Source organism: Humulus lupulus, chromosome 8 (assembly GCF_963169125.1).
Source record: "Humulus lupulus chromosome 8, drHumLupu1.1, whole genome shotgun sequence".
NCBI classification, from domain to species: domain Eukaryota; kingdom Viridiplantae; phylum Streptophyta; class Magnoliopsida; order Rosales; family Cannabaceae; genus Humulus; species Humulus lupulus.
The window spans coordinates 119,305,456-119,377,544 of record NC_084800.1 but is presented as its reverse complement, the minus strand read 5'-3'; the positions used below and the strand labels follow the sequence as shown (position 1 = coordinate 119,377,544).

The 72,089-nt window shown below is 38.0% G+C and overlaps 2 protein-coding genes across 5 annotated transcripts; one reads left to right on the top strand and one right to left on the bottom strand.

Annotated features, from left to right (window-relative positions):
- Positions 1 to 38,712: 38,712 nt before the first annotated feature.
- Positions 38,713 to 44,050, top strand: LOC133798381 (protein HESO1). 4 transcript variants are annotated; one of them, XM_062236643.1, is made up of 10 exons: positions 39,041 to 39,192; positions 39,555 to 39,715; positions 40,595 to 40,759; positions 41,004 to 41,182; positions 41,266 to 41,361; positions 41,801 to 41,870; positions 42,727 to 42,857; positions 42,988 to 43,098; positions 43,225 to 43,580; positions 43,614 to 44,050. In XM_062236643.1, exons 2-10 carry the CDS (start codon positions 39,571 to 39,573, stop codon positions 43,798 to 43,800), a joined length of 1,440 nt encoding a protein of 479 aa, XP_062092627.1. In that variant the 5' UTR covers positions 39,041 to 39,192; positions 39,555 to 39,570; the 3' UTR covers positions 43,801 to 44,050. The 4 variants fall into 4 exon arrangements, with proteins under 4 accessions (XP_062092626.1, XP_062092625.1, XP_062092627.1 ...); XM_062236642.1 differs by lacking the exon at positions 39,041 to 39,192 and adding an exon at positions 38,713 to 39,026 and having other exon boundaries at positions 39,562 to 39,715; positions 43,225 to 44,050; XM_062236641.1 differs by lacking the exon at positions 39,041 to 39,192 and adding an exon at positions 38,713 to 39,026 and having other exon boundaries at positions 43,225 to 44,050.
- Positions 44,051 to 44,480: 430 nt separating this feature from the next.
- On the bottom strand, positions 44,481 to 49,250 carry LOC133798380 (probable methyltransferase PMT11). Its single transcript, XM_062236639.1, has 9 exons — positions 48,439 to 49,250; positions 47,951 to 48,100; positions 47,109 to 47,379; positions 46,548 to 46,658; positions 46,085 to 46,244; positions 45,610 to 45,867; positions 45,381 to 45,503; positions 45,026 to 45,103; positions 44,481 to 44,943 (listed from the first exon to the last, which is right to left on the bottom strand). The coding sequence occupies exons 1-9, from the start codon at positions 49,084 to 49,086 to the stop codon at positions 44,736 to 44,738; spliced, it is 2,007 nt and encodes a 668-aa protein (XP_062092623.1). The 5' UTR covers positions 49,087 to 49,250; the 3' UTR covers positions 44,481 to 44,735.
- Positions 49,251 to 72,089: the final 22,839 nt, after the last annotated feature.

Sequence of the window (72,089 nt, the reverse complement as noted above, 5' to 3'; positions counted from 1 at the left end):
TTTTGTTAAATGAAAACATTTATATTTCCGCATTATCGAGTCTTGAAAATCCAGGTCGTTACATTAGGTACATGGTAAAAGTAAGGTTCGACCTTGACAATAACGAAGTCAAACATGGATACTTTGAATAAACTTTGCATGAATGCATTGAAATTCAAACTTAAATCCAATATATGTATTTGTACGAATAAACAAATATGAAAGCAAGTCCTTAATATTGGCAGGCTCAAAATATTTCGATCTAGAAATATAAGGCATAATATTAAGGCTAAAAGCTAAAGGAAAAATCAAGTGCATAGAGATTTTCGAGCTAGAAAATTGTTTTTATAAAAATTGATAGTTATAAATTGATAGCTCAAAACTGAGCTATAAAATTGTCTTTGCCCCAAGGGCACCAAAATAACAAAAGTAATTGCAAAAATTTGCAATGGGTCGCAACTCGTAAATCTTGGCCTCAAGATTTGGATGTTTCTCCAACTTCTGCCCCCTGCTGATTCCTTGGCCTCGAGCATGGCCTCGTCCTCCTCGAGCCGAGCCTTCCACTTGGAAACAAATTTGGCCTCCAGGTTGGCTAAGAAGCTGGTGTCAAGGTCGGGATTGTTCACCCAAATCCGATACATCGCCATGTCTACAGCGCGATCCTTTTTGGACTTGAACTCCTCCAGGAGACAGAATTTCTCACCTTCGATTACCTCAAAAGTCACCTTCTTTTCCTCCTCCAACTTGGCATTCAGTTCCTGAATTTCCTTGATCTTGGAGTCCTTCTCCTTGATCTAGGAATTCTTAGCCTCGACCTCCTTCAAGGTCACCACCAGCGTCGATTCGAGGTTAGACACCTTCTGGGCATTTTCCAAGGTAGCCTCCAGCTTCGACTCGAGCTCAGAAACCTTTAGAATGGTCGCATCCCTTGCTGCCACTTCCAGCTTCGCTGCTTTGAGTTCGTCCATAAGCTTCAGCTGAGCATCTCTGGCTTCTTGGGAAAGTTCCCTGCTCACGGTCACCTCATTGTTCAGCAAGAAGTTGTGTTGAACAAAGGGGGAAAATGCCTGTACACAAAAATAAACACGAGTTATTAAAGGTACAATATTGGTTAGTACATTACAAGAGGATCAAAGTAAGAATTACTAATCGAGGAGATAAGCTCGCCACCCTTGTCAAAGATGGTGTTGGCATCGTGGCAGGAGGTTAGAAACTCCCATTGTGGAGCACCGAGGCTGCTGAGGCTATGACCCACGTGGTTCAAGACGTCCAAGCCCAGATTGACTCCATGCGACCCTACTTAATTGTCGAGCATAAACTTCGGAACGTGAGGTGAAATTGTCCAGAAACGTTCCCACGCAGGAGCTTGTTTCTTCTAGGGTGCAGGGGCTTGCTGGGCCGGTCGGACAACAGGAAGTGGCAGGGTGGTGGTAGGCACCACTGGCTCGATATTAGCATTCACTCCAACCTCAAGAGTGGGTTCGGTAGCCTGACTCGAATTTTGAGTAACCGAAGCTGGAGAAGCCACCTCGGGCCTTTTTGGCATCTTGGAGGGGCGACCCCCCCTTTGGGACGCTCGTTGGTGCTTGCTCACCTTCGTGGCCATGGGCTGGTTGAGCACGTTGTCTAGGTCCGAGTCCATATCACCTGAAAAACATAAAGATCATACTTTAGTGATCGAGCATAAGTTACTGAAAGAAACAAGACTCAAAGGATAATAGAAACCTAATTGGTACTCTCGACAAAGCTTGAGCTCGGGGACCAGGAAATTCCCCTATCTTCTAAAGAAATTGGGGGAGTCCCATCTGTATAGATGGGAGATAGCCTCGAAAGGTCTCTATATATTGGTTCCGTATTGAACGAAAATCTCATCCCAAACCTCGTTTAAACTATACATGGTTTGATACTGCCCTAACCAGCTATCGAACCTACGAACCCTAAGATCTACCCATGACCATACTAAGAAATTATTCCTGGGGACCTTGCTGAGGACCATAACCTTGAGTTTGTGCTTAAGCAAGGAAAAAGACCACATGGAGGAATCGAGCACAACTTTACCTCCATCACCGGAGCTCGGAGAGGCTTTATCATGAGCTTCATTGCTCGAGACAGGCCGATCGTGTCGGCGGGAAGCAGGGACATGAAACCGCGAGTTGGAAGATCTCCTCTTGGGGGGAGTTTATTAGTAGGGAGGGGCACGTGTTCCCTGTTGGGAAAACTTATACAGGATCTTTATTTATTTTCATGTATATTTAATATTAAACAAATTAATATGAGATAGCCTAGAACATGTTTCTAAAATTGAATTCAAAGAGAAACAAAGATAAGAATACTTACAGTATACGCAGCGGAATGAAAGAGTCGTTCCTTTGGTTTCTCTAACTCTTGAATCCATTATGTCGCAGAGTATTATCAAGAAACTGAACCGATCTTCTATTTTCTTCACAGTCTTCCAATGTATCCTTAGAATCACCTAGACTAGAGTGGGCAATTCTCAACACATGAGATAGATATAGAGAGAAGAAGAGAAAATAACAAAGAGGCTTAGAAAAAAGACTTGTGTTTAGAGAGAATCTAAAACTATTAGAAAATCTAACTTGTGAGTTATCAAACTTATGTTTTGACTTCTCTCTAAGCACTCTTTTTATAGACTCAATTAGGCCATTTAATTTAATTAAAAATCAATAAAATAATAGCCATTTTAAAGCCCTAGGTCGAAATTATCATGGGCTTAAGGCCCGTGAAATTTCCCATTTGATTATAAGCCCATTGGACTTAAAAACAAGGTCTGTATTATTTTCTATTGATTTAATTAATTAAATAATCATTTAAATCCTCTATCAAATTAATTATTTATAATTTGAACCTTGATTTAAACTTATTTATTAATTTAGATACCAATTTATCTTAATTAATAAATCTGCCATAATTTCTCTTTTCTTCTCAAAATTACACAACTCTATGAAACTATCCAAAATTGACTTGGTCAACTTTGATAATTCTAATTGATGATTAAATCAATTAATTGAGACTATCTAGATGATTTTATCCAAGGTACAATGGGGACCATGGGCCTATGAAATCAAGCTCCAATAAGTTATCATAAATCTAACAAATAAATTTACTAACTTATTAATTCCTCGTGACTCCACTATAGACTTGGAATTGCACTCTTGAATTCATAGAACGCTCTATAAAAAATATAGATATGCTATTAATTATCCATTGCTACAACCATAATTGTCACTCAATCCTCTATAGACGGTCTACAATGAGATGGGACTAAAATACCGTTTTACCCCTCATTGTATTTTATCCTTAAAATACTTAGTTCCTTGTAAATGATATTTCGGTAAACTAATTTAATTACTGAAATGAGATCTCTATCATTTAACACCTTGAACCAAACTAAAATAAAACCATCGTTTCACTTCTTCATCAGAAGCTATAGATGTTCATATCTATGATTAACACTCCCACTCAATTATACTACCGAGTTCCCAAGATGTAAGCATGGGCTAGTCCGTATGGTAAGCTGATAACGAACAAGTCAAAGAACTCAAATAATACAAGCAGTTAGAATACTAACCACTCATAATTGAGATTGAATTGACCTATGGTCAACTATATGATATGACTAGAATAGATAATAACGGTATGTTTACTTATCTTATCAACTGTCAATATCGGTCATGTCCAATGTAACAAATACATCCGATCTTATCTATTTGCTAATGTTCTGGAAAGAACATAACACTGTAATGTGTAAGTAGATCATATCGTAGATTAGCAAGTCAGTGTAAATCCTGTACACTGACTAATCTAAGGACTAACTTATTTTGAACATATAATTATATTTATATTCCACTGTGATTACGTCACTATAAATAAGATTAGTTGTAATGCCCTGAAATCCCTAATGCAGTTTAATGGCTGGATTAGTAGGCCAGGAGGGCCATAATTGTTTTATTATGCCATTAAATGATTATATACATGTTTATGTGAATTATATTATAATATGATGTTAAATGCATGCATGTGGGTCCACATTTCATTACAGGGGTGTTTTGGTAATTTGGCCCATTGAGGGCATATTTATATATTTTGGTGCATGTTGCGATTAATTTTTGAGGCCACATTATAATGTTGATTTGTTCGAGCCATTCGGCATGAGACGATCTTTGAGTGAAAATTAGCGGTTTAGTCATAACAGGTTTAAGTTCGGGGCTCGGGGTGAGTCTAGGGGTGATTTTAATGATTAGAGTGTTGCCAGGAATTAAAGGGTAATGGGATATGAATTATTGGTATTTGAGAGTATCGAGAATAATGGGAATTGGAGAGCGTTAATTATAATTAACGAAATAGGTGGAAAAGGTCGATTTTACCCTTGGGAGTCTTTAGAACCTTTATTTGACCTAGGGGTATTTTAGTCTTTTCACCCCTAGGATTGATTTAAGCCATGAAGGCTGTGGAAGATTGAAGAAAAATAAAGCGTCGAAAGCACCTTCTCCCATACCTATTTTCTCTCCTTTTCTTCTTGGATTTTTGAGCTTAAGTTGAGGAATCAAGCTTGGGAAATAAGTCTTGAGAGCATGGGAGTGTGTTCCACCATTGAAGAGCATCATAATTTGAACTTGAGGTAAGATTCTAGCCATTAAATCTCTGGTTTTCTCTATTTTTGTTATATATTTCAGTTGAGATTTCTATATTGGTTTATTGGTTTTGCTTGGAGTTTTTGGCTAGGGTTCTTGGGGTTGTGATGCCTAGGACATGTGGGGATGGTTTTGGGGTTCATTTGGCACCTAAAATGAGGTTTGGAAGCATTGGAATCAAGTTGGAAATGAAGGAGTCGAAGGAAGAAGATTCAGGCTAATCAGGCTGGGTGTAGCGCTATAGCGACCGCAAGGGGGCGCTACAGCGCTACCCAGGGTTGGCTTTGGGCATTTTGGTTCTGGAAATGGTGCTGGGGCGCTAGTGGGGGAGCTACCCTGTTCCATCATAATCCCGTTTTAGGCATTTTTAAGGGTTTTTGGCTCGGGGTTTCAATCCCTAAGGCCTGGGATCGAATCTACTCACCGTGTGGGTACGTTTCGAGGTCCCGAGAGTGGGGTTTGGGTTAAGATCCTATTATTGTTGATTTTCATTAATAGAGGTTATGATTGGTTATGATTAGGTAACCGCTAAGGAATCAAAAGGGTCGATCGTTCTCAAGGGTCGTTCTTGTACTAATTCTCGCACGAACCAGAGGTAAGAAAACTACTCCCTGTGTATATGACATGCGTGGTTGTATTGATGCATGTTGGTTATTCAATGTTGACGTTGATTGCATATTAAATGCTTGGTAAGTCCTCTTTATTTGTGTATGGCACTCACTATTCAGAATTGGCACTGGTCGCGTATTACTGACCTAAGAGTCAGGAATGGCATAAGGGTCAAGAACGCAGAGCCGATAAAAGATTTGATCTAATCAATATCAGCGTTGAATGACTTTAGGAGCATTAATGCTGGACTGACCCTAAGGTCGATGAAAATTACAAGCGCTTGACTAGTCTAAGACTAGTTACTCAGAGTCAGGGCCAATGGTCTAGGTGACTGCTTGTCACGTGGCTAGGGAGCGAAATCCCACGGTTGTGACTCTATGGTCATGCGGTAGGTTATATTGGTGACTAGTTTATCAAGCACCTATCTTGATAAGCTAGTGAAAGGATCACTTATTTGTAAAGCCCAGGTGACCCTATCGTCACATGGCTAATGGGAACGGAACCCACCTTAGTGACTTTTACAACTGTCACTCCTTTATTTTGGACCGAAAGTCCTGAATGATTATTATGATCATTGTTGATATTATATTCATGTTGTTTTGTGTTTTCTTGCTGGGCTTTGGCTCATGGGTGCTATGTGGTGCAAGTAAAGGGAAAGAAAAGATCACCCAGCCTTGAGTGGATAGCTTAGGTGGTGTTGTGTACATATGCGGCCGCTTGACCACCACGGCTAAGGAGTTCTCAGAGGAACTAGGGGGTTTACCCTATTTTTCCGTTTAGGTCGGCGTGTTGTAAATTTAAACTGTAATGACCGTTTTGAGTTGTAAATAACTTATAAATGTTTTTATGGGCCCATGAACAGTTTATGTTTTAAATAAAATATATCATTTCCTTTTGATCAGTTTTCCACCTTACCCTATTAATAACACCTAGAAGCACGTTTTTAACCAAAGGACTCGGGTAGCGAGTTAAATTCACGGTTCAACGTTCATAGTAACTATCCCGGGGTAACCAGGGCGTTACAACTTGGTATCAGAGCGTGCCAAGGTTAAATTTCTTGTAGACTGGCTGGGCATGTACACTCACCACTAAAGACAAGCTCGACTCATGGTTTGGTAACTATTTATGTAGTTATATGTATAACTTCTTAAATATATTATAAATGCTTTACCTATATACATTAGACACCATATTAAACCTGTGCCCTGAATATTGTATCTTCAGCAACCGGGTTCTAAATAGTACTGAAATTGCTGGAACATACTTATTAGTATTGTTGATTGTGAACTATTATGTGATACATGCTAAGTGCTAAATGCTATAATCATGTATTTATTTGTATATTTTCATGACTGTGGAATATGATAATTATCTGCTTATTCTTGGACCGTAAGGCGGCAAGAGGTTTAGTTATTACTACCTGACTGGTCGTATTGACTATTGTTTCAGCAAGGTTTAAGTTGATAAGAATGAATCCAGGACAGACAGATTCTTCAGCTGGCCAGAGTGATCAAGGCCAGAATAATAATAATCATGGTCAAGAGAATGACCAGGGATAGATTCCACAGCCAGCTCCTGCAAACTGGCAGCAGTTATTCAATGATCTGCAGGCTACAGTGTTGAGACAGGGAGAAGAACTCCGCCTACTAAGACAACATCAGGCTCCTGCAGTGGTCAGTGTATCTGAGACACCTCCTGTATCGAGGCCAGTAGCTGCTTGAGGTTGGTAGTAAATGGGAGCCTCTTTATGAAAGGTTCAGAAAGCAGCAACCTCCAGTTTTTTAAGGCAGTGTAGACCCTGCTAAAGCTGAGCAGTGGATGAGTATGATTACCACCATCCTGGACTTTATAAGGGTGACTGGTAATGAGAGGGTGGCCTATGCCACTTATATGTTTCGGGAGGATGCCCGAGTTTGGTGGGAAGTTGTAACCCAGACCAGAAATGTTAATGCCCTGAGTTGGGAAGAGTTTCAGACTATGTTCAACTAGAAATATTATAATGACGCCATTAGGGCGGCAAAGGCAGAGGAGTTCATTAGGTTACTTCCGGGAGGTTTGTCAGTGACAGAGTATGCCCTGAAGTTTGATCGCTTGGCAAAGTTTGCCATGGAGCTGGTGCCCACTGATGGGACCAGGAGGGAGAGATTTCTCCAGGGGCTACAGCCCATATTAGCCCATGATGTTTGTATTACCATTGTGGCTGGGGTTACTACCTATGAACAGGTGGTTGAGAAGGCACTCACAGCTGAGAGTGCAGAGAATAAGATCTGGCAGGATAGTGCAGCCAGAAAGGAGTTCAGGAGGATATGTCCTCCATTTGTGGGTTCTGGTAGGGGTGTAGGCCCCAGTGATCAGAAGAGGAAAGTTCTTGACACCTTCCTAGTTCCAGGTCCTGAGGTGTTTCAATGGGTCGTCCAGGTGGTAATGAAGCCTGGAAGTCTTATCCTGAATGCCCTAGGTGTAAGAGGTTTCATTTGGGAGAGTGTAGGGCAAGGGCCTGCTTCTCATGTGGAGCATTGGGTCATCTTAAGAAGGAATGCCCTGAGTCTAGAAGAGAAGAACCCAGGAAAGCGAATAGCTCGGCCCTAGCTCGAGTGTTCGCGTTGACACAAGCAGAAGCTGAGGCTTCTTCCTCAGTTGTTACAGGTCAGATTCTCAGTGCTGGAACCCCTTATAATGTATTGATTGATTCTGGTGCTACACATTCTTTTGTTGCTAGTAGTATTATTGATAGACTATGTAGACCCTGTGATTTTTATGTTGTGGGGTTTGGAACTTTGTTACCCACTGGGGAATTAGTGGTATCCAGGAGACGGGTCAGATCTTTGCCAGTGACAGTGGAGGGTAGAGAGTTGTCAGTGGATTTGATAGAGTTGGTTATGAATGACTTTGACATGATATTGGGTATGGATTGGTTGGTGAAGTATGGGGCAACCATTGATTGCAGAAGGAAGATGGTCACCTTTGAGGGTCCTTTTGTGTTTGTTGGTACTGTGCATGGACCTCGCATACCTATGATTTCTGTTTTAAGGGCTAGAGATCTTTTGCAAGGAGGTTGTATTGGATTCGTAGCCAGTGTGGTTGAGACCACTCAGGTCGTGCCAGTGAGACCAGAAGAGACCAGATTAGTTTGTGAATTCCTGGATCTGTTTCCAGAAGATTTGCCAGGGTTGCCACTGCACAGAGAGATTGAGTTCGTGATAGAACTTGCACCAAGGACGGAGCCAGTGTTTGGAGCACCTTACAGAATGGCCCCAGCTGAGTTGAAAGAACTGAAAGTACAATTGCAAGAACTGTTGGATTTGGGTTTTATTAGACCTAGTTTCTTACCTTGGGGTGCGCCAGTTCTTTTTGTAAAGAAGAAGGATGGTTCTCTGAGGATGTGTAATGATTACAGAGAACTGAATAAGTTAACAATCAAGAACAAGTATCCTTTGCCAAGGATAGATGATCTGTTTGATCAGTTTCAAGGTAAGAAGGTATTCTCAAAGATCGACCTTCATTTTGGTTATCATCAGTTTAGGGTCAAGGAGAGAGACATACCGAAGACTGTTTTTCATACCATGTATGGGCATTATGAGTTTTTAGTCATGTCTTTTGGATTGACTAATGCCCATGCTGCTTTTATGGATCTGGTGAACAGAGTGTTCAAGGATTATTTGGACCAGTTTGTGATCGTCTTCATCGATGATATCCTGGTATACTCTCAGTCAGAGTCAGAGCATGAGCAGCATCTGAGGTTAGTTCTACAGAGACTGAGGGAACACAGACTGTTTGCAAAGTTCAAGAAATGTGAATTCTGGTTATCTCAGGAATCTTTTCTTGGGCATATTGTCAATAATGAGGGGATTAAGGTAGATCCAGCAAATATTGAAGCGGTCAAAGATTGGCCAAGGCCAAAGAATGCTTCTGAGGTTAGAAGTTTCCTTGGATTGGCAGGTTATTATAGGCGTTTCGTGGAAGGGTTCTCAAATATTGCTACTTCGTTGACTGAGCTAACACGCAAAAGTCAAAAATTTGTTTGGTCAGATAAATGTGAGAACAACGTCCAGGAACTGAAGCAGAGATTGATTACAGCTCCGATTTTGAGTCTTCTGACAAATCAGGAGAAGTTTGTGATTTATTGCAATGCTTCTCATTAGGGTTTGGGCTGTGTTCTGATGCAGTCAGAGAAGGTAATTGCTTATGCCTCTCGTCAGCTGAAGGAGTATGAAAAGAGATATCCCACTCATGATTTGGAGTTAGCGACTGTGGACTTTTCTTTAAAGATATGGAGGCATTATCTTTATGGAGAGAAGTGTGAGATCTATACAGACCACAAGAGCCTAAAATATTTCTTCACCCAGAAAGACTTGAACATGAGACAAAGGCGTTGGCTGGAGTTAGTAAAATATTATGACTATGAGATTTTGTATCATCCAGGAAAAGCCAACGTGGTAGCTGATGCTTTAAGCCAGAAGGGTCCGGGGCAGATTTATTGTAATGCCCTAAAATCCCTAATGCAATTTAATGGCTAGATTAGTAGGCCAAGAGGGCCATAATTGTTTTATTATGCCATTAAATGATTATATGCATGTTTATGTGAATTATATTATAATATGATGTTAAATGCATGCATGTGGGTCCACATTTCATCACAAGGGTATTTTGGTTTGGCCCGTTGAGGGCATATTTGTATATTTTGGTGCATGCTTGTGATAAATTGTTGAGGCCACATTATAATGTGGATTTGTTTAAGCTATTCGGCAAGAGACAATCTTTGAATATAAACTATCGGTTTGGTCATAACAGGCTTAAGCTCGGGGTGAGTCTTGGGGTGTTTCAATGATTAGAGCGTTACCAGGAATTAAAGGGTAACGGGTTATGAATTATTGGTATTTGAGGATATTGGGAATAACGAGAATTGGAGAACGTTAAGAATGATTAACGGGTTTAGAGGATAAAGGACATTTTTGCCCTTACTAGCCTTTAGAGGGTTTTATTTAACCTAGGGGTAATATGGTCATTTGGCAAGGGTATATGGGATTCTAATAGTAGGCTATAGAAAGAACTGAAGTAAAGACAGAGCCTAGAAAACCTTCTCCCGTGCATCCTTTCTCCTTCATTCTCCTTTGGAGTTTTTTTATCTCAATTTGAAGAATTAAGCTAGGGAATCAAAGTTTGGAGCTTAGGAATATAGTTCATCCATTGAAGAGGTTTCAATTCAAGCTAAAGGTAAGGTTCTAGTTCCATTTTATAGTGTTTTGCCCTGTTTTTGTGATGGTTTTAAAGTTTGGAGTTTTGATAATTGAATGGGGAATTTGAGGAAGTTTTGATTGGTGTAAAGCTTAGATTTTGATGCTTGTATGGTGGGTCAGTTGTGGTAGCAATTGGGGGCTTTTCTTGATGATGTTGGGGGATTTTAATGAGGTTTTAGATTGAATTCGAAGGGAGGAAAACATGATTTTTGACTGAGTTTCAGGTGGGGTCGTGGCTCTATTCTGGAGCGCCGCGACCCAAGCTTGAGAAAATGGGAGGAAGTGGCTGAAAGGCCGAAGGGCCGCAACATGGCCAGGGAGGGCCGCGGCCTGTGCTGGGAGCTGAAGGGAGGTCGCCTCTATTTGAGGGCGGGTCGCGGCCCTTAGTGGTATTTTGGCCAGAAATAGGTTTTTGGCTTGGGGATTCAAGCCTTAGGCCTCGGGATCGTTCCTACTACCCGGTTTAGTAGGATACGATGTCTCGGAGGCTAGGTTTTGGTTCGGGAACCTTTGTTATTCATTTTATTGATGGAATCCCATAATTGGTTATGACCAGGTAACCGCTAAGGAACTAAAAGACAGATCGTTCTCAAGGGTCATTCTTATATTAATTCTCGCTCGAACCAGAGGTAAGAAAACTGCACCCTATATGGGACATGCAGGGTTATTGTGGAGGCATGTTGGTTGTTAAATGTGGACATTGATTGCATATTAAATGCTTAGCAAATATTGCTTACTTGTGTATGGCACTGACTATTCAAAATCGGCACTGATCGCGTATTACTGACCTAAGAGACAGGAATGGCATAAGCGTCAAGAACGCAGAGCCGATAAAAGATTAGATCTAATTGATATCAGCTTTGAATGACTCTAGGAGCATTAATGCTGAACCGACCCTAAGGTCGATGAAAATTACAAGCGCTTGACTAGTCTAGGACTAGTTACTCAGAGCCAGGGCCAAAGGCCTAGGTGACTGCTTGTCACGTGGCTAGGGAGCGGAATCCCACGGTTGTGACTCTATAGTCATGCGGTAGGTTATATTGGTGACTAGTTCATCGAGCACCTATCATGATAAGCTAGTGAAAGGATCACTTATTTGTAAAGCCCAGGTGACCCTATCGTCACATGGCTAATGGGAACGGAACCCACCTTAGTGACTTTTACAACTGTCACTCCTTTATTTTGGACTGAAAGTCCTGAATGATTATTATGATCATTGTTGATATTATATTCATGCAATATTGTGTGTTCTTGCTAGGCTTTGGCTCATGGGTGCAATGTGGTGCAGGTAATGTTAGGGTTTTATGCCCTAATTAAAACCCAAATTCTTTGTAATCTCATTTTATTATCAATAAAAGAATAGAAATCATTTTTTGACTTGGTCAATCACTTTTCCCACATGTTTTATTTTCATGATTATTTGTTTAATATAAACTTCTATTAAATCCCGAGCATATAGCTAATCTTATTTATAGTGACGTAATCACAATGGAATATAAATATGATTATTTGTTCAAAATAAGTTAGTCCTAAGATTAGTCAGTGCACTGGATTTACACTAACTTGCCAATCTACGATATGATCTACTTACACATTACAGTGTTATGTTCTTTCCAGAACATTAGCAAAGTAGATAAGATCGGATGTATATGTTACATCGGACAGGACCGATATTGACAATTGATAAGATAAGTAAACATACCGTTATTATCTATTCTAGTCATATCATATAGTTGACCATAGGTCAATTCAATCTCAATTATGAATGGTTAGTATTCTAACTGATTGTATTATTTGAGTTCTTTGACTTGTTCGTTACCAGCTTACCCTACGGACTAGCCATACTTACATCTTGGGAACTCGGTAGTATAATTGAGTGGGAGTGTTAATCATAGATATGAACATCTATAGCTTCTGATGAAGAAGTGAAACGACGGTTTCCTTTTAGTTTGGTTCAAGGTGTTAAATGATAGAGATCTCATTTCAGTAATTAAATTAGTTTACTGAAATATCATTTACAAGGAACTAAGTGTTTTAAGGATAAAATACAATGAGGGGTAAAACGGTATTTTAGTCCCATCTCATTGTAGACCGTCTATAGAGGATTGAGTGACAATTATGGTTGTAACAATGGATAATTAATAGCATATCTATATTTGTTATAGAGTGTTCTATGAATTCAAGAGTGCAATTCCAAGTCTATAGTGGAGTCACGAGGAATAAATAAGTTAGTAAATTTATTTGTTAGATTTATGATAACTTATTGGTGCTTGATTTCATAGGCCCATGGTCCCCATTGTACCTTGGATAAAATCATCTAGATAGTCTCAATTAATTGATTTAATCATCAATTAGAATTATCAAAGTTGACCAGGTCAATTTTGGATAGTTTCATAGAGTTGTGTAATTTTGAGAAGAAAAGAGAAATTATGGCAGATTTATTAATTAAGATAAATTGGTATCTAAATTAATAAATAAATTTAAATCAATGTTCAAATTATAAATAATTAATTTGATAAAGGATTTAATTAATTAAATCAATAGAAAATAATGCAGGCCTTGATTTTAAGTCCAATGGGCTTATAATCAAATGGGAAATTTCACGGGCCTATAACCCATGATAATTTCGACCTAGGGCTTCAAAATGACTATTATTTTATTTATTTTTTAATTAAATTAAATGGCCTAATTGAGTCTATAAAATGAGTGCTTATAGAGAAGTCAAAAAAATAAGTTTGATAAGTCACAAGTCAGATTTTCTGATAGTTTTAGATTCTCTCTAAACACAAGTCCTTTTCTAAGCCTCTTTGTTATTTTCTCTTCTTCTCTCTATATCTATCTCATGTGTTGAGAATTTCCCACACTAGTCTAGGTGGTTCTAAGGATACATTGGAAGATCGTGAAGAAAATAGAAGATCGGTTCAGTTTCTTGATAATACTCTGCGACAGAGAGGATACAAGAGTTAGAGAAACTGAAGGAAGGACTCTTTAATTCCGCTGCGTATACTGTAAGCATTCTATTCTTTGTTTCTCTTTGAATTCAATTTTAGAAACATGTTTTAGGCTATCTCGTATTAATTTGTTTAATATTAGATATACATGAAAATAAATAAAGATCCTGTATAAGCTTTTCCAACAACTGGCCTCAGAGCCTTTGGTAATCTTTATTTTCATGCATGAACATGTTTAAAATTGGATTATTTGATATGTTTGAATAATTGGATGGATTTCATGTTTTTATGAAGCATATTGATTTTATGTGAATTTTAGCAATTTTTAGGTTATTTTGTTGTGTTTTCTATGCTATTAATTTTTATATATGCTTTATTTTGTGTAAAACATGGTAAGAATTTATTAGAAAATGGTTTTGGTTTGAAAAATTGCTCAAAAAAAAAATTTTGGAAAAATTTGGCCAGGCTCCCCTGCGCGCCTCCGCGCGCACCACCTGCGCGCCCCGCGCCCGCGTGCACACCAACCACCAGCGTGAACAGTACCACGGGGTACTATTCATCTTTTTTTTTTCAATTTTTTTTTTAAAAATTAAAATTTTTAGAAATAAATTATTTATAATCAAAACCAAAAAAAAATTATATATATATATCTTTTTTGTTTTATCATTTAATTTTTTTTTTAAATAAGATATTTTTGTTAGTTGAGATTTAAATAATTAGATATTTTCTACAAACATTCAAATTCAAATTTAAAAATAGACTAACAACTTAATTTTAAATCTTTTAATTTATTAAATTATTAGAATTATGATATCAGATATTTAAGATATTTTCATTTAAATTCTTGATATTTTTATTAAATCTTTATTTGAAAATATAAATATCTTTTTATTCTATAGTTTTTAATATTTAAATTATTTGAAATTTGAATATTGTTAGTTAGATATTTTTATGGATATTTGAATTTGTTTAACTATTTGAGATATTTTAGGGTTGTTATAACTATTTGTATTTTATTATTTTTAAATGGTTAAAATATTAGATAATAGTTGTGTTATCCCCAAAAATTGGAGATCGATGACGTGGCCATAGACTTGTCATGTCCAAGCAAGTGCACAAGTGCACCCGAGGAGAGTACTTAGGCTAGGGTGTGCCCGGTCGGATTTTGGACCGAGGAGACCCCAAGGGTGTGGTCCGAGGAGAGCCCAAGAATTTGGTCCGAGGAGAGTCCAAAAGGTCTGGTCCTTATGCATATGTCCAGCAAGTGCATGGTTGTCCAAAGAGAGAAATGGCATGCTAGAGGAGAGTGCCATGTTAGAGGAGAGACATGGCATGCTAGAGGAGAGTGCCATGTTAGACGAGAGGAGTGCATGTCCTACCACCATGCACATATCCGACCAACAAATGCATGTCCTACAAGCAAATGCATGTCCTACGAGCAAGTGCATGTCCTACCAGCACTTGCATATGTCCAGCATGCATGTGTCCAACCAGCGCTTGCATGAATGGTCAGTAGGAGATATGGGTCGACCAGATAGAGGAGGACTAAGTCAAGATTCCCAGAAATGGCTTCAACAAGAACCGGTCATGGCACACGCGGGAATCTCTCATTCTTCCCACAAATTGGGGGTTTTGTTACATTTTGAATGTTTTTTGTAATTTAAATATAATAAATATAATGAAATATCCCGTTTCTAGGGGATATCAGATATATGATCCTAAGCCTATAAATATATGGCTTATGGGATCAGAAAGGGGCTTCTTCTGCTTCTTTAGAGACTTTTGGGAAATTTTGGGTCTGAGTTTTCTAGAGAGAGAACGTGCTGGTATCATAAAGAATTCTTTTATTTTTGCAATCTGTACTGAAGAAACTCAGTTGGCTCAGTCCATCTGATCTTGAGTACAGATCTATAAGCATAACTCTAAGTGTATTAGGCTATTACCAACATATTGGGGCTGAACCACTATAAAAATTGCTGTGTTATTTACTTTCTGTTCAAAAACCGCCTGTGTTGTTTTATTTCTCTTGAAGGTTTGTCGTTTTTTACGTTCTCACGTCGTTGGCCAAAAACGCAGTCAACAAGTTGTAACAACACAAGATATTTTGGAAAATAGTTAAGATATTGATTTTAAAATTTAAAATTGGTTAGATTTTGAAAAATATCATTTTTTTTCAGCCAATTAATAAAATATTTTTTTTAATAAATGAGATTTAAATTAAATTAATATTTTTTTTCAAATTAACCTAAAACCAAGTTAATTGTTGATAAATGAAATTTAAATTAACTATTGTTAATTGTTGATAAATTTCATTTAAATTGACTTATTTTTTGTAAAAATTTAATTAATTTTAATTTTTTTGATAAGTTCTAGATAATTAATTGTGGTATTTTTGCAAATGAAATAAATTGTGGTATTTTTGTATAAATTCATAGAATTGCTCATATAGTAACATGATTAAGCCCATCCAATTATAACATGTCTGTTTGCACTATATGTGGTATTTTTGCAATTGGGCTTAGATGCATATAGTGGCCCATATGTTTGTTAGATATATGGTATTTTGCCAAATAAAATATTCATAAAATGATAGGTTTTATTTGGGACCATTAGAAAATGTAAAGTTTAAATTCCTCTCTTGTGGGTGATTCCACTTATGAAGGCCCATTTGCTTTGCATGACTATAGTGGGCCTAATCAATTAATAACAATTAATAAAACGAAGGTTTAAATTCTTGTCTTTTGGACTTTGTATGGAAGATAGGGGCATTTGTAGTGGGAACGACATATTGGACACAGCCCTCCTCCATACAAGCCCAATTGTTAAGGCCCATTTACCTGAGTTGGACTTAATTGTATAGGTTCATTATATTAGTTAAACCTAAATATTGATTAGCAACAAATTAATTCTAAATTAATTGAATTTGTTTCAATGTGACACTTTAGAATTAATAAGAAATTATAGGACTTTGGTTTTAAAAAATTTAATCTGTTTAATTTTTTTTGGAAAACCATAGTCATTAATTTTCTAAAAATAAATAATAAAAATACTAATTTTAATTTTAATTTTATAATGAGCTTATTTTAAGAATTTTATTCGATCTCCACCGTTGGTTTAACATAGTCAATAGCTTAATGGGGCCTCGAGGCGCTTTGATTCGTCCCCCTACGGAAGGTGTTCATTAGTTATTTTGACAAGGTTAGATTTCGAAAGATAGATAATTATAGGTCAAATTCTACTAGACTCACCCCTACGGTGACTACTAGGACTAAATCTATGATTATTGAAACCGTGGGTCTAGCTCATAAAATAAGAGATTTTGTTTTCTTATTTTGATCAAATAGTAGGTTGTTAATAGTGGTGTCCATTATTAAATGAGTTTACAACTCTATTTAACTAGTGGTATTTTTGACTCTCGCCAACCGAGACAAGGATATCATAGATTAGTTAAAAACCTAAAGAAATAGAGATATGATTGTTTTTGGTATTTTTTCTCATATCTTACATATTTTTGGTATATGTTGTGCTATTTCTTGAAATTTGTGTGAATAGAAGTTTTATTGAGCAAATGTGATTGATTTCTATTTTATTGGTACTTTGTAGTTCTTGAGTTATGGCTGTGTCTACTCCCATCCTTTCTCAACTTTCGATGGAGAAACTCACTGGAGAAAACTTCCTTAAATGGAAGCAAAACATCAACATTGTGTTGATAGGTGACAACTCCAAGTTCGTCATGACTGAGGAATCCCCCGAAGTTCCAACTGAAGGAGCTACCAAGTCTGTGATGGACAAGTATGAGCGTTGGCAGGCGGCTAACAACAAGGCGCGGTACTACATGTTGACTAGTATGGTCGACACTCTCAAGACAAAGATGGAGAATGTCGAGACAGCCTACGAAATCATGGATCAGCTCCAAGACATGTTTGGTGCCAAGTCAGCGCAGACTCATTTTGAGGCCACCAAGAAATATGCCAATGCTCGAATGGCACCTTCTCAACATGTTCGTGATCACCTGATCAAGATGACAAACTACTTTCAGGAAGCTGAACTGCACGGAGCCATAATAGATGAGGAAACTCAAGTTGGCTTAATCCTTAACAGTCTTTCTCTAGCTTTCCTTCCATTCACCACCAACTATGTGTTGAATAAACTCAACTATGGTCTGACGCAGCTCATGAATGAGCTTCAGACTTTTGAGTCTATTATGGGTGGACCTAGTAAGGGAGGAGAAAAGAAGACAACAACTACTACTACTGCTGATCCAGCTAAGGCTGAAGCTAACCAAGCTTCATCTTCAAAAGCTGGAAACAAGAGGAAAGGTGGGCAAAACAATAACCCCAAGCCTGCAAAATCTGCAAAGGCGAGTGCACAACCAAGTGCCCAGACGCCTAAGGGGAAAAACAAGAAAAACAAGAAAGGTAAAGGTAAATGTTTTCACTGCAAAGAAAATGGGCATTGGAAACAAGATTGCCCCAAGTTTCTAGCAGATAAAAACAAAGGTAGTGATTATAGTTCATTTATCTTAGAAACATGTGTTTTAGAGAATGATAACTCTGTTTGGATTATTGATTCTGGATCTTCTAACCATGTTTGTAACTCTTTACAGCTTCTTGAATCGTGGGAGGAAGTGAACGAAGGCGGCTTAAAGCTTAGAGTTGGGAACGGAGCATTCGTTGCGGTCCAAGCTAGAGGAAGAGCTCGTCTGAAGTTCGGAAATAAATTTTTAATTTTAAAAGATGTATTTTTTATTCCGGATTTTAGTAGAAATTTAATTTCAGTTTCCATGTTGCAATTAGAACGATTTGTTATGACTTTCACAAGTTTTAATATATCTATTTCTTTCAATGGATCACAATTGTGTATTGCATGTTTGGAAAACGGGCTTTATATTCTGCGACCTAACGAACCCCTCGCTCTTAACAATTATTTATTCAAAGTAGCTAAACCCAGGACCAATAAACGTCAAAAGTCCGATAACAATAATATGACGTATTTATGGCACTTGAGACTAGGTCACATTGGCTATGATAGGATTCAAAGACTTACAAAGGATGGACCTTTGAAGGAACTCACCTTAGGTGAATTACCTGTCTGTGAATCTTGTCTAGAAGGCAAACTGACCAAGCGTCCATTCTCTGCAAAGGGTGATAGGGCCAAAGAACCACTTGATCTTGTGCATTCAGATGTTTGTGGATCTTTGAATATACAAGCCAGGGGTGGTTTTGAGTATTTCGTCACTTTCATTGACGATTACTCTAGATACTCATGTCTTTACCTAATGCATAGGAAATCAGAAACATTTTAAAAGTTTCAGGAATTCCTAGCAATGGCTCAGAACCAATTAGGTAAAAGGTTAAAGATCTTGCGATCTGATAGGAGTGGAGAATATTTGGATATGCAGTTCCAAGATCATTTAACTGAACTTTGGATTTTATCACAACTTACTGCCCCAGGTACTCCGCAACAAAATGGTGTAGCGGAACGCCGAAACAGAACTTTATTGGAAATGGTTAGATGCATGCTTAGTTACTCAACTCTACCAACTTCGTTCTGGGGACATGCAATTGAAACCGCAAATGACATTCTCAATGTCGTGCCATCAAAATCAATCCCCAAAACACCTTTAGAACACTGGAATGGTCGTGAACCTAGTTTACGCCATTATAGAATCTGGGGGTGTCCCGCTCACGTCTTGAGGAAAAAGGAGGGAAAGCTAGAACCGCGAACTGAAGTTTGCATGTTTGTTGGCTATCCTAAAGGTACTCAGGGTGGACTTTTCTATAGTCATTCAGAAAAGAAAGTGTTTACTTCCACAAATGCTACTTTTCTGGAAAATGACTATGTCCAGAATTTTAAACCTCGCAGCAAAGTAGTTTTAGAGGAGATGGTTAAAGAATTGAATCCAACCAATGTTCCATCGTCATCAATGCAAGTTGATGATGAAATTCCCACTCTTCATGTACAACCGACGCAAGTCAATTTAAATGAAGAAAGTACCACTGTTCCTGAGCAAACAGTCACGAAGCCTCGTCATAGTGGGAGGGTTTCGAAGAACCCAGTTCACTATGGTTTGGATGGTGAAACTAATATGGTTGTTGGTGACACTAGTGATGATGATCCGTTGTCTTTCAAACAGGCAACGGCAAGCCCTGAAAAGGAACTATGGCTCGAAGCCATGAAACAGGAAATGGAGTCCATGTACTCAAATTCCGTTTGGGATCTTGTTGAAGCACCTAGTGACTTTAGGGCCATTGGGTGCAAGTGGATCTACAAGAAGAAACGAGGTGTTGATGGAAATATCGAGACTTATAAAGCTCGATTAGTGGCAAAGGGTTATACCCAAAGAGAAGGCGTGGACTATGAGGAAACTTTTAGTCCGGTAGCCATGCTCAAATCCATTCGCATCCTCCTATCCATAGCAGCCGCTCTCGACTATGAGATTTGGCAAATGGACGTTAAGACAGCTTTTCTTAATGGAAAGCTTGATGAGGTCATTTATATGGATCAGCCAGAAGGATTTAAAGTATCTGGACAGGAAGGAAAAGTTTGTAAGTTAAATAGGTCCATCTATGGACTTAAGCAAGCTTCTCGTTCCTGGAATCTTAGGTTTGATGAAATAATCAAAACCTATGGCTTTGAACAAAATATTGATGAGCCCTGTGTTTACCAACTGAAGGCAAATCAAATAGTGGTATTCCTGGTTCTTTATGTAGATGATATCTTACTCATTGGAAACAATGTTAAGAAATTATCAGATGTGAAGAATTGGCTGAGCACTCAATTCCAGATGAAGGATTTGGGTGAAGCAAGTTATGTTCTAGGTATCCAAATCATCAGGGATAGAAAGAACAAACTTTTAGCTCTATCTCAAGCAGCTTACATTGACAAAGTGCTTGAACGTTTCTCAATGACAAATTCCAAGAAACGGCGTCTACCGTCCCGCCATGGAATTCATCTTTCAAAGAAGCAGTCTCCCCAGACTCCTGAAGAGGAAGATGCAATGAGAAAAGTTCCTTACGCATCTGCAGTTGGAAGTCTGATGTATGCCATGTTGTGTACTAGACCAGATATCTGCTATGCAGTGGGAGTAGTGCTATGCAGTGGGAGTAGTGAGCAGGTATCAGCCAAACCCAGGACTGGAACATTGGATAGTAGTTAAGCATATCCTGAAGTATTTGAGACGAACTAGGGATTATATGTTAGTCTACAAGGGTGGTGTTCTGAACCCTGTAGGGTACACCGATTCAGATTTTCAGACTGATGTCGATGACAGAAAGTCTACTTCTGGAATGGTGTTTACTCTTGGGGGTGGAGCTGTGATTTGGAGAAGCGTAAAGCAGTCTGCAATCTCAGATTCCACCATGGAGGCTGAGTACATAGCCGCGTCAGAAGCAACTAAGGAAATAGTCTGGCTAAAGAAGTTCTATTCGGATCTTGGTGTTATTCCAGAAATGAATAAACCGCTTGTGTTGTTTTGTGACGATACAGGAGCGATAGCCAACTCGAAAGAACCTCGAAGTCACAAGAGGAGTAAGCATATAGAAAGGAAGTATCACATTATTCGAGAATATGTGGCCAGGGGAGATGTGAAGGTTATGAAGATTGCAACTGAAGACAATCTTGCGGATCCGTTTACAAAGACACTACCAGAAGCTACATTTGATAAGCATATCAAGGAAATGGGATTAGTAGAATTAAGGCACTAGTTTCAATTAGTGCAAGTGGGAGTTTGTTAGGGTTTTATGCCCTAATTAAAACCCAAATTCTTTGTAATCTCATTTTATTATCAATAAAAGAATAGAAATCATTTTTTGACTTGGTCAATCACTTTGCCCACATGTTTTATTTTCATGATTATTTGTTTAATATAAACTTCTATTAAATCCCGAGCATATAGCTAATCTTATTTATAGTGACGTAATCACAGTGGAATATAAATATGATTATATGTTCAAAATAAGTTAGTCCTAAGATTAGTCAGTGCACCGGATTTACACTGACTTGCCAATCTACGATATGATCTACTTACACATTACAGTGTTATGTTCTTTCCAGAACATTAGCAAAGTAGATAAGATCGGATGTATATGTTACATCGGACAGGACCGATATTGACAATTGATAAGATAAGTAAACATACCGTTATTATCTATTCTAGTCATATCATATAGTTGACCATAGGTCAATTCAATCTCAATTCTGAGTGGTTAGTATTCTAACTAATTGTATTATTTGAGTTCTTTGACTTGTTCGTAACCAGCTTACCCTACGGACTAGCCCATACTTACATCTTGGGAACTCGGTATTATAATTGAGTGGGAGTGTTAATCATAGATATGAACATCTATAGCTTCTGATGAAGAAGTGAAACGACGGTTTCCTTTTAGTTTGGTTAAAGGTGTTAAATGATAGAGATCTCATTTCAGTAATTAAATTAGTTTATTGAAATATCATTTACAAGGAACTAAGTGTTTTAAGGATAAAATACAATGAGGGGTAAAACGGTATTTTAGTCCCATCTCATTGTAGACCGTCTATAGAGGATTGAGTGACAATTATGGTTGTAACAATGGATAATTAATAGCATATCTATATTTGTTATAGAGCGTTCTATGAATTCAAGAGTGCAATTCCAAGTCTATAGTGGAGTCACGAGAAATTAATAAGTTAGTAAATTTATTTGTTAGATTTATGATAACTTATTAGAGCTTGATTTCATAGGCCCATGGTCCCCATTGTACCTTGGATAAAATCATCTAGATAGTCTCAATTAATTGATTTAATCATCAATTAGAATTATCAAAGTTGACCAGGTCAATTTTGGATAGTTTCATAGAGTTGTGTAATTTTGAGAAGAAAAGAGAAATTATGGCAGATTTATTAATTAAGATAAATTGGTATCTAAATTAATAAATAAATTTAAATCAATGTTCAAATTATAAATAATTAATTTGATAAAGGATTTAATTAATTAAATCAATAGAAAATAATACAGGCCTTGATTTTAAGTCTAATGGGCTTATAATCAAATGGGAAATTTCACGGGCCTATAACCCATGATAATTTCGACCTAGGGCTTCAAAATGACTATTATTTTATTTATTTTTTAATTAAATTAAATGGCCTAATTGAGTCTATAAAAGGCGTGCTTATAGAGAAGTCAAAAAAATAAGTTTGATAAGTCACAAGTCAGATTTTCTGATAGTTTTAGATTCTCTCTAAACACAAGTCCTTTTCTAAGCCTCTTTGTTATTTTCTCTTCTTCTCTCTATATCTATCTCATGTGTTGAGAATTTCCCACACTAGTCTAGGTGGTTCTAAGGATACATTGGAAGATCGTGAAGAAAATAGAAGATCGGTTCAGTTTCTTGATAATACTCTGCGACAGAGAGGATACAAGAGTTAGAGAAACTGAAGGAAGGACTCTTTAATTCCGCTGCGTATACTGTAAGCATTCTATTCTTTGTTTCTCTTTGAATTCAATTTTAGAAACATGTTTTAGGCTATCTCGTATTAATTTGTTTAATATTAGATATACATAAAAATAAATAAAGATCCTGTATAAGCTTTTCCAACAACTGGCCTCAGAGCCTTTGGTAATCTTTATTTTCATGCATGAACATGTTTAAAATTGGATTATTTGATATGTTTGAATAATTGGATGGATTTCATGTTTTTATGAAGCATATTGATTTTATGTGAATTTTAGCAATTTTTAGGTTATTTTGTTGTGTTTTCTATGCTATTAATTTTTATATATGCTTTATTTTGTGTAAAACATGGCAAGAATTTATTAGAAAATGGTTTTGGTTTGAAAATTTTTGGAAAAATTTGGCCTGGCTCCCATGCGCGCGCACACCAACCACCAGCGTGAACAGTACCCGTGAACAGTACCACGGGGTACTATTCATCTTTTTTTTTCAATTTCTTTTTAAAAAATTAAAATTTTTAGAAATAAATTATTTATAATCAAAACCAAAAAAAAATTATATATATATATCTTTTTTGTTTTATCATTTAATTTTTTTTTTAAAATAAGATATTTTTGTTAGTTGAGATTTAAATAATTAGATATTTTCTACAAACATTCAAATTCAAATTTAAAAATAGACTAACAACTTAATTTTAAATCTTTTAATTTATTAAAATATTAGAATTATGATATCAGATATTTAAGATATTTTCATTTAAATTCTTGATATTTTTATTAAATCTTTATTTGAAAATATAAATATCTTTTTATTCTATAGTTTTTAATATTTAAATTATTTGAAATTTGAATATTGTTAGTTAGATATTTTTAGGGATATTTGAATTTGTTTAACTATTTGAGATATTTTAGGGTTGTTATAACTATTTGTATTTTATTATTTTTAAATGGTTAAAATATTAGATAATAGTTGTAACAACACAAGATATTTTGGAAAATAGTTAAGATATTGATTTTAAAATTTAAAATTGGTTAAATTTTGAAAAATATCATTTTTTTCAGCCAATTGATAAAATATTTTTTTTAATAAATGAGATTTAAATTAACTTTGGTTAATTGTTGATAAATCCTATTTAAATTAAATTAATATTTTTTTTTCAAATTAACTTAAAACCAAGTTGATTGTTGATAAATGAAATTTAAATTAACTATTGTTAATTGTTGATAAATTTCATTTAAATTGACTTATTTTTTGTAAAAATTTAATTAATTTGAACTATCTATATATTCGAGATTTTATAAATGTTTGTATTATTTCAATAATCATGTAATAAAACAAGCAAGCAACACGGTTGTCAAACTAAATGATTTCTACTACTTTTATTGATAATATGAAATCGTGCTACATGTCCGACATGGTTTTATAAGGGCATGAAATCGTACTTTCTCTCTATATGCTTTGCTCTTTTGTAGCTTCGAGGTTCTTTCGAATTCACTATTGCCTCATTACTGTCACTAGACAAAATGAGTGGTTTATCCATTTCTGGAATAACACTGAGATCCGTATAAAACTTTCTTAGCCAGACTATTTCCTTAGCCGCCGTAGAAGCAGCTATGTACTCAGCCTCCAAAGTGGATTCTAAAATGCCAGATAGCTTAACGCTTCTCCAAATCATAGCTCCACCCCCAAGAGTAAACACATTTTTTCAGAAGTAGACTTCTTGTCATCAACATCAGTCTAAAATCTGAATATGTGTAGCCTAACAGGTACAAAGATCCACCTGAAAAGACTAACATATAGTCTCTAGTCCATCAAAGATATCGACTTCCATCTATTGTTTATTTCCAAGGTTTTACTGACACTTGCTCACCACTCCCACTGCATAGAAGATCTTCGATCACAACACACAACATAGCATGCATTAGACTTCTAATTTCAAATGCATAAGGAATTTGTTACTTCTTTTCTTTCTCTTGAGGAGTCTGTGGAGACTGCTGCTTAGAAAAACAAATTCCATGTCAAGACACTAAACATCCTTTCTCAGAATTTGTTACAGAGTAATGACCAAGCACCTCACTAAAGTAGGTCGCTTGAGTTAGAGCTAAAGTTCAGTTATTTATTTCCCTGATGTTCTGGATGCCAAGAACACGACTTGCTACAACGAAATCTGAAATTTCGTTTCTAGCCAGTTCTTTATGTTTGATAATTTCTTGACATTGTTTCCAATGAATAAGATATCATCTACATAAAGGATTAAAAACACCACAATGTCTTTTTCCCTAAGTTGTCAAACACAAGGGTCAACTACATTTTGTTCAAAAACTCAAGTCTTAATGTTTCCATTTAACCTTAAGTTCCAGGAGCGCGAAGCTTGTTTAAGTCCATAGATTGACTTACTCAGCTTGCCGAATTTCTTGTCCAACTACTTTAATCCTTCTGATTGATGCATGTTAATTGTCTCATCAAGATAGCCATGAAAAATGCTTCTTTGATGTCCATTTGCCTTATCTCTTAATCAAGAGTTGTGGCTATGGATATGAATATACTAAATGAATTTTAACATGGCTACCGGAGAAAAAGTTTTCTCTAAGTCAAATTTCTCTCTCTGCCACGAGTCGAACCTTTAATGTCTCGACCTTTCTATCAGCTCCTCTCTTCTTCTTATAGATCCTCTTGCACCCCATAGGCCTAAAGTCCAATGGCACATCTACAAGATCTTAGACAAATTAAGAGTACTTAGACTTTATTACCTGGTACTTGGCTTTGAGTCAAAAATCTCTTTCAGACTTACCCATTGCCTATTTAAAGGCCAACGAATCATTGTTACTTGTGTCCCCAACCAACTTGTGGGTTTCACTATCCATATCATAGGTACCGGGTTCCGAGAAATCCTCCCACTATGACGAGGCATCGTAACTTTCTGACTTGGATTAGTGGTTTCTAAATGTACCTTGTTTTCATCGACTTGCATCGGTAAGGATGGAACAATAGTTTATCGTTTCTCCATCTAATACTATTTTTCTATGAGACTTGAAATTCATTATGTAGTCGTTATCCAGAAAAGTAGCATTTGTAGAGCCAAACACTTTCTTGTCTACTGGACTATGAAACAGACCACCCTGAGTACCTTTAGAATAGCCATCAAACAAGCAAACCCTCAGCTCATTGTTCTAGCTTTCTACCTTTTTCCTCATGACAAAAACATGACACCACCAAATTCCATAATGATGTAAACCAGGTTCACGACCATTTCATAATTCTAGTGGTGTCTTGGAGACAACTTTTGAGATGGCACAACATTTAAAAAAAATATATCACATGCGGTCTAGGTAGCATGTCTCCAGAAAAGATCTAAGTAAGAAGTTGGTAGAGTTTAATAGCTTATCATATAACACACATTTTCATAAACGTGCGATTCACACCGCTCAGCAAGACTGTTCTGTTGCAGAGTCCTTGGGGCAGTTGTTTTAGACAAATCTTCAAGTTCAATTAAATGATCTTGGTTCTGATTATCCAAGTATCCTCCACCCCTATCAGATCGCAAGATCTTTAACGTTTTACCTAATTTGGTTTTAAAGCCATAGCAATGAATTATTTGAACTTCTTAACAAATTCGCAGAATTCCTATGCTTTAGGTACTTACATGAGTCTCTAGAGCAATCGTCGATGAAGGTGACGAAATACTCATAACCACCCCACGCTTGAACATTCATATGTCCCTAGACATTTGAACATACTAGCCCTAGTGATTCTTTGGCCCTTTCTCCTATCACGGAGAATGGACGCTTTGTCATTCTGCCCTCGAGACTAGATTCACAAATAGGTAGGTCACCCTAGGTGAGTTCCCTCAAAGGCCCAGCCTTTGTTAGTCTTTGAATCCTATCATAACAACTATGACCAAAGCAAAAATGTCAAAGGTATGTCATTTCTAACATTATTGACCTTTTGTCGTTTAACGGTCCTAGAATTAGCTGTCTTAAACAACTCATTATTTATAACATAAGGTTCGTTTAGTTGCAATAGGTATAGCATGTTTTTCATACATCCACCCCACAATTCAAATTCATTTAAAGAAATAGGATTTTATTACTTGTGAAAGTAACTATAAATTGTTGTTGATGTAATAAGAAAAACTTAAATTAAAATTTCCATTGAAAATCGAAATAAAATAAACATTGTCTTAAAACAATATATTCATTTCCAAAATTCATTCAAGCTTATCCTTTTGCCTTGTTTGATACGAACAACCCGTGATGGATACCAAGCCATGGCTTTCCCAATGCTAAAAGTGTAAAAAGGTACATGCATGTGTTAGTAGATTGTGATTCAGCGATCCAAAACCGAAGTATCATCCTCTAAAATCACATGCATCCAAGAAAAATTTAATTATGTTGGGTTCCATATGCCTTGAGTTCCGGGCAATCTTGTTTCAATTCCCAGCCTCCTTGCAGTTGGAAACACTCCCTTTTTGTGTACTTATAATCAGGCCTTGCTCCAAGATGCTTTGCAGCATTTGGTGCCTTGCCAGTTGACTTCTTGTTCTTTTTGTATGAATTTCTTCCTCTTTGCTCTTCGAAGAAGAAGCTCAAAGCAGCTTCTCCTTGAGCTTGTTTAGTAGTATTAGCATTCTTTCATTTGCTCGAATTACCATCAACAATCCTCTTTGAAGGATTTGGTGATTGTTGCATGGAAAAAATAGGAATATCTTTGATTATCACGAACTCGACGTTGTCTAAAATCAACACCATGTTGATGTTGGACAAACATTTCGTGAGGTTCTCACCATAGAGTAACATTTTAGAGATCAGAGAGAGTATGAGGTAGGAAGCTTAGAGCTTCTATTATCAACTAAGTAGAAATCAACGCATTTCTTGACAAACATTTATTCATTAAATTTTTTAGAAATAGCATAACATACAAAATGTTTTGAGATAAGCAAAATACTAAAACATTTATCTTCTATTTCTTAGGTACTTTAGCTAGCCATGAACCCATGTCTCCCGGTAGGCGAGAGTCACAAATATTCACGTAGTTAAATAGAGAAACATCTCAATTAATAAAACATCATAGACTTTTATTAACTACATATTCCATCTGATCAAAGTAACGGAAACTCATGTGTCCGGGTAGGCGAGAGTCACAAATATTTCTTACTTTATGAGTTTGACCCATGGTTTCGATTATTATAGACTTAATTCCTATAGTCACCGTAGGGATGAGTCTATAGAAGGTCCATCTATAACCATCTATCCTAAGAAATTTAACCATGTTAAGAAGTCCAGTGAACACCTTCCGTAGGGAGACGAAATCAAAGCGCCATGAGGCCCCACTGAACTCTAACCTTGTTAAATCAATGGTGGAGATCGAATTGAAATTTTTTAAAACTCATTATTAAATATTTTAGTATTTTATTCTTTTTGAAAAATATCAACTTAGGTTTTCCAAATTATCAAAATAATCAATAAACCAACTAAGGTTCGCCAAATTATAAAAATAATCAACAAACCATAGTTTATAATCTTTCCATTAATTCTAAAATTACCATTGAAAATTAATCCAAAAATTAGAATTAATATATTTCTAATCAATTATTAGGTCAAACTAAAAAGAATAACTTAATACAATTAAGTCCAACTTAGGTAAATGGGCCTTAACAGTTCGAGCTTGCATGGAGGAGAGCTGGGTTCAGTATGTCGAACCCACTACTAAGGCTCTCTAACTTCCACACAAAGTCCAAATAGACAGGAATTTGAACATTTGTTTTATTAATTGTTATTCAATTGATTAGGTTCAATCTAGTAATGCAAAGCAAATGGGCCTTCACAAGTGGAACCACCCACAAGAGAGGAATTTAAACTTTACATGTTCAATTGGGCTCAAATAAAACCTAACATTTTATGAAAGTTTTATTTGAGTTTTCCTACATTTTTTAAACGCAAAAATTGAGCCATCATTATACTTATATTTAAAGCCCAAATGCAAAATATAACTTAATAATGATGCTTGATATGTTAATAATTGGATGGGCCTAACATGTTACTCTATAAGCATGTATTATTAAATTATGCAAATATACCACAACAATATACTATTTTGCAAAATATCATGATTAATTAACATAGAATTCATCGGACAAAATTCAATATAATTAATTAAACAAGTTACAAAATATTAAATTAATTAAAATAGAATTTATCAAACAAAATTTAATTTTAAATAATTAATTTAATCAAGGTTGTTAAGTTTTTAGGAATGACAAGATATTTTATTTATAAATATTTTAACAAATTTTAAAATATCAAATATATTTTAACCAAATTTAAAATATCTAGTATTATCTGATAACTAATTATAAATATTTTAAACAATAAAAATATCTTGAATAATCAGATAACTAATTTTAATATTTTATTTATAACAAAATTAAAAAAATATATCTTAAAATGTCGTGATTATCAGATAACAAATTCACAATATTTTAAAAAGAAAAAATATCAATAAAATTATCAGATAATCAATTTTAAATATTTTAAACCTAACTGCACAAAATATCCAATTTAAAAAAATTAAATTTTTTTTTTTGCGAAAAAATGTCGCGCGGGGGTTCCGGCACCGACGTCGTACGGATTCGTACGGCGTCTGTACGCCCAGGTCCTGGCGACAGCTCCATGCGTGCCCAGCACACACACACTGCAAAAAACAATCCAAATTTTTTTTTTTAAATCTGTGCAATTTTTAAATCCAAAACAAGCCAAAAACAACACAATTATTACTAAATTTACATAAGAAAACATAACACATGAACCAATAACATGTATCATCCAATTAATACCTAACATATCAATAAATTACATACATGTTCATTCATGAAAATAAACTAGCAACCTATGGCTCTGAGGCCAATTGTAGGAAAAACTCATTTCAGGATCTTTATTTATTTTCATGCAATTTACATATTATCAAACAAACATGCAAATTCCTAAAACATGCTCCTATGAAATTGATACAAATACAAAGTAAAGTAAAAACTTACATTACGCAGCGGAACTGGAACAACTCTATCCTTCAATCTCTCTAACCCTTGATTCATTTCTGTAGCAGAGTATTATCAAGAGATTGAACAAGATCAGCAACACAGTCTTCCTCACCAAGCCTTTGATCAACCTAGAACTAGTGTGGGCTGGTTCTCAACACATGAGATAGAGATCTTGAAGAGAAGAAGAAGAGAGAGTGGCCAAGAAAGGTTAGACTGTCTAGGTTTTCACTTACCAATCAACTAAAACTCACTTTCTTATGAAAACCCTAGATATCATATTCCTTATATAGGCAACTTAATGAGATTTATTTAAATTTAAATTAATTAAAAATAATAAACAAAAATAAAAGCCTTGGGCTGCCATAAATGGACTTGGGCCCAATCTCTTTGTTTTGAATTTAAATCCCAACAGGGCCTAAATTCAAAATATTTTTTTAATTAATTAATTAAATCCTTATTCAAATTAACTAATTATAATTTGAAACTTGATTTAATATTATTTATTTATATTGATACTAATTTATCAATATTAATAAATTTACCCAAAGATTATCTTTTTATTCTCTAAACCTCATATCTCTGTAAATTTTCCAAAATTGACCTAGTCAACTTTAAAAATCCTAATTGATAATTAAATCAATTAATTGAGGCATTCTAGATGATTTACTCAAAGGTGATGCAGGGACCATGGATCCATGAAATCAAGCTCCAACAAGTTACCATGAATTTATTTACGAATAATTTCACTACCTTATTAATTCCTCGTGACTCCACTATAGACTCAGAATTGAACTCTTGAATTCATAGAACGTATTTTCAAAACCATAATTGCGTTATCCATTGTTATAACCATTACAATCAGTCAATCCTCTATCGATAACTTACTAATGAGCTTGGTGCAAATTACCGTTTTACCCCTCATCAGTATTTCATCCTTAACTCCCACTAAGTTCCTTATAAATGATATTTCCGTGAACTTAATTACAGAAATGAGATCTCAATCATTTAACCTTTTGAACAAAGCAATTAAGAAAATCATATTTTCACTTCTCATATAGAAGTTATAGATTTCGTATCTATGAATAATACTCCCACTCAATTACACTAATAAATCTCCAAGATGTAAGTATGGGCTAGACTGTAGGGTAAGCTGGTAACGAACAAGTCAAAAGATTTAAATAATATAATTAGCATAATATTATCACTCAGAATTAAGATCGACTTAACATATGGTCAACGTTGTGACATTGATTAGATTTGATAACAACGATACTTATTTATCAATCAATACTCAATATCGGTCCTAGTCTGATGTAACTAAATACATCCGATCTTATCTACTTGGTCGATGCCTTGGACAAGACATCACACCCTGAATGTGTAAGTAGATCATATCGTAGATTGCCTATTCAGTGAAAATCCAATGCACTGATCTAATCTTAGGACTCGTTCTTTTGAACATATAATTACAACTATAATCCACTGTGACCTAGTCACTATAATTGTAATTATCCATATGTTCGGGATTTTATAAATATTTGTATTATTTCAATAATCATGTAATAAAACAAGCAAGCAACACGGTTGTCAAACTAAATGATTTCTACTACTTTTATTGATAATATGAAATCGTGCTACATGTCCGACATGGTTTCATAAGAGCATAAAACCCAACAGGGGTTACCCAGGACTGTTGGTCAGCATGATTCTATGTGGGTTATAGTGGATCGCTATACCAAGCCAGCTCACTTCTTGCCAGTGAGGACTACATATACAGTTGATCAGTATGCAGATCTCTATGTGAGAGAGATCATGCGCCTTCATAGAGCGCCGAGGTCGATCGTGTCAGATCGTGACTCAACTTTTACTTCCAAGTTCTGAGGGAGTTTGCAGAAGGCCATGGGAACACAGTTGAAGTTTAGTACTGCTTATCATCCTCAGACAGTTGGGCAATTTGAGAGGAAGATCCAGATATTAGAAGACATGCTGCGAGCATGTGTGCTAGACTTTGGTGGATCTTGGAGTAAGTATCTACCTTTGATAGAGTTTTCCTACAACAATAGTTATTAGTCTACCATTGGAGTTTCACCTTATGAGATGTTGTATGGTAGGAAGTGAATATCTCCCACTCATTGGGATGAGACAGGTGAAAGGAGATACTTAGGTCCTGAGGCAGTTCAGAGGACCAGTGAGGCCATTGAAAAGATTAGAGCTTGGATGCTTGCTTCTCAAAGTAAACAGAAGAGCTATGCATATCCCAAATGTAGGAACGTGGAGTTCCAAGTGGGAGACTATGTCTTCCTTAGAGTCTCACCATGGAAAGGGGTGAGAAGGTTTGGGAAGAAGGGCAAGCTGAGCCCTAGATTTGTAGGTCCATTTGAGATCCTGGAGAGGATTGGTCAGGTGGCTTACAGGTTGGCCTTGCCACCGGCGTTGTCAGCCGTGCATAATGTGTTTCATGTTTCAGCTCTTCGAAGGTATGTATCTGATGTGAATCATATTTTGAGCTATGAAGATCTGAAGCTTGAGGCAGATCTCTCCTTTGAAGAGTAGTCAGTCCAAATACTTGACAGAAAGGACAAGGTCCTCAAGAATAAGACGATACCTTTGGTTAAGGTATTGTGGAGGAACATCAAGGTCGAGGAAGCGACCTGGGAGCTGGAGTCAGATATGCAAAGTCAATATCCCGAGCTGTTCAGATAAATTTCAAGGACGAAATTTCTGTAAGGAGGGGATAGTTGTAATGCCTCGAAATCCCTAATGTGGTTTAATGGCTGGATTAGTAGGTCGAGAGGCCATAATTGTTTTATTATGCCATTAAATGATTATATGCATGTTTATGTGAATTATATTATAATATGATGTTAAATACATGCATGTGGGTCCACATTTTATTACCAGAATGTTTTTATAATTTGGCCCGTTGAGGGCATATTTGTATATTTTGGTGCATGTTGTGATTAATTGTTGAGGCCAAATTATAATGTGGATTTGTTCGAGCCATTCGACATGAGACGATCTTTGAGTGAAAATTAGCAGTTTAGTCATAACAGGTTTAAGTTCAGGGCTCGGGGTGAGTCTCGTGGTGATTTTAATGATTAGAGTGTTGGCGGGAATTAAAGGGTAACGTAATATGAATTATTGGTATTTGAGAGTATCGAGAATAACGGGAATTGGAGAACGTTAATTATAATTAACGAAATAGGTGGAAAAGGTCGATTTTACCCTTGGGAGTCTTTAGAACCTTTATTTGACCTAGGGGTATTTTAGTCTTTTCACCCCTAGGATTGATTTTAGCCATGAAGGCTGTGGAAGATTGAAGAAAAACAGAGCATAGAAAGCACCTTCTCCCGTACCTATTTTCTCTCCTTTTCTTCTTGGATTTTTAAGCTTAAGTTGAGGAATCAAGCTTGGGAAATAAGTCTTGAGAGCTTGGGAGTGTGTTCCACCATTGAAGGGCATCATAATCGGAACTTGAAGTAAGATTCTAGCCATTAAATCTCTGGTTTGCTCTATTTTTGTTATAGATTTCAGTTGAGATTTCTAAATTGGTTGATTGGTTTTGCTTGGAGATTTTGGCTAAGGTTCTTGGGGTTATGATGCCTAAGACATGTGGGGATGGTTTTTGGGTTCATTTGGCACCTAAAATGAGGTTTGGAAGCATTGGAATCAAGTTGGAAATGGAGGATTCGAAGGAAGAAGATTTAGGGGCTGATCAGGCTGGGTGTAGCGCTATAGCGCCCACAAAGGGGCGCTACAACGCTACCTAGGGTTTGCTTTGGGCGTTTTGGTTCTGGAAATGGCACTGGGGCGCTAGTGGGTGAGCGCTGGGGCGCTACCCTATTCCATCAGATTCCCGTTTTAGGCATTTTTAAGGGTTTTTGGCTTGGGGTTTCAGTCCTTAAGGCCCGGGAACGAATCTACTCACCGTGTGGGTACGTTTTGAGGTCCCAAGAGTGGGGTTTGGGTTAAGATCCTATTATTGTTGATTTTCATTAATGGAGGTTATGATTAGGTAACCACTAAGGAATCAAAAGGGTCGATCGTTCTTGTACTAATTCCACGCTCGAACCAGAGGTAAGAAAACTGAACCCTGTGTATATGACATGCGTGGTTGTATTGATGCATGTTGGTTATTCAATGTGGACGTTGATTGCATATTAAATGCTTGGTAAGTTCTCTTTATTTGTGTATGGCACTGACTATTCAAAATCGGCACTAATCGTGTATTACTGACCTAAGAGTCAGGAATGGCATAAGCGTCAAGAACGCAGAGCCGATAAAAGATTAGATCTAATTGATATCAACGTTGAGTGACTCTAGGAGCATTAATGTTGAACCGACCCTAAGGTCGATGAAAATTACAAGCGTTTGACTAGTCTAGGACTAGTTACTCAGAGCCAGGGCCAAAGGCCTAGGTGACTGCTTGTCACGTGGCTAAGGAGCGGAATCCCACGGTTGTGACTCTATAGTCATGCGGTAGGTTATATTGGTGACTAGTTCATCGAGCACCTATCTTGATAAGCTAGTGACATGATCACTTATTTGTAAAGCCCAGGTGACCCTATCATCACATGGCTAATGGGAACGAAACCCACCTTAGTGACTTTTACAACTGTCACTCCTTTATTTTGGACTGAAAGTCCTAAATGATTATTATGATCATTGTTGATATTATATTCATGTTGTTTTGTGTTTTCTTGCTGGGCTTTGGCTCATGGGTGCTATGTGGTGCAGGTAAAGGGAAAGAAAAGCTCACCCAGCCTTGAGTGGAGAGCTTAGGTGGTGTTGTGTACATATGCGGCCGCTTGACCACCACGGCCAAGGAGTTGTCAGAGGAACTAGGGAGTTTACCCTATTTTTGCCGCTTAGGTCGGCGGGTTGTAAATTTAAACTGTAATGACCGTTTTGAGTTGTAAATAACTTATAAATGTTTTTATGGGCCCATGAACAGCTTTATGTTTTAAATAAAATATATCATTTCCTTTTGATCGGTTTTCCACCTTACCCTATTAATAACACCTAGAAGCATGTTTTTAACCAAATGACTCGGGTAGCGAGTTAAATTCACGGTTCAACATTCACAGTAACTGTCCTGAGGTAACCAGGGCGTTACATTATCTATATGCTCAGGATTTAATAGAAGTTATTTTAAACAAATAATCATGAAAATAAAACATGTGAGCAAAGTGATTGACCAAGTAAAAAAATATGATTTCTATTCTTTTATTGATAATAAAATGAGATTACAAAGAATTTGGGTTTAAATTAGGGCATAAAACCCCAACATTCCCACCTTGAATATTTGCGATATGTCGAGTCATTCGTGGACTAACCTTCTTCTAAAAGGTCGCAGGCCCGGAGCCGGTCTTCATGAAGGAGGTAGGACAAGGACCTTCGACCATAAGGTAGTTGAAGCATGGCTTCCCTATGTTCTACCATCATTTCTGATGGGGTGGGGCGGTGGTAATTGGCTGCAGGAACAAATAGATGTGAGTATCTCAAGCCTAGGGAAAAAGGGACAAGTATGTTGAATACTTATAGATGCGTTGGAAGGAGTAAAATCTGGAAAGAGCGAGGCCGTCTGTCCAGAAAAACGCAATCTTGAAATTCGGAGGGTGATTTGGCAAATCCTCGAAAAGCCGATTTTCCTTCAGATGGCTCGATAGGTAGTAAAATCCATCTCCTCCACGAGCTCGAGAATGGTTGCTCTTGAGACAAAAGAGATACAATATATCTTGTGGTGAGGGTCCTTCTCACTTCAACTCGTGGTATAACGACCTGAGGGCTGACAAAACCCTGAAGGAGTTGTGTTTGGAGATGGAATGGGGCGAGCCCGACTAAATCCAAGAAGTTCTTGAAATATGACTTCAGGGGTAGCAGGGCCCCCGCCCTCATGTGCTCGCGACTCCAGGCGGGGAGCTTGATTTTACAGTCGGGATTGCCATCTCCCAGGGCGAAGCAACTCCTTTCATTCGAGGTTGCTGGCTGGCACATCAGGGTGCCAGAGAGCCTAAGGTCATGAATGCCTGCAACTCGGATATCTGGCTGGTAGATGTGACTGAGCTCCAATAGTGCTCAGCCTCGAAGAACTCCTCCTTTGAGGTGGGGACTGAGAAAGCATGGGAGGTGGAAGGGCGTGTTGAAGAGTCTTCCATTAAAGAGAATGAGAGTACACCAGGCTCGAAGGCGACGGTGACTTTGAGCTTGGGGTCTAACAGAACAGGCCTGATCTCGGGGTCTGGATCAGGATAAACTGCCACTCATAGTATCTTTCTCTTTTTCTCCTCATCCTCGTCTATTTGGCGTCGAAAGTAGTCTCAAATATCCTCCTGCTCACACCTTTCTTTGTGCTCGTGTATCAGCCGCTGGTTTCAGGTGAAAGGCGATTCAGGACTGGGAGTTGATGGGAGGTAAGGGATAGAGAACTTGGGCCCCCACCGATTCTCGAAGTACTGCGACATCTAACAAGAAAGAAAAGGGTGAGGGCCCAGCATATTGGAGATCATAAGAAAAGTATAATTTTGATAACTCGAGCTCGAGATAACGAGATTGCCACAATCGATACTGAAGCCTCAAAAGGGCGAGATTAAACTCGAATGTGATCCCCGAACTATTGTAAATTTCAGGCTTCGAGCGTGTACTCACGCAAGAGTGGGGAGGCTGATGTCAGGAATCCCAAATTTTCAAGAAGAAAGCTGGAGGTTACCCAGAAAGGTGATATTTTTGGGATTTGTACATTTAAAACCTTAAATAAAAAAAAAACCCTATTTCTTAAGCTACATGAAACTCTTTTTGGCCAGAAAAACCCCATTTTCGCATGTTTATACTAGATAATTTAGGTCTAATACTGTGATTTTGATTACATTACAATAACTCGGATCAGAAGTTTGCCTAACATTGATAAAAAATCTTTATAAAACTAGTGAAAAACCAGTAAATATACTCACGGTACAGAGGAAACACGTAAAAAATATATATACCAAAGAAAGAGAATCAAGAACAAAAACTTACACAAAGTTGTCTATGGATATAATGAGATCGACAACTGAAGGAGCGATTGCAGGAAAGACCTCACGGAGTCGAAAGTGCTAGAGTTAATTTATTTCTTTGGTTTGGAGAACATGCAAAGAAAGAAAAAAAAATGGGGGGGGGGGGGGCTCTGGTCCGCTCTGGTTCGGTTTTTCTTTTCTCTGGATAATGAAATAAGAGTGAAGACGAAGAAGAAAAGGGGTATATATATTATATATCCTAGAGGGATGTCAAAGGTCGGGAAATTTGGGCCTTTGGTTTGATTTGGAATTTGATCCAACGGATGGGGTATTGGTGGCAAAAAGTTGAGTATGAAGAGACGTGGGCATAAGTAGGGAGTACTCAAGTACTCTGAGTGTGCAATCCTTAGCTGATGCATGTCCATACTCGAGTATGGTAGGTGGCACGATTTTTGAAAGTAGAAGTTCAAAAGTTTCCTTCTCATAGGATTCGAACCAACACTTTTGAGGGGGCAAAATGTTACACCCGAATTTCGAGAATAGAAATTATGATCTCGAAATATAGGCTTGTAAAATGTAAGCTCGAAATAAGAAAGTGTGTCACGTCATCAACATTTATGCGTATTGGGTTTGGCAGTTTCGCTCAGCATTAAGATGACGACGATGGAATTGGTGAGCTCGGAACTGCGTGCAGTCTCAAAGATGTTTCAAGGTTACTAGTCAAGCTCGAAGCTACAAATACAAGGCTTCAACACTTGTATGAATTTCTTGGTTTATTCTTATAGGCGATCGAACACTAGCCAGGAAGGTTCGAGCGTGATCATTGCAAGCTCGAAGAGGGTGATCTCGATAAAGTTACTTGCTAAGGACGAGGTTAACCAAAATGACGAGCTCGTGATGTTGGTCGATCTTGAAAGTATATAAGTTATATGTTCGAGGTCGGTAATCTAGTTTGAATACAGTTACTGTTTGAAAATTCATATTTCTCGGGGATTTGTTGTAATCTGATAATGAATCTCGATTATCATGGGATATTACGTAATTAATGCATTTATTTGTATTTATTTGAAATTTGAATTATAACTTCCTGAAATAAGGGGAAGGTATTTTGTAAACCAGTCTATAAATAGACTAGAGAAATTCATTTGTGGATATGCTGGATTTTGGTACTGGAAATACTCTGCAAAAATTGCTTTCTAAAAGCTTTGAGAGAATTCCACCATTCAACAATATTGATTCGTGGACTTGGTAGATTTTAACTACTGAACCACGTAAAATATTGTGTGTTTTTATTGATTTTCTTAATTCTGTGTTTAGTGCTCTTCTATTCTAAGTTGACAAAAAATGGCGTCAACAGATTTAGATGGCCATGTGGTGGAGACAGTAAATTTGATAACGGAACGTGAAATCAAGAGGTTTCACCGGTGAAAAAAAAAAATTAGGGGTTAAGTGTAAACAATGTAAAAACAAGTGGTTTTGCGACTAATTACTCTTGTTATTTTACATAGAAGTAAATACTCATTCTTGGGTTTTTTTTAAAACAAAAAAAAAATGATAACTTGAAAAGTACTCATTTTTAAGATTAATTAAATAAAATTAGCTACTAAATACATTTAATTTAATATTATCAATTTTTATAATTATATTTCCCACAACAACACTTGAAAAGTACAAGTGGTGTTGTGATTTGTGAGTATTTGAAAAAAAAAATGGTATAAAAAGAATAGTAAAATACTTTAAAAAAAATTCAAAATATGGCTAAAATGAGAGACTATTACTTAAAATGCTTACTCTATTTAATTTTTACTAAAAAAACAAAATATTGTTTGTTTGAGTACGGAAGGATTCAAAGAACCTATGCTCAAGCGACCGCACTTTGATCTTCTTTTTCCCGCTTCGTACAATTGTAGTCATCAACATCGTACGAGAAAGAAACCCTTCTTGCTAAGCAAACCCTTCAACTTTACGCTCTGGTAGAGTCTATAAATATATATACGTATATGCGCACACTCGTGGAGTCTAAAATGACTTTCACATGGTGGACTTCTCAAAGCAATCTACCTAACAGTTATAGATAGACCCTACCAAAGAATGACAAACAAGTCTTGCTGAGCCCGATTTATACCGTCTGAAGTTCCGGTAATATTCCATTCTGGATACTTTATTTTTGGCATAATCATAGCTTTTCGTTAATTTCAATTTTGGGTATTTATGCTTCTTTTGGAGAGAGTTTCTTACTGGTTTTTTTTTTTTAATTATTATTATGTGGCCTCTTCTGCTTTGGAATTTCTTCGGTTAATTCATGGTTAGTTGGTTTATACCTTTGATGGGTTTCAGTATATGTATGAACCTTAGCTGTGTTTTTTTTTCTTCGATGCTTAACTGATACAGCACTAGATTTAAACGTGGAGTATATAGATGTTGATTTGCTTTTCTCAGAATACATTTTGCCACTACCCTTATCAAGACTTTAAGAAAAAATATATAATAAAGAAAAAGAAAGAGAGAATTTGTAATCGAGTGTTTTGTCTTTTAGATGAGTCAACGGGTATAAGTAATTCTTCGTTGGAGTCAGACTTTGTGTAATTACTTGTTTATAGTTTCATTTGTCATTGCTTGAAGGTCATGCTGTGTTTGAGGTTTTTGACATAATTGCAAATTCAATAGTTTACAGTAGCAAAAGATGAGTACCAAGGGGAATGGAGTTTTGGAGCACACTCTCGGGGAAATACTGGATTTGGTTAAACCCAGTAATGATGATTGGGTAGCACGGTTCCAAGTTATTGAAGAGTTTCAAGGGGTTGTTGAATCTCTGCAAAGCTTGAATGGTGATTTTTACTCTATTTTTATGATTATGCTATTGTGTGTGTGTGAAATTACTCTCTTTGGAAAGTATCAGTTTTCCATTCTGTGGCATTCTCAAGAAATATCCATCTATTTTTATGATGATGATCATAAAATCTGAGCATCCCGGAACTTGGGACATGTTTTGTGATCATTCAACAACACTGGCGCCATTTTGAAATGAAAATTATTTGAACGTGTTAGTGTCTGGTACCTTTTTTACTTAAGCTATTCTATCTTTTTTCTAGTAATAACATCAGCCTAAAATTCCTTACTTTTTTTTTGGGTGATTGCTGTTGTTTTACTTTATATGATGAATGCAATAGTTTGATTTTTCCAGTGGTAATGTTAATACATGACATATGGACATTTCATTTAACAAAAATATGGAAAGAATGTATTGTAAAGAATAATGAGTTTTTGTTAGGAAATTAGAACTTATATTGATAGCTCATATTATACAATTTTCCTTCCTAAGGTGCATTGCATGAATTTCCTTCTAGTAACCTGTATTGATTTTATTTTATTTTTTGATGTCAATTATCTGATTCTTTTATTGAGATAACGCTTTCTTTTTCTTTTTTGGTCATATAAACTTATATTAATTTCCACAAATGCTTTGTTAGTTCACCAAATTTAAAAGATTTTTTAAATAAGGTTAACTTCCTTAGGCCCTGAGTAACAAAATGTATTATTATGAAGACTTCTTCTTCAGCAGTTTTTGGTTTTACCTATCAAAAGGAGATGTTGATGGAATTTTTACTTTCACAATGATTTTTTAGTCTTCTTGAATTGTAGATTTTTTTTTGTTGGTTAGAATGTTAGTAATGATATAGATTCATGAACATAATTGGCACAAACAGGTGCAACTGTGGAGCCATTTGGATCATTTGTGTCGAATCTCTTCACTCGCTGGGGGGACTTGGACATTTCTATTCAACTGGCCAATGGTTCATTTATTTCATCTTCTGGTAAAAAGCAGAGACAGAAATTGCTTGGAGATCTGACTAAAGCCATGAGACAGAAAGGTAGAGTTGTATTTTCTTTAATTATGGTTCTTATAATTTCTTCATATATGTCATTTGTAAGATGAAATCATTCTGAAGATGTGTGTCATAGCTAATTTGTGTCATTCATAAGCTTTTATTCGACTACTATCCTGCTCTTTCATTTTCTAGAAGGAGGGTGGATTAAGCCATTTTTATTATTTTTGTTTGATTAATCGTAATTATGCCTATCCTATATTTATTTCATATCAACATTGATCTGCAGGTGGATGGAATAAGTTGCAGTTGATCCGCAATGCCAGAGTTCCCATATTAAAAGTAGAAAGCAATATCCAGAACATCTCTTGTGATATTTCAATTGACAATCTGCAAGGCCAAATGAAGTCCAAACTCTTGCTTTGGATTAATGAAATAGATACCCGCTTTCGTGATATGGTTTTACTGGTACAATCCTATTGTTTGCTACAAGTTGCTTTTCTCGTAAGTTAAGAGGCATTCTATAAGATGCATTCTTCTAGTCTCTGTAGGTAAAGGAATGGGCCAAATCACGTAATATCAATAATCCGAAATCCGGGACTTTCAATTCGTATTCTCTCTGTTTGCTTGTGATCTTCCATTTTCAGGTGATCCTTTTTCTTTGTATTTAGTACGAGGCAGAATAATTTAAAATTATATAAATATATATTTTTTTCTTTCTATTTTAACTGCACGAAGGAATGCCTATAATGATTCACTGATGGTTTATGTGGACCTATTCCATGGAAAGTAATAGATGCATTTCTATAATTTAGTTTTGTTTCCGAGGTGTCATCATCAACCATTTTCACATATTTGACATCGTTGTGTTTTGATCTTCTGCTGTATGATCCTCTGTGTTTTGTCTTATGGAGTTTCCAAGCTAAACAATCTTCTAAGGATTACATCTACATATCTTTCATTTTAACTTGGAATTACCTCCCTGTGTTTCCGTGAATTTTCTGCAGATGGTTAATTTACTTCCTCTGTAATTATGTCTGTTGCTGGAGTTCGACTTATATCTTTTATGTCTCTCTTTCTGTTTAGACATGTCAACCTGCAATTTTTCCACCGCTTAAAGATATATATCCAGGAAACATTACTGATGATCTTCAAGGTACCTTTTCTCTTAATCACAAAAAACTATTCAACCTTGTACATTGCAGGTTTATATATTACCATAAGAGATTATCTCTGAATATTGTGTGGCAGGAGCCTTTAGCTGTTCATATTAGAGTGCCTAATCATATCAGAAGCGTAGTGGATTTGAGGTTTTTCAATATTCCCCAACAGTAAAGTTTAAAAAGGGTTCTTAAGTTTGCTTTATATTTGTCAGCTCTACCAACTGAGCACCCAAGCCAAGCAGAGCATGCACCATAAACTCTTGAAAATGCATGTTTATGTCATGGATTTTATACTTTGGTTCTAGGTTTCACTCTGTGCTTTTTTGGGGTAAACATCTTTTGCCTTGGCATCAAGACTTGAAGCAATTGCTTTTGTTGTATGGGTGTTAATGTAGACTCCCTTCAGAGCTAATGAAGTTATTACATGGAAGCATAATGTACGAGAAGCAAATATTGTTGATATGTATTTAGGACTCAAAAATATCAAATATTCTGAGTAACAGTCTTTCAAAACAAAACAAATGTTCTGAGTAACAGTTTGCAATGATGCTTGGCCAGACAGTTGACAAGCAATAAACTAGTAGATAGGCAATCGGGGTGAGATTGTCTAAGTGGTCTATGGCTCTCTTATTGGTTGTGTATATCTTCGATGTTGTTTCATCTGGAGTAGTTCTTTGAACTTTCTTTTTGTTTATGTTTGTTTTGGAAACTTTACATCTTGCCATAATATATTTATATGTTTATATATATATATGCTTATGTATAATGGATACTTATGATAAAAGTTAGTTTGAACTACCAATTGACCAATTCAAGTGAAAGGACTAATTACAACATGGTCTGGTACAGGTTTGAGGGTCAATGCAGAGAGACTTGTATCTGAAACATGTAAGGCAAACATAGCCAGATTCAGATCAGACAGCCGGAGAGCAGTTAACCAAAGTTCTTTGTCTGAGCTTTTTATGTCATTCCTTGCTAAGGTGGTCATTCCATTTTGATACTCTTAGGAATTAAGAAAACTGCAATGATGAATTACTCCATTCTTTATATATGTTGTTGCCTTTGTCTGCGGTTTCACTTTACCAACATGGGTATTTCTATAATTTGCAGTTTTCCAATATTAGCTCGTGGGCCTCAGAGTTGGGGATTAGTCCGTACACAGGGCAGTGGGAACATATAGCAAGCAATACAAGATGGTTGCCTCAAACCTGTGCATTATTTGTAATTCATCTCTACCCTTTTTCTTTTCTTAAAATTTATGTTCCCTGTCTTGTGTGTGCCAAGTAAAATGGATTTACTATTGCCTCTTCTGACTTGCTGCCGACCATTCTTCTGATGGTTTTTCAGGTTGAAGATCCTTTTGAACGGCCAGAAAATAGTGCAAGGGCTGTAAACAAGAGTCATCTGACAAGGATATCAGAAGCATTTCAATCAACTCGTAACAGGCTCATGTCGGCTAATCTAAACCAGAGTTCCCTTCTTAGCACATTAGTCCAACAGCAAACATTTCATTTACTTCCAAGGAACCAAAGATACAATGCTAGGGGATATCAGCCAACTCTGCCACATTGGCAATCCACTGAGCATGTACGTTCACCAAACACAAGGAGAGATGGGATCCACCACGAACAAACTCGTACACAGATTACGCATTCTTACTCTAGTGTGAGGCCACAGATGGCACACCGTTACTCTAATGTGAGGCCACAGACAGGGCACACATACTCTAATGTGAGACCACAGACGGCACATCCTTACTCCAGTGCGAGGCCACAGATGACAAATTCATACTCCCAAGTGCAACCTCAATACCAGAGTACTATGTACCAAGGCAATTACAACAATTCACCTACAACAGGTTATTATGCTCCGACATATTCTAATCATGGCCAGCAATCCTGGAGGCCCAAATCTGGGAGATAACAGATGGTGTGAGTTGCTGTTCAATCAACATTTTTTTTTCCTTGTCTGTTTCGTTTCGAATATAATGTTTATTGCAACTGAATCTTGCACCATGTTGAATGCTTGAACTCTAAAAGGTGACATATAGCTCTTTGAACTTGGCATTTTGACCAAAAATGTCCTTTGTGATAAGTGAAAAAGACTATCTTTCCTCTTTAATACAAGTCACTGAGATGGACATGATTAATGGAAGGGACATTTTGTTACAGAATGCAAATTTCGAGGTTAATATGAGATAAAGTTTCAAAGTGTAGGAGCAAAACGTTTTCTGATATGAATAAAGTGTAAGATCGAAGAAGAGGTTGTCTTGCTTGTAATTGACAAACAATGTTATCGCACAACTGTAAAAAATGTTAGATTTTTTGGTCTTTAATGAGAAAGAAATAGATTTAAACGAGGGAATCAAGGGAACGACCTATTTTTTAGTTTAATACACAGTAAATGCCGTTCTTAAAGTGAATGGACCATATTGATTATTTGATAAACAAAGTCATTTATAGACGTCATGTATTGGTATTGGTTATACTTCAAGTGGACAAAATTCAATTTAGCCTATCAAAGGGAATCTATTTGTGGACAAATAACGCCAAATTATATAGCACAAAACAATAGGGAATTACATACTACTTGGAAAAAAGAAAGAATGAAATTCCGATTTACTTCATCAATAGCATTAAACAAAAAAAATAAATAAATAAAAAATTGGAACTCTAGCTAACAAACTCAGATTTACCAAATGTGTTCTATTTTTACAAGTTACACTTAAACTTATAGTTACCCTTTCACTAAGCATTGTCTTCACTTCGAAGACTTGTGAATTTTAATTCGTGTAGACAATCCCATGCTCTATTGAATATTAGAAGAAAGTAGCATTTTTGTTCCACATTGCTTTAAATTCAAGGACGTAATAGTCGTTTATCAGCAACAAGCAATCTATAACTTGCATGAGGACCCTCAGCAGTGTCCCGCAGAGTTACATGCCAGCCCATTGCATTTCCAATCTCTTGAAGCTCATCCATGACAGAGAGTGAGTCGCGGATATAAGCTCGTCCGCCGGGTCTCAAAATCCGATCCATTTCAAGCATGATTGTAGATATATTGCACCTGATATAGAAAATTAAATAAATAAAACAGAGCAAAAGAAAGATAGGACGTCCACACATCACTATTATTCGAGATGAATTACCTTTTTCTCTCGATAGAGAAGAGGCTAGCGGCATGCAATAAATCGTAGGTTCTGGGGTATGTGTCAAACGGTTCACACCTAATACATTATTATAAATCAGATATTAAAGCATTATTTTGTGCAAAAAAAAAAAACAGCAAAAACAAGTAAATATCTTTAGAGAAAATCAACAGGCTTCCGCTTGAACCTACAAATTACAATGAAGGAAAGAGACAAGAATCCAAATTTCTTTTCATTGGTATAAATTCATTTGAAGGGGAAGAAAAGTTAGTATAAAGGGATGGATGCAAGTTCGGATCTTTGAGATATGAAAATGAAAAAATAGAAGTAGAAGAAAAAGAAAAGAGCAGTGTACCAGTCATGCATAACTCCAATAAGTCCTCGGTCATATATTACAGGCAAGGTGTTGGGCCCACTAACAGGAACTACGTTCATCACCCAGGAATTCAGACCCTGGTCATTTAAGGCTGCAGCAAATCTGCATATACCAATCCATAGACAATAAGTGAAGTTCTCTGTTCTTTCTTCAATAAAAAGGATAGTCCAAAGCAGATTTGTAAAGTAAGAGATCATAAAAGTAATACCCTCCAAAGCCAGCTTTCATGTCCATTACATTTCTTAGTTTAATCTTCTTCCAGTGTAAAGCACGTACATATCCACCTATTATATCCATCCAGTATTTGTATTCTGCTGTGTAGAGCTCCTTCCTAGATATATATGCATCGAATTGAATTGACTGGAGCCTATCAGGGGGAGTATGCAAGCGTTCAGGCCACTTGGTGACATTCGCTCCGTAACCGTTTTCAGGTAGTCGAGTTATGCACGCCTTGAGATCAACGTACCTAAATAATAAAAAAGAATCAGTTACTTGAAAGGTCGACATGCCCTAAGAAGAACATAAAATACTGCAGAATCTCAAACAAAGCATGGCTCAACGAATTGTGTTCAAACCCTGAGCAATAACACAAAAAGGCCAAAACTAATATGAATATAATAACAGCTTCAAAATAATATCATATTTATTTTTACGAAAAAAAGAAAAAAAAAATAACAAATTACCAGACTTTGTCTGGGTCCTCAGTTGTATCACACAAAGGAGGAGTAGCTCCTTCATCTCTTTTTAAATAGCAGTCGTTGTTTACTGGTTTCTTCCATACAGCAATATACCCATCCTTTTTCACAAACTCCCAGCATAGACGAGTAGTGAGGTTCAACATTTCTGAGTGGGTTAAGAACACCACACAAAACAAAGGGATGAAAAAAGTTATTTCTTGCAAACCTATAAGTAGATACTCGGCACTTTGACACCTTTCCTACATGTCTCTTCTACGAATGATCCTTTTTTGAGTTCCAAATACCAGAAAAGAGTTGTAAATGAAGCATAAAATAAAGATAGATTGTAAAAGTCACTGTTAGCACCTACTATGATACTGTTCTTGGGTTTCAAAATGATGATCAGAAAATGGTCAAGTCAAGTAATTCAACTCAATCATATTTATAAATATAGAATATCATATTATACCTTTCCACTGTTCCTCTAGAGCCTCTTCATGCTTATAAACTGGCTGTGCCGCCCAAACAAAGTATCCTCCTGCCCTGAGCATCCTATTAACCTCAAGCAGTAAAATTCCATCTTCATCACCAAGTATTGAAGGTGGATTAATAGAAATGAAAAACAGAATTAGTAAATTCTCTACAAGTGAGGTTAAATAAGCAAACCTTCTTAGAATTCTATATTGGCAATACATAAAATTTTAAAGAACTTTGAAATATATATTTTACATGAACATGACAGTCGCACCATTCTTCAGTCAAAGAAAGAGTCAAGAATGTCCAGGAATGAACTTTAAGTTTAGAAATAAAAAGGGACTCAAAACAAGAATGATTAAAGGTTCACTTAGTAAAAAATTCTAGAACAAAAACATGGAAAATTTAATAACCCAGTTTGTCTAATTTTACGGGTCTAAATTTGAAAGTGTATGTAAACATCTGCAAAGTAGTTAAATTCTTTTTCTATTTGCTCTCTTTTCTTTTCTTAGATATATAGGAGAATTAGAAAGTGCAGGAGAAGAAGAATTCATACCGTCACGAGTCCAATTAATTCTACAACGAGAACAATGAATTAGGTCGAAAGCTTGAGTGGGATATAATAAACGGTGAGTTGCAAAGGCTCCCACCATTGCAGGCACACCTCGCTCAAGAGCAAATTGAATCTGGTTTTCGTGGACATCTTTGGGAGCGACCGACATAGTAATAACATTCCGAGAGAGTAGATAAGCACCGAAACTTGCTACACCACATCCAACATCCAAAACAACTCGAGTATGCTGACCAAATGCAATTTCAGGGACCATCTGCACTTGGATGATTTATTATCAGGGGATAGTTATTCAAAAGTTTTGTTTTATATTTTACTTTAAATTAATAAAATGCTCTTTAAAATATCAAAGAATTCACCGTTAGTCATAAACAGTTTTTCAATAAGCATTTCATAACCAAAAGGCAGCCATTATTAGTTCATAAACTTTCCAAGAAAGTCAGATCTAGTCTTTAAATTATCAAAAAAAAAAAAATGCCATCAATTCTTACGAGGTTCTCCTCTATTGCTGAAAATAATAAAAAATAATAATAGTAAAGAAAGCTGCATTAAGGGCAAATTGTTCAAAATGTGAAAGTTATAAAGAAAAAGATCAATATCAAAACACCAATTTGTAAAAATTCATAAACCTACACTATTTAATAATCCAATGGATACAACAATAGCTTTAAGCGTTCACTTGGTGAAACTTACCTTTACCATTGTGTTTCGTTCTTCAAAAATATTTCATTTTCAAGCAATATTTGGACAAAAGCTTATTCTTCAATCCTTATATCACTTTTTAAAACAAAAACTGAAAACAAAAATTACCAAGACAATGTACTAACCTTAGACATATGATCCAAGTATTCGTTTGCCCCATGTATAAATTGTGTACCACCCCCAGGAAACTTGAATTTATTCTTCACACGAAAAATCCAGTTTTGGCCTCCTTTGTCTTCCGCCAGACGAGTATGAGGTACATTGCTGAACCAAACCTGCAAAAGGGGTAATATATTGTCTTGTGAAAAGCTTAACAGAAATAATGCTCAACCTCTGTATAAACTTAAAATAAAAAGCAAATGATCATCGGTGTTGGAAGTTCCTCACAAGCAATGAACATCAAATCTAACCCCAGTCATTGGAAATTTCACTAAATCCATAGTCTATACATAGCATCATACAAGAGAACTTGAATCCCAAATGGGAAAAACAAATCACTTAACAAGAACCCAGATTCAACGCTGATGTATTATATTCAATTCGATTGTCAGTAGGGCCAAACTCATGAAGTTAGTACTAACACTGAGAGTAACTAGAAAAGAAAGAAAAGTACCTCGTCGCGGCTCTTTGGCCATGGTATGGGGGCTTTGTAATCCTTAGGCGGCGGAACCAAGCAATTCAAACCCTGACTAGGTTCCGGACAATGTCGTTCGAATCGTTCACCTCTCTCCGTCGATTTGAGCATCTTAATGGCCTTCTCATTGTCCAAGCAAGGTATATACTCCCTCTTATCGCTCGAACACAGCTCAAATTTTTTAACTCGAACTCTACGAGAGCCATCATTCCCGTCATTCTCAACCACGGTTCCATTCCCAATCCCCCAATTCTCCACAACCTCATCCGGATCAAACTCACCGACCTCGAACTCATCCGACATGGTCCCATTTTCGTCTACAATCCCAAACCTCTGAATAGGCTCGGGTGATGGAGGCGGCAGAGGAACCTTCAGCGGCTCGGAGACCGGCGGAACCGAATTCTCAGGAATGATGGAGGAGATATTAAACGACTTGTCCTGGTTGGGGGAGATCGAGACCGAAGAAGTTTGGGTGGCGGTGGTGGCGGTGGTGGAGTAGAAGACGAGCTGCTGGTAGCCATCGGACCAGTGCTTGCCCACGTAGAAGAATGTAACGGATATGAAAAGGAAGGCTACGATCTTCACCGTTAACTGTCCATTGAAATCGCCATTGTTGAAACCTTTCATGGCTTCAAATCGATTTTGCAGATCGTGGATCTGAGACTGGGATTATTGTTTTCTAATCTACCTGTTTTTCAGTCACATTATTATGAGTTTGAGTTTGAGTTTGAGTAATTGGAGTTAAATTGTAAATTGGGTGCTTTCGGATTTTGGATCGATGGAGTCGGTTTAGCAGTGAGTTGAGTTTAGACCGAGCTCATTGGCGCGTGAGTGGGGCATGTTACACGTGCAGTAAATAATTGAATGGCCATTCCATTGGTCACCCTAAAAAAAAGAAAAAAAACTCCATTGTTCCGTGTGAGTTGTTCATGAGAAAAACAAAACAAAACAAAAATGAAAAAAGGACACAATAACAAGAAAATTACTAATATTATTTTCCGAGTATTCTTAGGTAAATAAATAAAAAAACCTCTAAGCTTTTCCTTTCCTCACTCAACCAACTCACCGGTGACCCACAAACCCAGTTAGTTGGTATTTTCACCCATGTTCGTGAGCCTCTTTGCATCTCGGGTGGTGTATACACGTTTCACCCACACAATTGTTCAAAAAAATTTTTATAGAAAAGTCATGGAAAGTTATTTAATAATAGGTATGAATTTAAAATATAAGTAATCATCAATCGAGCATTTCTAAGTGTATTATTATTACTATTTTTGTTTTTTTTTTTAAATATGAAAGTGACATTCTAGTTCATTTGGATTTTTTTTAAATGAAAATCAGTATATTTTATGGAATTTATTCATTAGGTAATTTGTATTTTTTACAAAATATCATTTTGGTATTTTTTTTTTCAATAATATTCATATAGTATTTTTTTTTTAAAATCATACATATTTGATATCCTAGATTTGATAAATAAAATTATGTCAATATAACAAAAATGTCATTAGTTATATGTAATTAAAGTTAAATTTGGAACTCATAAAATTTAGAGCAGTTTGATTAAATTGGTAAAATTTTACTAATTAAATTTGACTTTATGGTACCAAATATGTACGATTTTATAATATAGTGTACAAAATATGTACGATTTCAAAATATAGGTTACCAAATAAGTATTATTGTAAACACAATGTACTAAAATGATATTTTATAAAAACATAAGGTACTAAATGGTTGCATACCTTATATTTTAATAGCTATTTGATGAAAATTGATTCCAAAGTCAAAATTTGAGTTTTTTTTCTAAATTTTTTTAATGTCCATTGAGCCAGGCTCCATCAAAAACCACCCAATCCTAACAAAAATTAATAATTTTTTCACTCATCTAGATCCCATCAAGGCATCATTAAAAATCATTTGAAACCATCTATCCCTAATTTTCATTTTAGAAAAAATACTATTTTTTCACATTATATAGATGTCATTGAGGCATCATCGAAAACATTGAAAACTACCATTGATGCTTCACTGAAACTATCGAATTGCATTTTTTAGACAAACGTAGCCAAACACCATATTTGAAAGAAGAAAAAAACATAAGCAACACAAAGAAAGGCATAAAACTATTTGAAATGCACAAATATAAGCTTCAGTTCTACATTCATCGCTACATTGAGTTGTGAGCTATTTGAAATGTACAAATATAAGCTTCAATTCTACATTCATCACTACATTAAGTTGTGAGCTACTTACTCGTGGATTTTCTCTCCCAAAAATGCTAAAACTTAGTATTGTCGTTGGTTTGATAATGAATTTTTCTATTTTAGGTAAAACAATTCAATCTTTGTGTTAATTTAGAAGAGAAATGTGAAAAATAATTGATGAAATGGTGGTCTTTGATTTTGGGTGGTTAATGACAATGTGAGGGAGACAAAGTGAAGATAGAGACAAGGGTTAGAATTATGAGAATGACACTTTCATCCAGAAGACATGTACAAGCTTATATTTTTAAATATTTGACATTAATAAGGACCCCATTCATGCATAGATTTTCAAATTTCCCTAATTAAATACTAAAATACATAATTTAAAATTATGAAATTGGCATCCTTTTATAAAGACAAATTCTGAAATTCTCAAAAGGTGTTTGTAATTGGTCAAGTTGACAAGTTGCTTCATCAGGATGTTGACCTGATTGAGCAACTTCAAAGGCACAAATCTTTGTTTTTATAATATGGGATTTTTTTAAGTGACAATTATTATTATTTTATTAATCCTTATGTCATAAATTTTCAGAAAGCAAGATATTTATTTAATTAAGAATATCTTCCATTCTATATATATATATATAAATCAGTGTATCCTTATTTTTAACAAAAGAATTGTTACTTTTTTTTATTTAATTCATTGATTATCTCGGTATCAATATATATTGTTAATCGCATGATTTTTTATGTCAAAGATTATTTTATACTAAATGATTATATTCTTTATTATAAAATTATCTTCTCATCTAAATATGTGATTGATTGTCATATTTTTATTACCTTGCTCATTAAAATATTTTTGTATACTAAATGATGTCATTGATTGCAAATTCGATCATGATATGATCTTGCATAAAGGACCTAGATGGCTTCATGTACCGAGTTCATTTCCAGTTGTCCTGGCATGGTTGATTTGGAAAACTAGCATTTTGAGCTCACTAAATCATCCCTTAAATGGAATGTCTATTTTATAAAAAAGAAATTATAGACATTTGATAAAAAGTTGTGAAGGCATTTGACAACTATGAATAAAAATTTGAAGCCTTTGGATTTGAGTGTGATTTTATCTAGCTAAGGAACCTAGATGGATTTCAGACCAGGTTCATTCAAACTTTCTAAATGACTGATCAAGTTGATAAGTCAATCTGACTGTGAGAGATGACATAATCATCTATTTAAGGAGTGTTGCAAATTTCTTAATAATTGTTTGGAGATTTTGGTCAACCATTCAGTTATAAATAGGACTCCAAACACCAGATATCCTTGGTTTTCCCATTCCTCTAATATTTGCATCTCATTGCAATACTTGAGAGGTTTTTTTTATGTAAGATTAAGAGTGTTTTTTTAGTCTAGTTTCTGGTATTTCTGATGCACCTTTTGTAAACATGTTCATAATCTTCTTAGGAGAAAGAAAGATTCAATCTTTGAAAAAAGATTTATCAAGACTTTATTTGGGAGGAAGAAAGCACCATCTTTGGGAGAAGATTCATCAAGAATTTATTTTAGAGGAAAAAAGCATCATCTTCGCGAGAAGAATGATCGCTATAACATTGAAGGGAGTTCAAGCATAGAGGTCGAGAAATATGATTAGAAGACCGGTACAAAAGCTTGTGGAAATTGTGTAAAAAGAGTCTAATTTTGCATATGTTAATTGTATTTTGTACCATTGATCTCTTACTAATTAAGTTTCATCTTCGGTGTGATCCCGTAGAATAGGCTTTGTTGAGAATTTATGGCTTACAAACTATAAATAAAAAATGAATAATAAAAATAAGCTCAATAATACTGTGATATCTGTTTTCCTAAAAATGAGTATTTTTATAATTTGGTTTCCTGTATGGTTATTTTCATAATTTTGTGTGATTACATGTATCAGCCCCATCTCATATTCTGAGTTATGAGACATTAAGCTTACATGAGGACTTGTCATATGAGGAAAGATTGGTTCATATTTTAGACAGGAATGACAAAGTATTAAGGAACAAGACTATTGTGTTGGTCAAAGTATTTTGGAGAAACAATACAGTTGAGGAGACTATCTAAGAGTTGGAGTCAGACATGTGAAAGCAATATCTAGACTTTTTTAGATAAATTTCGAGGATGAAATTATTTTTAAAGGGGGATAGTTGTAATATCAATTTTCTTAAAAATGGTATTTTTGTAATTTGGTATCATGTAAGGGTATTTTTGTAATTTTGTGTGCTTACATGTTTTTGTGCCAATTTGACTATGTTATGATTAATAAATGTTTATATAAACAATGGTTGAATTTGAGTGTGTTTATGAGCAACAACAATAATTCATTCAAGTAGTAAGGGCATAAGTGTCACAAATTATGTACTTGGGGGTCATAGTATAAATTAGTAGATTTATGGGCCATGAGTTAATTAAGAAATTTTAAAACTATTAGTTTAGTGAGAAATTACTAAAAAGACTTGATCGTAATAATGAGATGGCTATGGTTGAAGGCAAATTAATCATTTGGTTTTAAAAGGTTAGTATAAATAAGATGAGATGAGATTAGGGTTAAGTAAATCTCATTATTTTTGTCTCTCTCATTCAACACAATCAGATCTCTCTCTCTCTCTCTCTCACACACACACACACATGTTACACACAGAGAGTCACACATTCTCTCTCTCCATTTATCTCTTGGCCAAATCTTAGTTTACAAACACATACACCAGTATTTCTTTAAACTCCCCAAGAATCAAGTTTTGTGAAAGATCAAAGGATCTGTAGTTGGGAATGAGTTGGTGGATTGTCAAGGAGCACAAAATTGGGTGAAGGAAGTCAGATCTAGAAAGGGCTTGGAGGACTAGAGAACAATTTCGGTAATGTATAATTACTCTTTAGAATCTAGGTCACATTTATGATTGTTCACAAAATTTGAGGGTAGATGTTATGAATTAATTGTTAAAATTGCATGTTAGGGTGTTTATGAATAGGTTTTCATGTTAGAAGCATGCTAGAGAAAGATTTATGGTAATTGATTAAGGTTTGGTTATGTTTTAAGGTGGTTTTTAAAGGTTGAAGATGAAGTTAGGGTTCTCGAACCGTAACCATGCATTTATGAGAATTCTTGAATGAATGCATGAGATTAATGATGAATTGATGATTAAATATGTTTATGAGTATCATGTATTGAATTTGGGGTTGATTATATATTAAGATCTGGGTTTGTGGTTGTTTTGGTTTATGTTCATGGGGAAAAACTCGAGGAGAAGTCACAGTTTGCAATTCTGGGTTCTCAGTGGGCACGACTGCGCTGCTCACCCAGAAATGAGATTTTGTCCTGTTCTATCTTTTCGGTTATGGTTTTGGTATTTCAAGTTAGAGGTTTCGTGTATAACATTTTTAGGGCTTTCTTATGAGCACTTTGAGTATGAATCAATCTTAGAAAAGGCATAGGTGAATTCACAACTTGTTATTAGGTTGACAAAGAATTAAGATTATGATATTGTATGAAGTGACTTAAGGCTCAATAAGGAAACTTGAAGTGACTTGGGCAATGCATCGCCTGGGAGGTCCGTACGGGACCGTACATTTACGTTAATTAACTCCAAATGATGTGTTTAAAAGCTCTAATCCTATTGGTTAGACTTGAGGACTGTGCCTACAATATAAATAAATGTTACTAGAGTTGTAAAGCATTGATCACACTTTTCAACTCTCTCTCTCTCTCTCTAGCTCTCAAAGAACATTCATTTTCTCCAATAAACTCATAAGCATTACTTCACTTGTATGAGTTTCAAGGCTTGTTTAATCCCACTTCTCATTCCACTTTGGTGAAGCTTCATAAGCATGACTATGTTTATTTGATTATCAAGATTTGCATTCATACTTTGAATAAGGTTCTTGATTAGCATCTAGGGCTTCTAATATTAAATTATTCTCATCATTCATTGTTTATTAGAAAGTATAAAGCCATAAATTCCCAACAATCAAAATATCTATTCTCTATTTACTTTCTTTTTGTATTTTGCATAATCTAAAATGAGGAAAATGTGTTCATCTTCTACAATGGTTCGTGAGCAACCAATATTTCCTCGAAGAAGATAAATGTTTAAAGAGTTGGGAGCAATTGAGAAATTTATTCAAGTAGAGACACTCCACGATAAACTTGAATAAGTCACATGGAAATTTCCTATGATTCTTATAATCCCAAAACCTACCAAGAAGCAATGTCTTCGAGAGACTATATTTTTGGAAGGAGACGATAAATGATGACATAGATTCAATTATGTGAAACCACACATGAGAATCGGTATACTTTTCACAAGGTTCAAAACCAATTGGGTGCAAGTGGATATTTCGGAGGAAATGTCACACCGATGGCACATAAAAACCTTCAAAGTTAGATGAGTAGCTAAAGGGTTTAAACAAAGGAATGAATTGATTAATTTGACACATATGCACCAGTTGCTAGGACAACCACAATAAGAGTTTTGTTTGTCTTATCATCAATATATAACATTTATATTCATAAAATGGATGCCAAAATGATATTCCTAAATGGAGATCTATATGGAACAACATGAGGGTTTTATTCTAAGGTAAGTGTGTAGGCTTGTTAAATCTTTATATGGATTAAAACAAGCACCAAAACAATGTCAAGAGAAGCCATAGTTTTAGATGGGTTTAGACAGAATAATGTGGACAAGTGCTTATACTCCAAAACTTTGATGACTATGTCATCTTGTTGTGTCTATATGTTGATGATTGTTGATTTTGAGTAATGAGATGAGAGTCATAATAGAATCGAAGAGGTTTCTGTCTTCCACTTTCTAGATGAAGGACCTTGGAGAGGTCGATACCTTTTTTGGTATAAAAGTGAGAAGATATAGTGGGGGTTATGTGTTGAAATTGGTTAAATATAATGGTTAAGTTGTTTACACAATGATGTGCAAAACACTTAATGGTTTTCACTTAAGTTGAAGTGACAACATGAGATTGTGTGATAGGCATCTAAAAGTGGCTTTTATGGGTCTAAAGTGATACATGGAGGTATCTAAGGATTCAAAAAAAAAAGTTTGGTAGCATTTGAAGAAATTTTAGGACCATTGGAAGGGTCAAAAGTCAGAGTGGGTGGCGATGCGTCGCCTCCTAAGAGGCATTGCATCACCTAAATGCAAAGGGGCTCAAAGCCACAGCAGACGATAAATTGCCTACATGCAGGCGACATATCGCTTGACATGTCTGTACAAACATGTAAAATAAGCTCCAAATGACGAGTAAATTATCTCTAATCATATTGGTTAGACCTAATGACGGTGCATACACTATAAAAAAGTTCTCATAGAGTTTCGGAAGACTCAACCACTCTCCCTAATCTCTCTCTAACCTCTCTCTCTCTAGCTCTCAAACATCATAAGTTTTCTCTAAGAAATTCACCAAGTATTGCTTGAATTGGTGAGTTTCAAAGGCTTGTTCAATCCCAAATCTCATTTTACTTGGTTGAAGATTCAAGCAACAAATGGAAGGCTTGGAATAGAGATTTTAGGCAGCGAAGTTAATTCTTGTATAACCCTTAGAAGTTCTCCAAGTTGGAAGATTTAAGTTGCTTAATACAAAAGGTTGTATCTTTCTAACCCTAATTTTGTATTGTCTTTTTATTGTGTTTATGTTGTTAGTATTGACGATTAAATATTTTTTAAGTTCATCTTATAATCATTTAATCACTTAATCCTTTGTTTTCAAGATTTGCATTCATACCATGGACATGGTTCTTTGATTATCAAGATTTGCATTCATACTTTGAATAAGGTTCTTGATTAGCATCTAGGGTTTGTAATATTTAAATTTTCCTATTATGCATTATTGATTAAGAAAGTGTAAAGCCATGTATTCCAAACATTATGCCTTAAGTCAAGCTCACTTTGTTGAGAAAGTGTTTGACAAGTTTAGTCATCTCAAAATCAAAGATGCGAATATACCATTTGATTCAAGAATAAAGCTTGAAAATGACAATGGTAGAGCGATTAGTAAATAAGTAGGTTTACTAACAATCTAAGTATCAAACATTGGAAGGCAAGTGAGAGAGTTCTAGGGTACCTAGAGAGGACCAAGAAACTAAGCCTCCAATATTCAAGGTTTCTAAGATACTTGAGGGATATTCCGATGCAAGTTGGATATCGATTGTAGGAGATAATCTCTCCACAACCGGTTGAGTGTTTATGCTCGGAGGAGGAGAGATTTCTTTGAGTTTAAAGAAACAAACATGTATATTATACTCAACCATGGAGGCCGAGTTTATAGTTCTAGCGACAACGGGCGAAGAGGCAGAGTGGCTTAGAGATCTCATGTTGGATATCTCAATTACCGTGGATGAGGTATCGATGATCTCGATATATTGTGATAATCAAGCCACATTAGCTAGAGCTTATAATGTCATATATAATGGGAAGTCTAGACATATAAGTCTAAGATATGAGTATATGAGACAATTGATTCAACGACCTTAGGGGTCGGGCATTGTTTAACGCCCAAGATGTGACTACACTAAGCGGTAGTTGTAGTAAGATCGGGCGGTCGATCCACAAGGAGGTAACCTAAAATCAAAAGGTTATTAGAAAATAACACAAAAAAAATTAGTAACAAGAAGTAAATAAAATTGTAAATGGAAAGAGGTTTGAGATTTTAGTATTGTATTTTTGATAAAGTGATGAAATGAGATAAGTGAAATAAAGGTAAGATGTAATCAAGAGTTTGAGAAAATGAAAGGTTTCAAGAATCATCCATATGCTTGTTTAATTACTTGGTTACTTGATTTACAAAAATACACAAGTAAATAGTTCACATCCCAACATTTACTTGGAAAATCTAACATTAAAGTCCATAGTTTTTCTAACAAAAGTTCATTTGAGTTATAAAGTTATTTACTTTAAAAGCACAATGTTAATCTTATGAAAAATCTAAAAATGACAAAATACCCAAGGGCAATAATGCAATAGAAGATTAGACATAAAATTATGTATCGATATTATTTTTACTAATTAGAAGCACATAGAAAGAGCTTGACTAATCCTATATACTATTAGCATAAGTAAATAAAGATAACAAAATAATGATAGAGATAAAAGAACATAAATAACTCAAATATATTACATTAAGAACATAGTAAATCAAAGTAGCAAAATAACATCACTTGCATATGGAATCATCCCTAATCTTCCTAGGAAGATTAGGCCATTATGCTCATGATTCTCACAAAATTCTAAGAAGAAAATATAAGAAGAAAGTGAGTGGAAATTTTGCTATAGTTTCTCTACTTTAAAAATTACATACCAAATGTAAAGAAAGTGTCTCTATTTATAGATGGGGAAAAAGACTAAAAAGAAATTAAACAACAAAATGAGGTTTACAAAATAAATCTGAAATATTAATAATAAAATATGATTTTGAAAAATCAAATCTTATTATTAATATTACCCTAGCTATTTTTGTGTATAGTCAAAATGCTCTTTTTCTAAAATACCACAAAAACATGATTTATAAAGCTCAAAATAGAAATTTACAAAGCCCAATACCCACAAAACATGGCTGGTGACACAAGAGGGTTTTGACCCATTTTCAACCAATGAGAGAGTGCCACGTAGGCAGCCTGGGCTGAAGAATTAGGCTGCTTCAAATGGGCCTGCGTTGGGGAAGCTTCAGTTGGGCCGCTGGAGGCTCCCTTTGGGCCTTGGCTAAAGTTATGTTGGGCCTCAGCTTTGTTGATGAAGCATGCGGCTGGCTTTTGCTGAGAGGAAATAAAAGAAGGCTTGAAGAGGTATATGTGTGAGATGCTTTGCTTGGTTGGCTTGCTGTGGACAGGTGGCGCAAGCTGGAGGAGGGCAGGCTGCTGGCGACGTGGCGGCCCTTGAGCGCGCCAAGTGGCGCTAGGGAGAGGGAAAAGGCTGAGCTTGGGCCAACGGGCCTGGGCTTCTTCAGATTGGGCCACTTTCTTTTAAGAAAAATGCCACTTTCTATTCTTTTTTTTTTTTCAGATTTAATTATTTTCTTTTCTCTTCATTTCAAAGTGTCAAAATACAACTTTGCTTCCTACAAAATAACAATAAATTAAATAATAATCAAATATTTTCATTTATAAAATAAGTTGTATTAATTCCATGAAAATATTAATTAAACCCTAATTTATTTTGACAATTAAAATCAATAAATGTGTATTTTTCACCACTAATCACAACCCCCAACTAGCTTATTGCTAGTCCCTAGCAATTCAAGCGAAAAAGAAAATTGTCAAGTTGAATAATCAAGTCAAACCAGGCAAAATCATCTAAGCATTTTCAAAGTATCAGCAAGAAGTCAGCAATTACTATCTAAGCTGCTATAGTTGTGATTTTAGAGTTGTGTGTGTGCACCAAACCATATTCTTTTTATCACAAGTCATAACACAAATAGTATCGAAAAATGTCCAAAGTATAAAGATCTCAACTCCAAATTCCTCACGGGCATTGAAAGTATTTGTATGGGAAGGATTACACTCTTGGAGTTGGAAATGTAACAGTTTACACTCAAATGAGAAAAGATAAACTTTTTAGGAAAAACAATCTGAACAAATATTGATCATAAGATAGGCAAATCAACTTATTGGAATCCAAATGACAAACAACCTTTGGGATTTACATGAGAAGACTATAAGAACAAAATGACAACTAACTAACAATGATAAATAAGAAAGTGAACTATAATGATAATAATTTTTTTTAATACAATTACACAAAATAATAGTAATAGAAATATATATACTATTATTATTATTATTATTATTATATATATATATATCTTTTTAACAATTACAAAATAATAGAAGGAAGTGTTGCTCTTGTTCTTTTTTTTTTTTTTTCATTTATCTATTTTTTTTCTTTTTCTTCTCTATTTTTTTTTCATTTATCTATTTTTTTTCTTCTCTCTCTTTTTTTTTTGACAAGAGACAACACAAAAAAAAAAAAATAAAAAAAAATAAATAAAAGGGAAATTACAAATACAATAAATAGAACACAAATTTATTACAAAGACTTTTCTTAAATGAAAAACATCCCTCTAGTAAATGTCATGTTTTAAATTCCAAAGATGTGGCTTTACCAACTCAAATGATCAATAAAAGTTCAAAAAGTTGTTTTCTCAACTCTCACAACTCACCAAGAAATGAAAAACTTTAAACTTGAAATTTCTCTCAACTATTTATGTTAACAACCAATTTATATGTTTGGAAAGTGCACAAAAGAACTCTGAAAATCACTTCTTAATAGCTAAACATAGTAAGAACTGACTCAAACCAACAAATTATACTCATGCTTGGATAATTTTGAGAAAATTTGACTTAAAAATTCAACAAGACAATAATGTTTTCCAAATGAATGCTAATGACGTAACAATAAGATTTTCCAAATGAAAGCCAATGCATGCTTGTTGACGCGGTTCTTCGCCAACAGGTAATTAAGAAAATAAGAGGAAGGGATTAGTGCTTATGTTGAACCGAAATAGATGAATGATCTTTTTCTAAAAATGGGCTAGTGACACAACAACGTTTTTAGGTGGTTCAAATGTTAAAATCCTTCTACTCCACCAGTCAATATTATTGCTATATGCTTGGTATTCTTTTACAGGGTATTTTTTACATAATAGAATCCAACCCTTTGTAACTCCCAGGGTCTCCATATTTATAGGAGAAGGCACTTGGGAGTTGGTAAGAAGGTCATCCCGTGACCTTCTTACCTATCATGTCAACTCTGTGACATTCATGATTAATTCCTAAAACCTGACACATAAGTGTGATCTAATCAATAGGTAAGGGGATAATGGGCCGCACGGCCCAACCCAGTCGTGGGTGTCTGAATACGCACGTTCATGCTGCGTGTCCGAGAAGTCAGGGATATATCAGACACGTGATGTCTGATATATGGACGTTTACCTTGCGTGGTTGACTTTATAAGGGGTCACAGCCTCCACCTCTAGCCCGTACCACGAGCTGAATGCCTTCCTCGACCTGTGGCCTTCAAAGTCCACACTCAGTCTAATCTTGGCGAACCCTTAGGTTATCTCGAGCTGAGGAGGTAGGATCTTTCTATGGAAGCTCCGGTCTTGGGGATGTCCACGTGGTAAACATGATTAGGCCGTATCTCAGCTCGCTAATAGCCCGTGGGAAAACCAGGGCGTACACTTGCCCCCCAAGCCCCTACTCGTGGTACACGAAGTCGCATAGGGCCACAGTAGGGGCTTTTAGGCTTCCCCATGAACTCTTCATATTCCACATTCTACGCAGGCGCCGAATACGTGGAACATCGTGGTTGGTGACGGTACGTCTTCCGAGAACCGCATTTAATGGCCTAGCCTATACTCAGCCGTCGTTTCGTCTTTCGAGTGGAGGGCCTTGGATCCCACATCAGGGAAATCCAACGGTCCTCCTCACGTGGCCCTTCATGTATATAAAAGGGGTGGCCACCTTACGCATGGGCCACCCGTTTATTTGAAATTTTTCAGAAATTTTCGTCTTCTTCTCTCTTCATTTTCAAAAGAAAAAACCCTCTTCTTTCCGGCTGCCATTCCCAGCACTCAAGAAGTTCAGGTGTAAGGACTCCTTCTAAGATTTGGAATCAACTATTCCAACGAAGCCCCAACCCAGGCGATCCCTTCATCCTCTTCTCAACCAGAACACTCAGTAAGTCTCCTGACCGTGCATGTTTTGAAATTATTTTTCACTGTAGCTTAGGTAAATATTTATTGTAGCCACATGCAGAGTTTTGTTGGTTTTTTGTGGGCATGAAGGGTAAAAGCCTTTTAGGTTAGGGGATTGTTTGTGGTAGGAAACCTTTTAAGAATACGGTTTATAGGGTGCATTTTCTGGGGAAAATTTCTGGGTAGGATTTTTGGTAGGCTTATTCAAAATATCCAGTATTTTGGGTGCAAAACTGGGTAGCTTAAGGGACACGCTTCACAGGCGGTTTTGCCTCTCTTGCCTACTGGAACTTTCCCTCCAAGGAAAAATTCTGTCTTGACCCTCTTGACACACGAATTCCGAGTAATCGGGGATTTGTTGGGAGCATAGGCGCCTGTTCATAGAACCGCGTGGTCTCACTCTCCACGGGCTGGGCTTACCTCATCTCGTGTCAAAGAAACATATTCAGATTCTCCTCCCTTTTAGGTCGCCTTTTTCTAAAATTGCTTCTTTTTGTTCGCTAGGCGACCAGATGGGACCCAAGAAGAATGCTCCCAAGAAGCCTGTAGGCAGCTCGTCCTCCCAAAAAGACAAAGGAAAGGAGGTGATGGATGAATTCCCGATCCCCAACTTCGGGCCAGCAGTGGAACGGGAGCTCGAGGTGGCCCTCGATGCATTCTTTAAGGCGGAGAGGATCGTCTCGAAGATCACTGACCAGGCGAGGGTAAACAAAATATTCCTCTCCCACAACATCGAGTTGGGGAGGGGAACCGTGGTTACCCGACCTCCCTTAGAAGGCGAGCGGAGCTGCGCGCCGCTTGATGAGGTGTTCTCGGCCTGGAGCGACGAACATTTCAAGGCGGGGGCCTTCCTCCCGTTGGACCAGTACTTTGCCGATTTCCTCAACTACGTGAGGTTGGCCCCATTCCAGCTCCCCCCCAACTCTTACCGTTTTTTGGCGGGGTTAAGATACATGTTCTTGAAATAGGAGTGGGAGGTCCCCACTTCTATGGACATTCTGTATTTCTTCTGCCTCAAGGCCAGCCCGGAGAAGCGGGGGCGAGGTGACGGGTTTTATTATTTAACCCGGTTCCCCAACACGGCTGCGGTCATCGAGCTGCCCAGCCACCCCAACAACTTCAAAGATCAATTCTTTATGTCGATGGGGTTCCGAAACTGCGAGCTGCATTACTTCAACCGTCCTCATAAGTGCCTTTCAACCTTAGCTCGTAAGTTAAGTATTGGTTAGCTCCTCCTGTATTCATTTATGACTTAGATTAATTCTGCAACTATCTTCGCGAGGACAGAGAAGTCTGTGATCCTCGGGAGCCAGTACGCGACACTAGCGGGCTTGCCCCCCAGTGAAAAGGACTATCGCCAGCTCGTGACAGACGAGACGATGCTGGCCTGTAAGCTGATCTCCCTAGGCCAGAATCTGAACCTGAGGAGGTCCCGAGTGCTTCACCCAGCTCGTGATACGAGGCCTATCATTGTGGAGGAGGTTGCGGGGGATGAAAATGAGGAGGACGAGGTGCCCCTCGTGAGGTCGAGGAAATGGGCGTTGGAGGTCGCCCAAAGAATGGACGATGAGAGGATCCGGTCTGGAGCAGCTGCAGGTCCCTCCGCCCAAGGTAACCCTTAAACGTTTAGGAACTTAGATAGGGCCACTGCAGACCCTCGGCTAGCTAGGTTCGATCCCAGACAGATCGTCCAACGCCATCGACGTGACCCAGACTTAGATGAAACCCTGCTCCACTGCGTCGACCAGCTCGTGCTGGACTACGAAAGTAGCCGCCCTAGGGGGACCATAGTTGTAGACAACACCCTAGCTTTTAGGTCGATCCTATTAGAGGAGTATGGGACTAACCTTTGGTCATGGCCATCACTCCGGGAGGGTACCGTAGCTCCAGGACTTAGGCAATACATAGAAGATTCTAGTCCTGAGCCAGCCTCGGATCCAGAACCCGCGCTAGCTCGAGTTGTCTTAGATTCCCCCGAAGAAGCTCCGGGGCCGATGGTCGTAACCGTAGACTCTTTCTCTAGCTTGGGGGGTAGGATTCCCTTTAGTACATATATATATACTTGAATTTCGCATTTTTTCCCTTTTGCTCTTATTTTTGTTTTTGCATGACTGCTAACTTGTGTACTAACCATATATTTGTTTTGCCAGAGGAGATGTCTCAGTCCGGGGGAAAAAATTTGCGGGCTGTGTTCACCGGGGGGAACTCCCCAGCTGGGGCCTCTGGGTCCAAGATGAAGAAGCTTTGGATGGCGAAGAAAGCCGCCGGGACCCCAACCAAGTCTCATGCTAAGGAGAAAAAGCAGCCCACAGCCGCCCAGGTCGAGAAAATCGTACCTCCTGCTGCAGGAGGGAGCATGCCCTCACCCCCTCTGCGAGCTCCGGCCTTCGTCCGGAGCACAAGGGCGGAGCCTGGGACTTCGATGATTGTGCCTTCCGAGGTACGCATCGCGGTGGACCCCCAGGATCTGGAGAAGATCCCAGATGTCTTTAGGGGGACGGTGTACGAGACGGCGAACTACGCCGTCAGCCACTTCTATCGTTTCAAAGAGACGCTACGGGCCATCGAAACGATGAGCCCGGTGGGCGTGCTGGAATCTTCATTGGGCATGGCCCTTACGGTAAGCTGACCTTATCATTTTGTGATCTTTGATTAGCATGCCTTGCCCTATTTTTCCTTTCTCTCTTCTCTTTTTCTTAAGGCAGTTGCTTCTCCGTTTTTGCAGAGTGCCTTGGCCCTTCACAGGAGCATAGCCAGGACCAAGGCCCAGCTCGAGGACATGAGGGGCGAGCACCAGGCAGTTGTGGCCACCCACCAGACTTCCTTGCAGGAGGTTAAGGATGCCCTGGCGACCACGCGGGCTGAGCTGGAAGAAGCCCGTCCCAAGCTTCAGGAGGTCGAGGCAACCAAAGCCGCCCTTGCCGCTATGCGGGCAGAGCTAGACACTGCAAAGGCTGGGGCCGAGGAGGCCAAGGCCGCCCTGGAAGCCGAGAAGGCAGCCTCCAGCACCTCCATGGAGGACATGCTCTATCACAACTGGGTCTATAACCCGGACGGTGACTTCTCCTTCTTGGGAGCAGACATCTGGGAACCCTTGCTGGAGGGGTTTAAAGCTCGCCTCGAAAAGAAGCACCTTCCGAGACCCGGGAAGTCTCCGGCGCAGCTGAGCAGGAGGGCGAGATAGCGACCTCCACGGGGCAGCCTGGCGAAGCTTAGGGCCTTCCTCTTTTGCACCCCTTCCTTTAATATCATTTACTTTTTTGTTGTTGTAACTTTTGCATGAGGTGTTTCCACCTCGAGACAATCTAACTATCAATTTTATTTTTAATTGATTTATTTTCTTGTCTTTACACATTTTAGTTACTATTTTGAAAAAATTTGTTCGCGTTAATTTTTGTCAATATCTCGTGCTTTTTAAGAAAAACAACAATCAATCGATTTAAATTAACTTCTAAGTTATATGACCTAGTTATTTCCAGGAACTTAATTTGAAAACTTAGTTCGTGCTAACTTTTATCAATATCTCATGCTCTTTAAGAAAAACAACGATAAATCGATTTAAGTTAGCTTCTAAGTTTTATGACCTAGTTATATCCAGGGACTTAATTTGAAAACTTAGTTCGTGTTAACTTTTATCAATATCTCGTGCTCTTTAAGAAAAACAACGATCAATCGATTTAAGTTAACTTCTAAGTTTTATGACCTGGTTATATCCAGGGACTTAATTTGAAAACTTAGTTCGTGTTAACTTTTATCAATATCTCGTGCTCTTTAAGAAAAATAATGATCAATCGATTTAAGTTAACTTCTAAGTTTTATGACCTGGTTATATCCAGGGTACGGCTTAGTTTGTGTTAATTTTTATCAATATCTCGTGCTCTTTAAGAAGAACAACTATCAATCGATTTGAATTAACCTCTAAGCCTTTTAAGGCGACTTGGTTATATCCAGGTACCATATGCCCCCCAAGTAACTGGGAAATGGTCTTTCGTGGTTACTTTAGATTACACTTGTAAACATGAACAATCATAAATGAAAAGTTAATTCTCATTGCTTAATACATAATAAATGGCCTTTTAGTCCTTACAAGGGAATCATTGATAATATCTATTCAAATGGATGGCGTTCCAAGTTCGTGGGACTGCCCCTCCATCAAGCCGAGCTAGTTTATAAGTTCCCTCTTTAATGACCTCGATGACTTGATATGGTCCTTCCTAGTTTGGTCCAAATACTCCATATTTGGGATCCTTTCCGACTAGGAAAACTCTTCTGAGGACCAGGTCGCCAACGCTAAAGGCGCGTTTTTTAACATTTGAGTTGAAATAACGAGCAATTTTTTACTGGTAGTGCGCGAGCTGGAGTTGCGAATCTTCTCGTCTTTCATCAACCAAGTCGAGGGAAGTGAAAAGTAGCTTGTGGTTGAAATCCTGGTCGTATACCCAGACTCGGTGCGAAGGTACCTTAATCTCCACAGGGAGGACTGCCTCACTCCCAAAGGTCAGGGAGAAAGGAGTATGACCCATAGGAGTCCGATGCGAGGTCTGGTATGCCCAGACAACCTGGGGGAGCTATTCTAGCCAGACACCCTTGGCTTCGTCTAGTCTCTTCTTGAGGCTCACCTTTAACGTCTTGTTGATGGCCTCGACCTAGCCATTCGCCTGAGGATAGGCCACAAAGGAGAAACTTTTCACAATTCCGTACCTTTCGCAAAATTCAGTGAAGAGGTCGCTGTCAAACTGAGTCCCATTGTCGGAAACAATTTTCTTGGGTAGCCCGAATCGGCAGATAATGCTTTTAACCACGAAGTCGAGGACTTTTTTTGGAAGTTATCGTTGCCAAAGGTTCTACCTCAGCCCACTTCGTAAAGTAGTCGATGGCTACCACGGCGTAGCGGAACCCGCCTTTTCCCGTGGGGAGGGCGCCAACTAAGTCGATTCCCCAAACTGCAAACGGCCATGGGGACGAGATCATCTTCAGCTCGACCGGGGGAGCTCGGGCAACGGTGGCGAATCGCTGGCACTTGTTGCACTTCTTGACATATGAGATCGAATCCTTGGATAGAGTGGGCTAGTAATATCCTTGTCTCAGGACCTTTAGGGCCAAGCTTTGCCCCCTAGTATGATTTCCGCAAAAACCCTTATGCACCTCCTGCAGGATGGCCTTTGCCTCGCTTGGAAGAACACATCGCAGGAGAGGTAGGGAGTGCCCACGTCGGTATAGCACCCCATCCACCATCGTATACCTGGGAGCTTGATACAATACTCGTCGCGCATCATTACGCCCTTCAGGTAGCTTCCCCTGGGTGAGATACTCAAGGAAGGGGGTCATCCAGGTCGGCCTAGCGTCGATTATCTCGACCTCTACCCGGGCTTCTTCTATACTTGGTTTATCCAAGAACTCTACCGGAACTAACCCCAGAGCTTCCGTCTCTCCGGAAGTGGCGAGCTTGGCAAGAGTGTCTGCGTTAGCGTTCTGTTCCTGAGGTATCTGCTCGATTGAGCCTCGCCCAAACGCGGACAGCTCAACTTTTACCTTTGCCAGGTAGGCAGCCATCTTAGGTCCTCGTGCTTGATATTCGCCCAAAACCTGGTTTACCACGAGCTGGGAGTCACTGAAGCACTAGACGGAGCTCGCCTTCAGCTCCTGGGCTATTCTTAGCCCGACCAGCAAAGCTTCGTATTCGACCTCGTTGTTGGAGGCCTTGAATCCAAATCTCAGCGCCGAATGGAATCTATGTCCCTCGAGGGATATTAAAATGATTCCAGCCCAGGAGCCATTCTCATTGGATGAACCATCCACGAAGATCCTCCACGACGCTAGGGCCGAGGTGACCTGGGGTGAGTCTTCTGCAGGATCCTCCCGGAACCCTGTGCACTCTGCTACAAAATTGGCCAGGGCCTGGCTTTTGAAATAAACCGATTGAGGGCCGCCACCCTTCCTGTCAGGCCTTGGACATCTTTGCGCGACCTGGGTGAGGGAAGCTCGAGCAATGATCTGATCTTGTTGGGGTTTGCCTCGATTCCTCGGGTATTGACGATGAAACCCAGGAATTTTCCCGACGCGACCCCAAAAGTGCACTTCTGCGGATTAAGCCTCATGCCATACTCCCGTAGTATCTTGAAGCATTCTCCTAGGTCAGAAATATGGTTATCGGCAGTCTTTGACTTGACTAGCATGTCATCAACGTACACTTCCATGTTCTTCCCGATCTGGTTTGCGAACATTCTATTTACTAACCTTTGATACGTAGCACTGGCGTTCTTCAGCCTGAATGGCATGACCTTATAACAATAAACGTTAGTCGGGGTCATGAAGCTGGTGTGCTCCTGGTTCGCCGGATTCATGGCGATCTGATTGTAGCCTGAGTACGCATCCATAAAGGACATGAGCTCGTGCCCCACCGTGGCATCCACCAATTGGTCAATCCTCGGCAATGGAAAAAAATCTTTGGGGCAGGCTTTATTCAGGTCAGAGAAGTCGATGCAGGTCCACTAATTCCCGTTGGGCTTCGGGACCAGCACTGGGTTGGCAACCCAAATCAGAAACTTGGCTTCACGGATAAAGCCGCATTTCTTGAGCTGGGCTACTTCTTCCTCTAAGGCTTCAGCCTAGGTTGTTCCAAGGCGCCTCTACTTCTGGGCCTTTGAGGGAACGCTTTTATCCAGATGAAGGGTGTGCATGATGACACTCGGACTGATTCCCACCATGTCCTCATGTGACCACGCAAACACATCCAGGTTGTCCTGCAGAAATTTAGTCAGCTCCGCCTTCCTCTTACTACAGAGGTTTTTCCCGAGCTTGACCATCTGTGAAGGATTCTGCGGATCGATGTTTATTTCCTTGAGCTCCTCAATAGCCTGGAGCTTAGACCTGTCCTCGCCTATTCGCGGGTCAATATCCTCACTTAAGACAATATTTTCCCCTTCGGCGCTCTGAGGTTTTTCAATCTCAGGATCAGCTAAGGGTTCCTGAGATTCCTCTCCACCACCTTGGATGGCCATTGCTAGCTGCCCGAGTTTCGATTTTCCCTTCATGGAAATGCTGTAGCATTCCCTGGCAGCAAGCTGATCGCCATGGACAGTGCATATTCCCGTGGAGGAAGGGAATTTCATCACGAGGTGGCGAATGGGAGTGACGGCCTCAAAGGCTATGAGCGTGGGTCGTCCCAAAATTGCGTTGTATGCAGCGGAGCAATCGATGACCATGAACTCGAGGAGTTTGGAGACGGTCCAAGGTCCTTCTCCTAGGGTGATCACTAGCTCGATAGTCCCTATAGCCGCTGATCCTTCTCCCGAAAAACCATACAACATCATGGAGGTCGCCTTCAGCTCGGCGACAGTCAAACCCATCTTCTCCAGCATGGACCGGAATAGAAGGTTTACCGAGCTTCCATTATCGATCAGCACCCTCCTAACTCTCCGATTAGCGAGCTGAAATGCTACGACCAGAGGGTCGTTATGAGGGAACTGGACATGGTCCGCATCTTCTTCTGTAAAAATGATCGGTTGTCTCTCCAATCGCTGTTGCTTTGGCAGACGCTGCTTCGGGACGAACTACTCCATTATGTGCCTTGAGTTCGTTTACATACCTCTTCTGGGAACCCCTGCTCATGCCGGCCATATGCGGACCTCCAGATATCGTGGATATCTCTCCTCCTATCACGGGAGGAGGGACGTCCTGATCTACCCGAGACCCGGGCTGACTGACCGAGACTTCCGGAGCAGGTCGACTTGCTGGAACCCTGTTCCACGCGTACTGGGCCAAGGGGGCGGCTCGAATGAGAGTCTCGATCTCATCTTTCAAATGCCTACAATCATCGGTATTGTGGCCAACATCGTTGTGAAAATGGCAAAACTTGGAGGTGTCTCTCTTCCCCTTCTGGGGCTTCAACGGCTCCGGCCTCTTCCAAGGGAGACGAGTAGAATTTGCCAGGAAGATATTCTCCCTAGAGTGGGTGAGCTCTGTATAAGTCACGTAGACGGGCTTAAACTTGTCTACGGGCTTATTCTTCTTTGGGCCGTGCTGGCCGTTCTCGCCGTTCCCCTTTCTTTTTCTTCCACCAAGCTGGTTATTCTGTGTGATGTTCTGGGTCGCTGTCACGACCTCCGTCCCCACTCCAGCGGGCTGGTCCCTGTAGCTGAGGCTTTGGGCTCCTCCAAGTTGATCCATTCTTGGGCCCTGTTAAGGAATTCGTTTACTGAGCTAACTCCCTTCCTTTGTATATCTTTCCAGAGTTCCCCTCTGACGAGGATTCTAGTTCTCAGGGTCATGAGCTTGGAGCTGTCATCCGCGTCTCTGGCCCGAGCAGCGACGTTCGCGAACCTGCTCAAGTAAGCCTTTAGAGACTCGTCGGGCTGCTGCCGCACGTTAGCCAGAGAGTCGGCCTTGACGCGGGCAGCCTGAGAGGCTCGGAATGCCCTTTTGAAGTCAGCTGAGAAAGTCTTCCAGGAGCCAATTGATTGTGTTTTACTTTGCTTGAACCACTGCCTGGCTGGTCCAGTCAGTGTGGAGGGAAATATCAAACACCTCAGCTCGGGGCCAATGTTGTGGGCCATCATCAGGGTGTTGAACATTCCTAGATTATCCGACGGATCTCCGTCTCCATTGAACTTGGACAGGTGCGGCATACGGAAACTGGGTGGGTAAGCCGTTGCTGCTATGCTAGGGGCGAAGAGCTCTATCTCATCCCCCGAATCATATTCATCTTTCTCTTTCTCTGACAGGAGCTTCCTCATTAGCTCCTCCATCTGAGCCAGGCGCTCGAGGGTTTTGTCCTGATTTGCTTGGTTATTCCGGGGTTGCTCAACAGCTCCGGATCCATTGTACATATTTGGTGGGTTATTGCCCCTCCTATCTTGAGATAGGTTATTTGGGGCATTCCCGCCGTTACGTACTTCGGACAGGTCTCCCCCTCAGCGGGCATGGCTGCCGCCTCCTACTGGCTCTCCTCTGTGAGAGTTAAGGCGATCTCGCAAGTCGCCCCCTGGGTGGTTTGAGGACTTTGTGCGGAGCTTAAACGATGGCACAGGTCTCCGCCAGAAAGGTCGCTCCGGCGACTGCCGGTCCAGTAGCTCCCGTTAGAGAAGTTTGGAGTTTGCCTTTGGTGGTGAGGATCCGTGCCTTCTCTCAGCGCCCTGCTACGTCGGGAAGGCCCTCCAGATGGCGAGTTTCTCCTGCTACTTCCGTAGGCTAGAATATCTCAGATGGGCCAAGGAGGAGATGGATATCTTATTGGAGAGGGAGGATGCTTGACCGAGGATGCGATCCTGGTTCCATCAGGGCGGATCAAGTTAGGTAGGGGCCTTTTGGCCCTGCCAACCTGAGGGTCCTACGCCTGGCGATCTGGACGTGGTGCAGGACGGCTGGTGGGGACGGCCTGATGCTGTGAGCCCTCCCCGGATCTCCTTCTGGAATTTCCTCGAGCTCTCCTGGGCGCGCTCGATGCTGGTTGAGAGCTGGGAGTTGAAGTTCGGACCGAACGGCTGTACTGCTGTTGTTCGGCTCTAGGAATTTCTTCGAAGTTTGCCTCTCAACGGTGCGATGAGGGAATAGAGTTGGCTATCGGAGGTTTGTCCGAGTGGCTATGCCTGGACCGATTACCCCGGCGGGACTTATGAGTCTCGCCTTGCCTCTTTCCGACGGTAGCGTCGGTTGTAAGAGGGGGTAGTCGGGCCAACACCTCCTTGATCTACTGATTAGCTGTTGCTAGCTGGCTCCTTAGCTGAGCATTCTCCATCTCCACCACAGTGTAATAACCTGGGTTTGGATTAGGTGGTCGGGGCGCCGAACTTCCAGTGTCATCTTGGCCCACTGGCTGCTTGCCTGGCCGCTGTTGGACCTCAGGAATTTGTTCGCCGGGGATGGTGGTATGATGAGCCTCCTGCCCATCATGTTGTTCCGTCTCGTTACCGTGTCTGGATCGAGTGGTCACCATAGTGGATGTTTGCGACAACACCAATCTAACTTGCTCTCAATGAAAGCACCAAACTGTTGATGCGGTTCTTCGCCAACAGGTAATTAAGAAAATAAGAGGAAGGGATTAGTGCTTATGTTGAACCGAAATAGAGAATGATCTTTTTCTAAAAATGGGCTGGTGACACAACTACATTTTTAGGTGGTTCAAAGGCTAAAATCCTTCTACTCCACCAATCAATATTATTGCTATATGCTTGGTATTCTTTTACAGGGTATTTTTACATAATAGAATCCAACCCTTTGTAAATCCCAGGGTCTCCATATTTATAGGAGAAGGCACCTGGGAGTTGGTAAGAAGGTCATCCCGTGACCTTCTTACCTATCATGTCAACTCTGTGACATTCATGATTAATTCCTAAAACCTGACACATAAGTGTGGTCTAATCAATAGGTAAGGGGATAATGGACCGCACGGCCCAACCCAGTCGTAGGTGTCTGAATACGCACGTTCATGCTGCGTGTCCAAGAAGTCAGGGATATATCAGACACGTGATGTCTGATATATGCACGTTTACCTTGCGTGGTTGACTTTATAAGGGGTCGCAACCTCCACCTCTAGCCCGTACCACGAGCTGAATTCCTTCCTTGACCTGTGGCCTTCAAAGTCCACACTCAGTCTAATCTTGGCGAACCCTTAGGTTATCTCGAGTTGAGGAGGTAGGATCTTTCTATGGAAGCTCCGATCTTGGGGATGTCCACGTGGTA

What these genes read in the sequence shown, in the direction of transcription:
- LOC133798381 (XM_062236642.1), top strand. Translation starts at nt 39,571, where the DNA reads ATGAGTACCAAGGGGAATGGAGTTTTGGAGCACACTCTCGGGGAAATA. An exon ending in ATCTCTGCAAAGCTTGAATG is followed by an intron (nt 39,716 to 40,594) that starts GTGATTTTTACT and finishes TGGCACAAACAG; the next exon opens with GTGCAACTGTGGAGCCATTT. An exon ending in TTATGTCATTCCTTGCTAAG is followed by an intron (nt 42,858 to 42,987) that starts GTGGTCATTCCA and finishes TATAATTTGCAG; the next exon opens with TTTTCCAATATTAGCTCGTG.
- LOC133798380 (XM_062236639.1), bottom strand. Translation starts at nt 49,086, where the DNA reads ATGAAAGGTTTCAACAATGGCGATTTCAATGGACAGTTAACGGTGAAG. An exon ending in AATTAATTGGACTCGTGACG is followed by an intron (nt 46,659 to 47,108) that starts GTATGAATTCTT and finishes TTGGTGATGAAG; the next exon opens with ATGGAATTTTACTGCTTGAG. An exon ending in TTCTCTATCGAGAGAAAAAG is followed by an intron (nt 44,944 to 45,025) that starts GTAATTCATCTC and finishes TTTCTATATCAG; the next exon opens with GTGCAATATATCTACAATCA.